This window comes from Canis aureus, unplaced genomic scaffold (genome assembly GCF_053574225.1).
Source record: "Canis aureus isolate CA01 unplaced genomic scaffold, VMU_Caureus_v.1.0 ptg000207l_RagTag, whole genome shotgun sequence".
NCBI lineage: Eukaryota > Metazoa > Chordata > Mammalia > Carnivora > Canidae > Canis > Canis aureus.
In genome coordinates this window covers 1-61,855 of record NW_027554479.1, presented here as the reverse complement: position 1 = coordinate 61,855, position 61,855 = coordinate 1, and the positions used below count along the sequence as shown (strand labels likewise).

Below are 61,855 nucleotides of genomic sequence, written 5' to 3'. Positions count from 1 at the left end.
ATCCAGGTTTCCAGAGCTGCCCCGCCACTGGGGCTGTTCCTCCTGCGGCCTCACGGGGTAAACAACCCCCACCGAGCCCTGCGCCAGGCAGGGGCACAGCAGCTCCCCCAACTGCTAACACCTGAAAATCAGCACAACAGGCCCCTCCCCCAGAACACCAGCTAGACGGACAACTTCCAGGAGAAGCCAAGGGTCTTAAAGAACACAGAATCAGAAGATACTCCCCCGTGGTTCTTTTTTTGTTTGTTTGTTTTTGTTTTTGTTTTTGGTTTTGTTTTGTTTTGCTTTTTGATTTGTTTCCTTCCCCCACCCCCTTTTTTTCTCCTTTCTCTTTCTTTCTCTTTTTCTTCTTCTTTTTTTTTTTTTTTTCGTTTTTTTTTCTTTTTCTTCCCTTTTTTTTTCTCTTTCTCTTTTCTTTCCTTCTTTCTCTCCTCTCTTTTTCTCTTTTTCCCAATACAACTTGCTTTTGGCCACTCTGCACTGAGCAAAATGACTAGAAGGAAAACCTCACCTCAAAAGAAAGAATCAGAAACAGTCCTCTCTCCCACAGAGTTACAAAATCTGGATTACAATTCAATGTCAGAAAGCCAATTCAGAAGCACTATTATACACCTACTGGTGGCTCTAGAAAAAAGTATAAAGGACTCAAGAGACTTCATGACTGCAGAATTTAGAGCTAATCAGGCAGAAATTAAAAATCAATTGAATGAGATGCAATCCAAACTAGAAGTCCTAACGACGAGGGTTAACGAGGTGGAAGAACGAGTGAGTGACCTAGAAGACAAGTTGACAGCAAAGAGGGAAACTGAGGAAAAAAGAGACAAACAATTAAAAGACCATGAAGATAGATTAAGGGAAATAAACGACAGCCTGAGGAAGAAAAACCTACGTTTAATTGGGGTTCCCGAGGGCGCCGAAAGGGACAGAGGGCCAGAATATGTATTTGAACAAATTCTAGCTGAAAACTTTCCTAATATGGGAAGGGAAACAGGCATTCAGATCCAGGAAATAGAGAGATCCCCCCCTAAAATCAATAAAAACCGTTCAACACCTCGACATTTAATTGTGAAGCTTGCAAATTCCAAAGATAAGGAGAAGATCCTTAAAGCAGCAAGAGACAAGAAATCCCTGACTTTTATGGGGAGGAGTATTAGGGTAACAGCAGACCTCTCCACAGAGACCTGGCAGGCCAGAAAGGGCTGGCAGGATATATTCAGGGTCCTAAATGAAAAGAACATGCAACCAAGAATACTTTATCCAGCAAGGCTCTCATTCAAAATGGAAGGAGAGATAAAGAGCTTCCAAGACAGGCAGCAACTAAAAGAATATGTGACCACCAAACCAGCTCTGCAAGAAATTTTAAGGGGGCCTCTTAAAATTCCCCTTTAAGAAGAAGTTCAGTGGAACAGTCCACAAAAACAAAGACTGAATAGATATCATGATGACACTAAACTCATATCTCTCAATAGTAACTCTGAATGTGAACGGGCTTAATGACCCCATCAAAAGGCGCAGGGTTTCAGACTGGATAAAAAAGCAGGACCCATCTATTTGCTGTCTACAAGAGACTCATTTTAGACAGAAGGACACCTACAGCCTGAAAATAAAAGGTTGGAGAACCATTTACCATTCGAATGGTCCTCAAAAGAAAGCAGGGGTAGCCATCCTTATATCAGATAAACTAAAATTTACCCCAAAGACTGTAGTGAAAGATGAAGAGGGACACTATATCATACTTAAAGGATCTATTCAACAAGAGGACTTAACAATCCTCAATATATATGCTCCGAATGTGGGAGCTGCCAAATATATAAATCAATTATTAACCAAAGTGAAGAAATACTTAGATAATAATACACTTATACTTGGTGACTTCAATCTAGCTCTTTCTATACTCGATAGGTCTTCTAAGCAAAACATCTCCAAAGAAACGAGAGCTTTAAATGATACACTGGACCAGATGGATTTCACAGATATCTACAGAACTTTACATCCACACTCAACTGAATACACATTCTTCTCAAGCGCACATGGAACTTTCTCCAGAATAGACCACATATTGGGTCACAAATCGGGTCTGAACCGATACCAAAAGATTGGGATTGTCCCCTGCATATTCTCGGACCATAATGCCTTGAAATTAGAACTAAATCACAACAAGAAGTTTGGAAGGACCTCAAACACATGGAGGTTAAGGACCATCCTGCTAAAAGATAAAAGGGTCAACCAGGAAATTAAGGAAGAATTAAAAAGATTCATGGAAACTAATGAGAATGAAGATACAACCGTTCAAAATCTTTGGGATGCAGCAAAAGCAGTCCTAAGGGGGAAATACATCGCAATACAAGCATCCATTCAAAAACTTGAAAGAACTCAAATACAAAAGCTAACCTTACACATAAAGGAGCTAGAGAAAAAACAGCAAATAGATCCTACACCCAAGAGAAGAAGGGAGCTAATAAAGATTCGAGCAGAACTCAACGAAATCGAGACCAGAAGAACTGTGGAACAGATCAACAGAACCAGGAGTTGGTTCTTTGAAAGAATTAATAAGATAGATAAACCATTAGCCAGCCTTATTAAAAAGAAGAGAGAGAAGACTCAAATTAATAAAATCATGAATGAGAAAGGAGAGATCACTACCAACACCAAGGAAATACAAACGATTTTAAAAACCTATTATGAACAGCTATACGCCAATAAATTAGGCAATCTAGAAGAAATGGACGCATTCCTGGAAAGCCACAAACTACCAAAACTGGAACAGGAAGAAATAGAAAACCTGAACAGGCCAATAACCAGGGAGGAAATTGAAGCAGTCATCAAAAACCTCCCAAGACACAAGAGTCCAGGGCCAGATGGCTTCCCAGGAGAATTTTATCAAACGTTTAAAGAAGAAATCATACCTATTCTCCTAAAGCTGTTTGGAAAGATAGAAAGAGATGGAGTACTTCCAAATTCGTTCTATGAAGCCAGCATCACCTTAATTCCAAAGCCAGACAAAGACCCCGCCAAAAAGGAGAATTACAGACCAATATCCCTGATGAACATGGATGCAAAAACTCTCAACAAGATACTGGCCAATAGGATCCAACAGTACATTAAGAAAATTATTCACCATGACCAAGTAGGATTTATCCCTGGGACACAAGGCTGGTTCAACACCCGTAAAACAATCAATGTGATTCATCATATCAGCAAGAGAAAAACCAAGGACCATATGATCCTCTCATTGGATGCAGAGAAAGCATTTGACAAAATACAGCATCCATTCCTGATCAAAACTCTTCAGAGTGTAGGGATAGAGGGAACATTCCTCGACATCTTAAAAGCCATCTATGAAAAGCCCACAGCAAATATCATTCTCAATGGGGAAGCACTGGGAGCCTTTCCCCTAAGATCAGGAACAAGACAGGGATGTCCACTCTCACCACTGCTATTCAACATAGTACTGGAAGTCCTAGCCTCAGCAATCAGACAACAAAAAGACATTAAAGGCATTCAAATTGGCAAAGAAGAAGTCAAACTCTCCCTCTTCGCCGATGACATGATACTCTACATAGAAAACCCAAAAGTCTCCACCCCAAGATTGCTAGAACTCATACAGCAATTTGGTAGCGTGGCAGGATACAAAATCAATGCCCAGAAGTCAGTGGCATTTCTATACACTAACAATGAGACTGAAGAAAGAGAAATTAAGGAGTCAATCCCATTTACAATTGCACCCAAAAGCATAAGATACCTAGGAATAAACCTCACCAAAGATGTAAAGGATCTATACCCTCAAAACTATAGAACACTTCTGAAAGAAATTGAGGAAGACACAAAGAGATGGAAAAATATTCCATGCTCATGGATTGGCAGAATTAATACTGTGAAAATGTCAATGTTACCCAGGGCAATATACACGTTTAATGCAATCCCTATCAAAATACCATGGACTTTCTTCAGAGATTTAGAACAAATTATTTTAAGATTTGTGTGGAATCAGAAAAGACCCCGAATAGCCAGGGGAATTTTAAAAAAGAAAACCATATCTGGGGGCATCACAATGCCAGATTTCAGGTTGTACTACAAAGCTGTGGTCATCAAGACAGTGTGGTACTGGCACAAAAACAGACACATAGATCAGTGGAACAGAATAGAGAATCCAGAAGTGGACCCTGAACTTTATGGTCAACTAATATTCGATAAAGGAGGAAAGACTATCCATTGGAAGAAAGACAGTCTCTTCAATAAATGGTGCTGGGAAAATTGGACATCCACATGCAGAAGAATGAAACTAGACCACTCTCTTGCACCATACACAAAGATAAACTCAAAATGGATGAAAGATCTAAATGTGAGACAAGATTCCATCAAAATCCTAGAGAAGAACACAGGCAACACCCTTTTTGAACTCGGCCATAGTAACTTCTTGCAAGATACATCCACGAAGGCAAAAGAAACAAAAGCAAAAATGAACTATTGGGACTTCATCAAGATAAGAAGCTTTTGCACAGCAAAGGATACAGTCAACAAAACTCAAAGACAACCTACAGAATGGGAGAAGATATTTGCAAATGACATATCAGATAAAGGGCTAGTTTCCAAGATCTATAAAGAACTTATTAAACTCAACACCAAAGAAACAAACAATCCAATCATGAAATGGGCAAAAGACATGAACAGAAATCTCACAGAAGAAGACATAGACATGGCCAACATGCACATGAGAAAATGCTCTGCATCACTTGCCATCAGGGAAATACAAATCAAAACCACAATGAGATACCACCTCACACCAGTGAGAATGGGAAAAATTAACAAGGCAGGAAACAACAAATGTTGGAGAGGATGTGGAGAAAAGGGAACCCTCTTACACTGTTGGTGGGAATGTGAACTGGTGCAGCCACTCTGGAAAACTGTGTGGAGGTTCCTCAAACAGTTAAAAATATACCTGCCCTACGACCCAGCAATTGCACTGTTGGGGATTTACCCCAAAGATACAAATGCAATGAAACGCTGGGACACCTGCACCCCGATGTTTCTAGCAGCAATGGCCACGATAGCCAAACTGTGGAAGGAGCCTCGGTGTCCAACGAAAGATGAATGGATAAAGAAGATGTGGTTTATGTATACAATGGAATATTACTCAGCTATTAGAAATGACAAATACCCACCATTTGCTTCAACGTGGATGGAACTGGAGGGTATTATGCTGAGTGAAGTAAGTCAGTCGGAGAAGGACAAACATTATATGTTCTCATTCATTTGGGGAATATAAATAATAGTGAAAGGGAAAATAAGGGAAGGGAGAAGAAATGTGTGGGAAATATCAGAAAGGGAGACAGAACATAAAGACTGCTAACTCTGGGAAACGAACTAGGGGTGGTAGAAGGGGAGGAGGGCAGGGGGTGGGAGTGAATGGGTGACGGGCACTGGGTGTTATTCTGTATGTTAGTAAATTGAACACCAATAAAAAAAAAATAAATAAAAATAAAAAATAAAAAATAAAAAATAAAAAAAAAATAATCTACAAAAAGATGACTGATAAATGCTTGGACTTCTACATTGTCTGCAGTGAGTTCATGGCTCTCTGGGCAACAAAAGCCCATAGGGTGAGAATCATTGATAGGTTTCCTTTTAGTTTTTCTTTGTCCTCTTCATCTCTACCTTTCATCATCCCTCAAATCTTTTTCTACTTCTATTTAATTTTAATAAATCTGTTTTTTTGTAATATATCAACTAACTAAATAAATAAATGTATTTATTATGAAATAAATGTGATAACCTAATTTTATGCCCATAGCACTAACATCATTTTGAATAAATGATACATGGCTCTAGAGATTGACAGGGATTAAGATGTTCTGTGACAATTATCACTCTAACTGAAAGATATTGATCTTGATTATAATTAAATCTGAGTTTGGTGTCACATAAGTTACCATGTAACTCTACTAGGTTATATTGCCAGCTACTAGGTGCTAGTATTTCTCTTGAAAGTAATCTAAACCATAAGCAGCTTGCTCCATATACCTCACGTGGAAACATAACTTTAGCTAATGAAAACAGGTATTAAAATTTGCCTCAAAAGCCATATGAGCTAATCATATCTAAATACTTTGTGGTGTTTACCATGACAGAAAATCTTGTCTCAATTTTTAAAGCTATTCCTTTCATCAGTGTTTTTCCACAATTAGTGTTTGAGAGCTGAGAGAGAAAAGCATAGTCATCTCTCCACAAATTATTTCCTCAACTTAAATTTAAACTCACTTTTTTTTTTTTTTTAACTCACTTTCTTAAGAAATCCTGTGGCAGGTGATGTGATGAGCACTGAGTGTTATACGCAACTAATGAATTACTGAAAACTACATCTGACACTAAGGATGTGCTATATGTGGCTAATTGAGTTTAAATTACAAAAAGAAACAAAATATCCTGTGGAGAATGATTAATCTTAAATTTATTCATCCAACATTTATTGATGTTTAGAAGTGTTTCTGTAACATTCTAAAGCCTTATTATGTTTTCTTTGTGTTCTTCCATTTTGTCATCATGGAAATACAGAACAGATTCAATTAAAAAATGAACTGTAGCGTTTATTTAATTCAAACATTTTGTCAAAATTTTGGAAAATATTTAATACACAACTTTTAAACAAAGAGTAGTTTGACAATTGTATTGTTATAAAACTAATAAATATTAGACCCTCAAAAGTACACGTTATAGAACAGTATACATATTAATAACTTTCCATCTAATCTAAATAAGAGATTTCAGTATTCACGTGTGACTTATCTCCAAAAATCTCTTGCTAACTTACATCCATATGAAAAGCAAATGCAAGTCTCTGAACAACCTCAGATTCTGATAACCATGTTTTATTTGCCAATTATATACCAAATATGGAGTTGTATTTGACCTATTATTTTAAATTTTGTGGTTATTTAATTTTAGATGACATCGAATCTATTTTAATATTTATTGACCATTTCAAACTACTGACAACTGAATTTTTTTTTACAACTTAAATTCTATATCTTGTTTTTATAGGTTTATGCTGTCTTTTGTCATATTGATGTGTAAGTATGTTTTGCCTGAGTAAACTAATTTTGGCATGTGTTGAATTGCAAATAGTTTGAGTTTTTATTTCTCACTGTTTTTATGTATCCTTATATATGTATGTGTGTCTGTGTCAAAGCATTGATTTTCATTTTATGAACTCTCATTTCCTGTCCTTATCTGTAAGGATAAGCTGTAGCTTATTCAAAAGATCTCTTTTAAAAGAACAGTTGTTCCTGAATTTTACAGTTTCATTTTTATGTGTATGATATGGTATAAGTACAAATGAGTTTGTAGCATAGTAATACTTATATTTGGGTTAAGAAATTAGGTATAGGGCAGAGAGATAGATTAAATAGGCGATGGGTATGGTGTGGTGAGCATGAAGTGCTGTATGTGAGTGACAAATTACTAAATTCTACACCTGAAACTCATGTTGCACAGTATTTTAGCTAACTGGAATTTAAATACAAACTTGAAATAAAAAGAAATTAGGTATAGATTTATCTTTGAGTCTGCTACATGGCTATTACATAATCCATATTTTCTTTAAAAAATTAAATGGCACTAAAATTCATTAAATTTATTCCTTAATTTTTCTATGTATCTAGTGTTACTTCTGTACTTCATATTCTGTTATTTTGAGATACGTGGGTGTGAAATCATGACCTGAGACCACAACCTGAGCTGAAATCAAGAGTTGGATACAACCAACTGAGCCACCCAGGAACCCCTTGAAATGTATTTTTAAATTGTTTTATTTCTCTGATTTTTAATATTTCCTAAGAAACTATAAAAATTTTATAAATTAAGAATATTGTTATTCGTGTAGTCACAGTGAAACTACAGGAATGTTTTAGGAGAACAGATACAGTTACACAGAGTAAAGAATATATTTCTATTTCAGGTGTATGCCCTTACACTCTCTAACAAAGTGTTAATGATTTCATTTTATTTCTTTTTTCTTTTCTTTCTTTCTTTCTTTTTTTTTTTTTTTTAGAGAGAGAGAGAGAGCAAGCATCAATGGAGGAGGGGGAGAGAGAGACAGAGAATCTTAAGCAGGGGGGTTAATCTCAGGACTATGAGATCCTGACTTGAGCCAAAATTAAGAGTCGCTTAATCCACTGAGTCACCCAGGTGGCCCTAAGGGTGTGAATGATTTCTACGTGTGATTATGTACATTATATCTTCAGGTTCTGTATATGTGAATAGGATTTGTCATTCAATTATGCTTTCTAATGGTATTTTTGAATGTAAATATAACACTTATTTTTAGAATGTGCTAATCGCTGAGAGCTTATAATTTTTAGAGCGATTTATTTATTTTAGAGAGAAAGAGAACGTTTATAGTGGGGGATAAGGGGAGGAGCAGAGGGAAAGGGACAAGCAGACTCTATGCTTAGCACATGACCCAATGCTGGCTGATCACAGGACACTGAGATCATGACCTGAGCTGAAACCAAGAGTCGACACTCACTCTGCTGAGCCACCCAGGTGCCCTGAATGCTTCTGATTTTAACAAATTTTTAGAAAAAATATTGGGTATCACATTTAGAGTAAATTTGAATTCTATAAGAACATTACCTTCTTCCATCTCATATGAACATTTTAATTCGTTTCTTAATTCATTTCATGGATTAATATAGAAATAACATTAAATTATCATCCTATAGTGAAAAATCTTGACTTTTCCCTACCTTAAAAAAAATTACAACAAAGAAAATCTATGAAAAATCTGTTTGATTGTTTGTTTGTTTTACAAAATTGCTGTTTTAAACTCCATCTCTTTGAGTATAAGTTGAGTGGAATAAATTACTTCTTTTTGTTTTTTAATTTATTTATGATAGTCACAGAGAGAGAGAGAGAGAGAGAGAGAGAGAGAGGCAGAGACACAGGCAGAGGGAGAAGCAGGCTCCATGCACTGGGAGCCCGACGTGGGATTCGATCCCAGGTCTCCAGGATCGCACCCTGGGCCAAAGACAGGCGCTAAACCGCTGCGCCACCCAGGGATCCCAAATTACTTCTTAATTAGATACGGATTGTTGATTCTTTTTGGTTCATAAAGTAAATAGGCATGAATAATCAATTGTATGTTTTAAACCAGATTCATTTACAGTATAGCTTCATTTACATTATGGAAATTATTTCCAAGTTTTCAATCATTTGACAATTTTTCCTTATTTTCAATTTTTTGTAAACTCTTACATGTGATACACATTTAGATGCATTTTAATGCAAAGCAGGAAAAAGGGCCAATATGATATTGTAAAACCAATGCCATACTACTTTTGAAGATTGGAAGTTATTTTTACCACAAAATTAATGAGTTGCTCAAATCTTGTTTCCAAAATATAAATAAGGACTCCAAAGGAATCTAATAAGGAAACACATTTTCCCTAGTTAGAGTTCTTCATCCATTCTTCTATCTCTATTTTATACATTTTTCTAAAAGATTAACACTTAAGACCTATGAATTTATACATTTACATACTTGCTATCAGTCAGATGATCATATATATATATGTGTATATATATATATACACATATATATATATCTCCGTGTGTCTTAATGTATTTTAGTTGTATGCCAAAAGATAAATGCCTCTTCATAAATGCATGCTATGAAGATTGAATCATGAATTTAATGATCCAGTTCTCCAATAATAGAAGAGGAAAAAAGACGATGGGTTAGAGTATTTGGAGAAATCCTTTAAGGATGAAATGCTTAACAAGTTTGCTCTCAGAAGCTTATGGACAGAGTTCCACAAAGCAATAAAGATCAGCTCTGTCTAATAGCACTCTCTGATAGCATATGCATGGGTATTTTTCCTAATTTGGTAAAGAGGATGAGAATGAAGATGAGTTGCTGCTAGAGATGAAAAAAGGTAACAGTATCTTTTCTCTTGAAGATGTTCATGAATGGCAATTCCACATGGTTTTTAGTACAGACTAGGCTTTATTACGTTCCCAAATGGCTAGTTATCTGACCTCATGTTAATTATTAGGTAGACATGGTTTTGCCATCAGTGAGAAACGCCACTACAGAAGAAAAGTCTTGCCTTGTTGATATTTATCAAATCCAGAAAAGATTAAAATAAAAAAGATTCCGTAAAGCATATTAGTGAAACATTTATTCTACACGGTAAAGACATCAATTTCTGTGAGACTCAAATTAAGATTGTCATTTTAGCACTCATTTTGAGGTATGTAAAATGAAGAAAGATTGTTCTTTTGAGAAGCAGACAACAGAATTGTCTGTTGACAAATTAACCAGAAGAGAAGGGTGATGTTGCTTGACTCTCAAACTGCTAACCAGTCTGAAAACATCACTTAAGATTAGCAACCAGTTGTAATGTCTATATCGAGTAAGGCAACCATACCAAGTGGTGACAAAATTGTGCCTCCAGTGATAAATGGGTACTATGTGTTTGGATGACTTCTTTATAGATATTCCTTGTAAGTTAAACTTCTCTGGACAATTGTGAATATTATTTTTTTCTAGTCAGAAGTGATAATGCCATGTTATGAATGACTCTACTATCAGAACTTCAAACTTGGGTTTGATTATTATTTTTGATACTTAGAAATCTTTCATGTAATGGGCATATCCTGTAAGTCTTCATTTTCAGTCACCTTATTTTTAACGTCTTTAAATAAATATATTCCTTCCCTCTCCTTGCCTGAAGTTTTCTACAGGTAAGCCCCTGTGTCTATGTAATCGAAAGTGTTTTACTCCTTTTTCATGGAAAACCACTTCTGAATCCTGCCACGGATTTGTTGGGTTTTGACACTGTAGATGATGGGGTTCATCAAGGGTGGGAAGATGATATAGATGTTGCCCATGAGGACATGGACCATAGGAGAGAGGTGTTTCCCAAAACGATGCACCATAGTCAGACCGATTATTGGGATATAGAAAACCATGACAGCACAGATATGGGAGACACAGGTCTGCAAGGACTTAAGCCGCTCCTCCCGGGATGCAATAGCCAAGACAGAATGCAGGATCAGAATGTAGGATACAATAATTAGCATGGAATCAAACAAAAGTGTGCAAATCACCAGAGCCAAGGCCTAGAAACTGTTAAAGCGAATGTCAGAACATGCTAGTCTTAGTAAGTCTTGGTGAAGGCAAAAAAGAGTGCGAGAGGATGTGGGAATGGCAATAGTGGAAAAACTTTAGGCGGATTATGGGAGCCATAATGAACACAAAACTCCTAACTAAAATTCCCAGCCCAATCTTGGTAATCCTGGCACTGGTTAGTATGGACGTATACCTCAGAGGATTACAGATCGCTGTAAAGCGATCAAAAGCCATGGCGAGAAGGACTCCAGACTCTGTGAGGGACAGACCATGGATGAAATAAGTTTGAGCAATGCAGGCATCCAGGCTGACTTCCTGGCTAAGTCCCCACAGGATGCCCAGCACCGTGTGCACCGTGGACAGCCCCATGCACAGGTCAGTGAGGGCCAGCATGGCCAGGAAGTAGAACATGGGCTGGTGCAGGCTCGGCTCAGTCCGGATCACATGCAGCACCAGGCAGTTCCCAGACAGTACCATAGCATAGATACAGGAGAAAGGGATGGACAGCCAGGGATATTCCTGTTCCAGGCCAGGGAAGCCTGTTAGTAGAAAGGTGGAGGAATTGGTGTCATAAGCAGGAAAAGCAGGCATGGATCATTTGCTGTATTTTTCCAACGAGTCAGCACTTGTGTCCATTTGGTAGAGCGCTTTCATTCAAATTATTTTCTCATAGAGGACCAATCTGAGCAAAAATGATATGGGTATGTAATACAGAATTCTTTACATTAAAAAGTCACACTTACTGCTGTTCACACCTGTTATCCAAGTACATCTCCACACTTAGGAATCTTGTTGTGTGTCTACCTAATAAAACATTGAGGGTAGACCAAGGAAAGTGATCTAAAATAGATTTCGTCTTTCTCGAGCAACTAGAGATTATGATAAATTTTGACTTTCCAGATGTCTGTTAATTTTTCGGAGTATTTGTAAAAAACAGTTACCCTTCACCTTTGGGCGCGGTTCAGTCTGTCTCTTCATGCATCCGGTGATTCAATCTGTCTTTTTTATCTGGCAATCACTGCTCGAGTCTCAACTCAACAACAAAAGCTCAAAGATATATTTGTTTCTCTGCTCTCGAGAAAGTAGATCATATCTTTGTAAGTACTTGCATCAAGAGAGAACTAGACGACTGTGATGTATAACGTTAGGAACGAGATGGGTATAAATGGACCCCGTGTCCCTAGAGATAGTCTGTTCACATTTTAAAATGAATGGTCAAAACAGCTATTACCTGACTACAATCTGGAATTATCCATAGGGAGTGCATTTGTTCTTTTTAACAAGCACATATTCCGTTTGATGTTCTAACCGTTCCAGGAGTTGAAAAACTATTAGAGAAAATAACATAACACTATATGTTAGTTATAATTCAATTATAAAATAGGTAATACCACACAAACCCTAAGTAACTGGTGCTATTGTGAGCCCCGCTTTATAAATGACTAAATTGAGTTCAAGAGAGAGTAAGCAGCTGGCTAGAGTTGCCCAGCGAGTAAGTGAAGCTGTGAATCCTTGCAGGCCGACTCCAAGGCATATGCTCTTAAGGGCTCATCTGTCTTCAGTTTCGCTGCTATCACCTTTCAGAGGCTGTTGCTTCCCTAGCATGAAGATTCAAAGGTTTCAGGGGTTTTCTCTAATCTTTAAGATTACATTAAACCTATCTCATTTATCAGTTCTCCTTGCTTTCAACAGGATCATCAGTGAGCTTAAGATCCTCTATCATACTCCCTTCTTTCACAAACTAGGCCTTCAGCCACCACAAGGTACATACTCTTTGTTTCTTCTGTTGTTCTGGAGACTTTCCAGGGTTTGTGAGTAACTGCTTTTCATCGGTCACAGACTTTCTCAATTAGAGCTTCTTTCTCCTTCCCGCCAGCTTTATTCAAGTAGAATAGACTCATAACATTGTGTCAGTTTGAGGTGTTCATGTTGATTTTATAATTTACCTCTTTCAAAAGAATTACTGCCATAACATTAGCTAACTCATTCATCCTGTCAAATAATTACCATTGTTTTTTAGAGTGAGAACATGTAAGGTGTATTCCCTTAGCAACTTTCACATATATGATACAGTACCATTAACTATAATCACCATGTTCTACATTAATCCCCAGAAATTGTTAATCTTATACCCGGAAGTTTGTGCCCTTTGGCAAATATCTCCCAATTTCCCTCATTCCCCATCTCCTGGGAACAACCACTCTACTTTGATTCTGAGTTTGGCTCCATTGGATTCCACATAGGGGGTATTATGCAATATTTATCTTTCTCTGTCTGACTTATTTCATTTAACATCATGTTTTCAAGCTTTATCAAAATTGTTAAAAGCAGGATTTTCTTCTTTTTCATGGCTGAATATTATTTTATTGATTATTAATATTTATTTAATCATTATTATATATTTTATTAAATATATATTCAATATACATCACATCTTCTTTATTCACTCATCTATAGACAGATACTTAGGTTGTTTCCATATTGGGCATAGTGATGCCATGAACAAGGGAGTGCAGATATTGAAAACTGTCCAGTTAAATTTATTTTTAAGTTTTTTATTGTTTTTATGCTATTATAAGCAGTTTGAATTCCTACTTCCTTTTTCAGATGTTTTGCTTTTTTAGTGTATAGAATGAAACTGTTTTCTGTATGCTGATTTATATCCTGCAACTTTACTGAATCTTTTGGTTAATTCTAGCAGGTTTTTCTGTTGTTTGTTTGTTTGTTTGTTTGTTTGTTTGTTTTTTGGTGCAATCGTCAGGATTTTCTAGATATAAGATCATATCTGCAAACAAAGACAATTTTACTTTGTCTTTTTTTGTTGAGATGTCCTTTTTCCTTTTTGCTGCCTGATTGCTACAGTTTCTGACTTCCTAGACTAAAAGTGGGGAGACTGGGCAAACTTGTCTTATTTCTGATCTTAGAAGATATCGCAACCTTTCACCATTGAATATGTTATTGGCCACGAGTTTGTCATATATGGCCCTTCTTATGTTGAGGTATGCCTTTTATTAAGATTTTATTTATTTATTCATGAGAGACAGAGATAAAGAGAGAGGCAGAGGCAGAGGGAGAAGCAGGCTTCATGCAGGGAACCTGACTTGGAACTTGATCCTGGGACTACAGGATCACATCCTGGACTGAAGGCAGCGCTAAACCGCTGAACCACCCGGGCTGCCAGAGATATGCTTCTTTTATACTCAGTTTGTTGAATTTTTGTCATGAGAGGATGATGTATTTTGTCAAGTGCTTTTTCCATCATGTATTGAGTTAATCATATGATTTTGTCTTTTATTCTATTAATGTGGTGAATCACATGTATTGATCTGCATATGTTGACTTATCCTTGCATCTCAGGGATAAATCCCACCGAATCACAATATATAATCTTTTTAATATACTGTTGTTACTTTGTGTGTTTACTGTGCTAATATTTGTCAAGAATTTTTGCATCTATGTTCATCAGGAATATGGGTCTATACTTTTCTTTTCTTGTCGTGTACTTATCTGGCTTTGGTACTGAGGTTATGCTGGCCTTGTAAAATGAGTTTGGAAGTATTCCTTCCTCTTCAATTTTTTGAAAGAGTTTAAGAAGAATTGGCATTAATTTCTCTAAATATTTAATAGAATTCACCAGTGAAACCTCTGATCCTAGGCTTTTAAGTGTGCAATGGATTACTGACTAAAATTCTTTACCTATAATTGGTCTGTTCAAATTTTTATTTCCTCATGATTCAGTCTTTGTAAGTTTTATGTTTGGGGGAATTTATCCATTTGTTCTAGGTTATCCAGTTTGTTGATGTATAAAATTTGTCTCGTGATTTTTTGTGTTTCTATGGTATCAGTGGTAAATTTCATCTCTCATCTCTGATTTTACATACTGGAGTCTTTGTCTTATTTTTCATAGTCTAGCTAAAGATTAGTAAATTCTTTCATCTTTTTAAAAAAACAACTTAGTTTCATTGATCATTTCTACATTTTTTCATCTTCATTTCATTTATTTCTGCTATCATCTTTGTTCTTTTTCTCTTTCTGCCAGCTTTGGACTTAGTTTATAAAAGTTTTTGGGACAATGTTAAACGACATAGCTAAGTGATCCTGGGGAAGTTTCTAGTACTTATCTCTAACCAAGTGTCATCCCAGAGCAATCCAATGTTTGCCACTTATGCAGCTTTAGGTATTCAAAGTAAAACTGAACGAGTGAAACAAGCTTTAATGTTTTCTTTAACCTACTACATCTAAAATACTATGTCAACATGTGGCAATATAAACATTTTTGGGGAGACAGATTATTATTTTTTTTTTTTTAATTATTTATGATAGTCACAGAGAGAGAGAGAGGCAGAGACACAGGAGGAGGGAGAAGCAGGCTCCATGCACCGGGAGCCCGACGTGGGATTCGATCCCGGGTCTCCAGGATCGCGCCCTGGGCCAAAGGCAGGCGCCAAACCGCTGCGCCACCCAGGGATCCCTGGGGAGACAGATTAAATCATCCTTTCCACACTAAGTCTTTGACCTAGTATGTATTTTGTACTTACATAACATCTCAAATGGGACTAGCCACATTCCAAGTACTCAATAGTCCCTGGTGGTTCATGGATAACTTCTTAAAGAATGCCACCCTAAACTCAGTTTCTTCATCTCTACCATGGAAACAATAACAATTTACTTTAATTAAGTGTTTTCTTTGTGTATTTCACAATCCAAGTTATTTACAAATTCATCTAAATAAATTGTCAGGACAATCCAATGAAATAATGATATTACCCCATCTTAGATGAAAAAACTAATGTAAGGTTAAGTATCTTGCCTAAGTACATAGTACTCACAGGTGTTGGGGAAGGGTTTACCAACTAAAAGTTAGATATAAGCACATTCTTTATTAAAAGAAAAGATGTGATCCTTTAGTAATTCTAATTCTAATTAGAAGTACCTTAATTGGGGATCTCTGGGTGGCGCAGGGGTTTAGCACCTGCCTTTGGCCCAGGGCGCGATCCTGGAGACCTGGGATTGAATCCCATGTCGGGCTCCCGGTGCATGGAGCCTGCTTCTCCCTCTGCCTATGTTTCTGTCTCTGTCTCTCTCTCTCTCTCTCTCTGTGTGACTATCATAAGTAAATAAAAATTTTTCAAAAAAGAAGTACTATAATTCCGAGAATTAAATAATGCCAAGATTCCTAGTCCTCAGTAAGTGCTAAAAAATAGTGCTTAGTACTATTATTGTTTTAAAAATCGAGACAGCATTCAAGGAGCTTATAAGGAATCAACCTTATACAAAACTGCGATGGCTTATAAATAATGTTTTCTTGGCCAGCACATGAGCTCTTTGAGTACTAAAGCCAGGGTTCAAAAAAAGCGTGAAAAGTTTTACTGAAAAGGAGAAAAATAAAATAAAAACTTATGTTAATAACAATAACCTGTTTTATATAGGCTATATCTGATGCCCTTCAAAAATATTTAAGACCACTTAGGGAGAAAGGAAGCTGCAGGATGTTTCTTAATCTGTCTGTCCAAAGTTTATTTTCAAATCTCCTTAGATGAAGAAATTATTTTTAAATATTTACACTTGTAAGAATATTCAGAATTTGGTAGACTGGAGCATGTGCTGTGCAGATGCTGTCCTCACTCCCAAAGGAACACAGCCCCCTGCATGTCACATCACTTACTCTCAGCACTTCCCAGGTTTTACTCCAGTGACTCTCAGATCTACATAAGCCTTACTTCCCCTAGAATCGCAATACAACCAGAACAAAGGAAGAAACCAGATCCATTTACAAGATTGTCAAGACCATCTCCACCACAACAATTTTTCTTTTTTTCTTTTTAAAAGGATGTTATGTATTTATTCATGAGAGATACACAGAGAGAGGCAGAGACATAGGCAGAGCCAGAAGCAGGCCACCCACAGGGAGACCCACAGGGGACTAGATCTTTGAATTTTAGGATCACACCTTGAGCCAAAGGCAGACTCTCAACCTCTGAGGCACCCAGGTGTCCCTGTTGTTCTTTATCAAGTCCATAAAGTGAACGTGTAAAAACAGACAACAATGTCTCAGAAATGAATCCTACAAGTTAATGATCATCTTATGGAAGAAGCAGAGTTTAATCTTCCAATCCATGCCAGTGATTAGCAATTTGCTCCAGTCCAGGGAATCCTGTAAGTAGTAACTAATCCCTTACCACGGTATAGGGGCAAGAACTCAAATGTGTCTTCTTTCTCTACTTGGTATACGTAAACTTCACAATCATACTTTCACAAGCCAGAAATCATATTTCTTCTGTTATTTGTAGTATGAAGCATTGAATTAGGAAGTGACAGTGAAATTGTGGATATGGACACAGAAACCTTTGATATAGACCTAATAACAAAGGGCTTCACATGCAGGCATAAAGTAGTCAGTTTCATAGCAAATGCAGTTTCTGAAAAAATACAAGCATTGGACTTATATGTAATGAGCCATGGGGCTAAATCCAGTCATTCTTTCATAGCTGTCACTTCAAAATTTCTACTAAGACAATGGGAAACACAGGATTCTAAATGAACAGTAAACTATATTGTTTTCCTGAGAGGTTTCTGTCTTTATAGATCCATGTCTGTTCAATCTGATTCCAAAGTCAGTAACTTCACCTTTCTACTTACGGGATTCCCTGGACTGGAGCAAGAATATCCCTGGCTGTCCATCCCTTTCTCCCGTATCTATGCTATGGTACTGTCTGGGAACTGCCTGGTGCTGCATGTGATCTGGACTGAGCCGAGCCTGCACCAGCCCATGTTCTACTTCCTGGCCATGCTGGCCCTCACTGACCTGTGCATGGGGCTGTCCACAGTGCACACGGTGCTGGGCATCCTGTGGGGGCTCAGCCAGGAGATAGATTTGGATGCCTGCATTGCCTAAAACTTCTATATTCATGGTCTGTCATGGATGGAGTCTGGAGTCCTTTTGCCATGGTCTTTGTTCGCTTTTTCAATGAAGAGATGCCTAGGGGTCTCAGCGGTTGAGCATCTGCCTTTGGCTCAGGGCAGGATCCTGGAGTCCTGGAATCAAGTCCCACATCGCGCTTCCTGCATGAAGCCTGCTCTCTTCCCTCTGCCTATGTCTCTGCCTCTCTCTGTGTCACTCTCATGAAAAATAAATAAAATCTTACAAATAAAAGAAAATAAAAGACCAGTGCTCTAGCACTTTGTCATATGAGATGACCATTTACGCAGATACGTCCATATCCAGGCCTAAAGGATGCCTTCATCACAGGATAGATCGCTCAAATCTATGCATTTATCAAACTCCTTTCTGGTTAATTTGAGTTTAACATATGGACCAATTTTTTTAGATCCAAAGCGTTACTGTTATAAATCTTTGTGTCTCTACATCTTTCTTTTCCAACTAGATGTAAACTGCTTTGAAGTTAGAGAAAGATTTGATTAGTCTATGGCTCGTCAATGCTGTAGAACCTGATGATGTAATTTTCATAGAAATTTCCCAGCTCTCTGGTCATGAGTCCTGTTGATGCTGCACATCACTATAGTTTGCCATAAAATCTTAACTCCTAAATCCCCAATCTCACAGTATCTTCAAACAATGTAACAAATCATCTAGGACTAATCTTTCTAATCCTGAAAACTAATAAGCTGAATTTTACATCTTTCTCTGAGAACTAAAGGAAGATACCACCTTGCAAATTCTGGATCACATTTAGGAATATTTTTTTTTAATGCACTCTTACAATATCTCGTCTAAATATTTTTACAAAATCTTATATTGTTTTCACTTTCAGAAAATGATGTCCGAATGCAATGATTAACTGAACATATCATCCTAAGTTTAATTTTCTCAAAATCCAGCATCATACTCTGGGAGGGTAACTGATTATAGAATAAATGGGTCTTTACTATGTAATACGTTGGCGGATTCGTGATTACATTGATTACCTGCAGGATGCATAGTTTTAATAGGGAAAATTATTTAAACTGTTTTTCATATTTTACTTATTGGCAGTTTAATATGTTAGCAAAGGAAACAAATAAAGATATTAGGGGGTATTCTGTTACAGTGTTAGGTCTAAAGGGAAGTATAATTGTTACTCACAAAATAGAGGAATGTCATGTTCATTAGAAAAGCCATCCTGAGTAAAATTATGGCAGCATTTAAGAGCATCTTAACTTTGGGGGAAAACCAAGTATACCCTCTTAACCAATATCCTTTTAACTGAAAAAAGGAGATTCGTAGGTGTCCAAGATACACTACTGACATATGTCTTATACTCTGTTCTTTCCTATACCAATACATTGTATTTCCTTCAGTTGAATTCTACACTTATCAAGAGTTATATAATACATACTTTTGGCAATTTAAGAGTTAGGTAAATAGGGTGTATAATGTTAAATTATGTAAAAATAAATGGGATTGCATTATAAATAGCCGATTTTATATCCATGAAAGCAATATTTAATATTTTGAAAGCCTTGAATACAGCATAACATTAGTTTTTAGTATTTCCATTGAATTTACTTACAACATATTAATGTAAATAATTGAGGAGAATTTAATATGCTCCAAAAGGAGTGTCCTTAAATATGTCTTTAATATCTTATTGCACTATCAGGAAAGTGAGACAAAAATTTTTGGCAAGTGCTTTTTTGGGTATGGTTAATGAGAGAAAAACATACCTAGAAATATAAAAGTATTTTAGGAATAAGTTTTGTCTGGTCTTATATTTAAAAATGGTAAATTATTACAATTCTGTCTCAAATTAAAATACATTTTGTGATTTCCATATATGACTTTTTGAAGATTACCTAGATTTGTAAAAGCGTATCGTAATATAGAAATTGCTGAAACCTTTGTGGAAATGTTAAATCAGAGTGTTAAATATAAAGCCAAAAGGTAAGAAGTGTCCAGTGATGAAAAATTTTGAGTTTCACACACATATTAGCTATCATTTATTTAGTGCTTTATTTCCTGCATATTGTGCTATATGTCCTTTCTTATGGCATTGTTTTAATAATTCCCCATATTATTGCTTCCATACAGGAAGGAAATGTCACCACAGATTTAAGTAATGTGTTCAATGTCATGCAAAACGGAGAGAGATCTAGACTTAACACCAGTTTGAAAAAATTTACAAATTTATCTTTATCATCTCTTCCCTTAATAATAAAATAGATTATGTTCACACCGTTATAGGAGAAATTCCAATCTCGGACTTTTCTTCCTGCATTCATCACTTAATTCCAAAGCTGCTCTTCTTCTTCCTCCAGTGACATAACTCTAATCAGATAATTAAATGGAAATATGTGATCCACACATTTGGAGCACTGTCTTCAGTTTACATTAATACTATGGACACTGGGAAATAGTAAGTGTATATATATATATATATATATATATATATATATATATACTGTATATATACGTATAAATTAAAAGGTATATATGTACATATGCATATTTGTATAATGTGCATACATGGCATAATCCATAAAGTATGTACATATATGTCATATATATATAATCTATTTAATCAGGGCAGCCCCGGTGGCGCAGCGGTTTGGCATCGCCTGCAGCCTGGGGTGTGATCCTGGAGACCCGGGATCCAGTCCCACGTCGGGCTCCCTGCATGGAGCCTGCTTCTCTCCCTCTTCCTCCGCCTGTGTCTCTGCCTCTCTCTCTGTGTCAATAAATAAAAATAAAAATAAATCTAAATAATAATAATAATAATAATAATCAGACTTATGCAGGAAAGATCCTGACTCTCTCATGAAGACTTCTGTCACATTTCCTGACCTGAAGATCTTTTGGTTCTCTGTATATATGTGAAGTTCTTTGGTGAGCTCATATAATTGCAGAAAGTTAAGGCAAGGACTCAGGGCCTAGGGCTTCAAGATTAAGTAAGCCTATGCTATCACTTTACAAATATGAGAAGTAAGGCCTAAATAAATCATTAAAAATGGTCATGAGTAACAGGAGGTATAATTATCCAAGTCTGAACTAGAAATGGCTCTGATTATTCTGTATGCCCCCTCCTGTCTCAGACTGGGAAGGCTGAAGGAGAAGTGTGAATTCATTATCTATTCAAAGATTATTTCTAAGGAGAAAGAGTTATAACTGCAGAGTTCCTAACTTTATGGTTTGGTTGATTTTGTAATGATAGCAATAATGACAAAAATAGCAATACATTTATGAGGAAATCCTCCTTCAGAAACCACAAAGTACTCTCTCCAAGTCAACAACTCTTTTCCTGTTTAAAACAAGATCTACATCAATTATACTTTAATACTATAGAATATGCTAGATAAAATAGTAAATACATGGGTTACTAGGATAGATGAGTGAATTAGGTGGCCCACACTTCATTTCGATTCAGGTCATGATCTCAAGGCCATGAGATCAAGCCCCCCACTGGGGCTCCATGCTCTGTGCAGAATATGCTCCAGGTTCTCTCTCCCTCTCCCTCTTCTCCTTTCCCCACTTTAATGTACTTGCTCCCTCTCTCATAAATAAATAAATAAATAAATAAATAAATAAATAAATAAATAAAATTTGAAGATAAAATAAAATAATAAATACATGTACTGGAGGCAGTGCAGGAATCAGGAGCCAGTTTAATTCCATTTTGTTAAAATAATAGTTTCTGATACAATAACAGTAAGATGCTTCTATCATCCAATTCAGATTAAAGTTTGAGTAGCTGATTCTGGATAGTCAGAGTTGCCTATTGTTAGTTCACTAAAATTGAACATGACTAGGGTGTTTCTCAAGTTAAAGGACAATTATAAGCGAAAAAAATCCACGCCTTCAAGTAGATAGTGCAACATGATCAGCCATTGTTGGAAAGACTATTTCTATTTCTCATTTTCAACTTAATGAGTGGATATAAATGTCTGACTATATTGAAAATGTTGTCCTGGAATCAGGTCTGACTTCTTTCCACCATTGATATATTTAATTTTAGAATCCATTTAAAGCCTTTATGTCATAGGATGGCATTTCTCACCCTGTTTGTTACTAACTTCAAGGACTACTAACTTCAAGGACTACCAAAGAATGAGATTTCTTCTGTAAAAATTTTGTGGGGCAGGAACAGAAATAGCTACGATTCAGCGAGTAGAGGCAAAAGAGTTTGGGAGGTTTTTTTTTTTTTTTTATCCCATCATTATACTAAAACAATAAATTAAAAAGCAGATACATTTAATTGTCTTGACCACAGGGAACATATATGATCCCTTCTTCAGTGCTCAGGAGAATTGCATCATAGTCGTGCCCGGGGCTAAAATTATATTTCACTGGAAGTGATTTTTTTAAATAACTACACTGTTTATAACAATGCCACATGAGTAGGTGAGTGCACATAAGAAGACTGAAGAATTAAACTTGTGAGTATGTGCTCTTCATAGGTGTCTCTGAAATCTAGATGGAGAAATATTTAGAAAGGATCCAAAGGGAGTGTGGGGGAACTGCACCTCATAATTCTGCATAAGAAGTCACTCTGAGCAGAAAGCCTTAAAGGGAATATAAGACTTCAGTTGTCAGATTTGACCCAAGATATAAGTTCTTGGAGGAACATTTTTCACCTTCTTTCTTCTCTTATCCAAAGTGAATGTCTCCAGATCTTTCATTAAAAAGTAGGTTTGTGTCCTGACTCGTGTATATGTAAAGATAATGTAGGAATGCAAACAAGAAACCTTACACATCATGAAACTAAAATTCCTAATGTTTTTCTTACACTGATTCTTTGTATTTTCTTGTTTTCAAGATTTTATTTATTTCTTCATGAGAGACACAGAGAGAGGGAGAGAGGCAGAGACAAAGGCAGAGGGAGAAAGAAGCAGGCTCCATGCAGGGAGTCCAATGTGGGACTGGATCCAGAGACTCCAGGATCATGCCCTGGACCCAAGGCGGTGCTAAACATCTTGGCACAGGGCCAGATGTCCTGTTGGGAGAATTGAGCTGCAACCTAAAGGAGTCAACAAGAGTGTAGCCTCATTGTTTGCTGCAGGCAAATTCTGCAGATGTCATGTGTGTTTGCTCAGCCCCTGGCACAGTGTCTTTTACATGGGAAATATCAGGAAAAGCACTCAGATCGAACTTAACTGAATTCCTTTGGTATTACTATTGTACCAAAGAGAAGGAAAAGCTTCAAAGTGAATGTGAGAATGTCACAGTTATGTGATGTGCAAGCAATGTTTAAACTGGAACAGATACTAACATTCTCCCAGAGGAATGAATGACAGTAAACAGGAAACTGGGCTGTGCATTGACATCCAAGGGTGGGTTTTAGAGGAGCAGGTATTTGGAAGAGAAAGGAAATGGTTTAAGGGTTGGGTTAGGGGTGTGATACAATGCCACACTTTGATTAAAGAGGACAGCTCCACAAAATTTGTATTTTCTATTTGAGCATTGCCTGGTTCAGGACAATTTTAATCTCTTTTGTCCTGGCTGTATTAAAGTCAGTTGTGTGTTCCATGCATTTTATTCCACCCATCCAACCAAAAACCAATGAGACTTTATGCAAGGAATATAATAATTGTAATACGAAATATATGAAAAATATTTCTCATCAATAATCATAGCAATTGAATTTCATCGAATAAAGAAATTTTGTATATCTTCTGTGATATTTTAAATACTTGTGTTGGTATTATCAGATTTAGTTTACTAAAATTATCTTGTTTAGAATTCATAATTACCATGTATTCTTTGAAACAATATTATTTATTGAGCAGATATGGATATGAGAAAATTTTCCAAGAGAAATTCAACAAGGTATAACTTCATTTTAGGCCATTATTCTATCAAGCACTATTTTCTGTACATAATATACAAAATGTTTATCTGAATTTCAGTAAGAACATTTATCCTTGCATCAAGTTTTAGTCGAATCTGTCTAATTTCCCGTTTACCATCATCAATTTTATTTTGTACTGTTATCTAATTTTATCTGGGATACTGGAGGCTCTTTTCCTAAGGTATATTTGAATAGACTTCCAATACAGTTTATTTGAAATGAGTTTGTTTCAGGTTTACAGACAAATTGTGCAGAAAGTACACTCTCTTCCTCTCCCATCCTACATTTTCTCTGGCAATTAACATCTTGTACTAGTGTGGTACATTTGTTGCAACTGATGAGCAAATTGGTATTAATTATTTTTTATATACTTACTATTAACTACAGTACATAATACACATTAGAGCTCATTCTTTCTATTCTACATTTCTTCGGGGTTGGACAAATGCATGATATCTTATAGCCATTATTGTTGTACCTTATAGAATATTCTTCTACCTTAAAAAAGTCCTAGGCTCCACGTATTCACCCCTCTCTTTTTCTCCCTGAAACCGTGGTGAATACTGTCTCTATAGTTTCACTTTTCTAGAATATTATATGTAGGAATCCCATGTGGGTGGCTTTTCCAGGGCAGCCTCATTCACTTAGCAACATGGACTTCAAGTTTCTCCAAATCTTTTGGGACTTGATAGTTCATTTCTTATTGTCACTGAATACTTCATCATGTGGAAGTATCACAGTTTGTGTATACATGATAGAGATATTGGTTGCTTCCCAGTTTTGGCAATTGTGAATAAAGATGCTATTAATATCCATGCACAAGCTTTGTGTTTACATAAGCTTTGAATTCACTTGGATAATACTTAGGAGCACAGTTACTGGATTTCATGATAAGCCTATGGTTAGCTTTGTGCACTGTCTCCCACGTAGCTGTGCCATTTTGCATCTTCACCCTTAATGAATGAGAATTCTTGTTGACCCACTTCCTTACCAGCATTTAACACATCAGAGTCTTGAATTTCAGGCAATTGAAAAAAGTGTATGGTAATATTGCACTGTTGCTTCGTTTTGAAATTCTGTGACCTAGGATGTTGAGCATTTTTTACGTGCTCATTTTTCATCAATATATCCTCCTCTTGGTTGAGGTTTATGTTCAGATTTTTGCCCATTTTTAATTTGTTCACTTTCTTATTGTTGAGTTTTAAGAGTTCTTTGTACATTTTGGATAAAAGTCCTTTAATCAAATACATACTTTGTAAATATTTGGTCCCTGTCTGTGATTTGTCTTTTAATTCTCTTAACCATGTCTTTCACCGAACAGATGGTTTCCAACTGTAATGAAGATCAACTTAATCAATTTCTTTTTTCACCGATCATACTTTGAAAGTTAACAAAAAGTTGACTGTTGGGGCCATGATCTCCTATAGGTTATCCTATCCTCTCTTTTAGAATTTTTATACTTTATTTCCCACCTAGAAGTACTGTGATCCACTTGGAGTGAATTTTTGTGAAAGGTGTAAGGTCTATGTCTACATCCATTTATTTTTGCATGTGGATATGCAGTCGTTCCTGCACCATTAGTGGAAAAGATTTTCCTTCTCCATTAAATTGCCTTTGTTCTTGTGTCAGTTAATTCTGTATATGTGTGTGTCTATTTATGGGCTCTCACTTCTGTTTGTTTCCATTTTGTTCTTCTCTCGTGCCTGTTGCTCTTCTGGGTCTTTCACCTTTCCATATTAAGTGAATGAAGAACAGTTTGTACATATATGCAAAGTCACCTGCTGGGATTTTGATGAGAGGTACATTGCATATGTACCTCAAGTCTACAAGTGACTCTTAATCATGTTGTTTTCCTTTCCTAAGGACAGAGACCTTTAACTTTTTATTAAACAATGAATATTCCTGTATAGATTGTTGACTTTAAGGTATAGGTCAGTACTTTGTAACTACCTATTTTCCATTGGTATGGAATACTGCTCAGAATGGTGAATATTCTTTTTTTTTTCTCTCTCTTTGCATTGACTGCAGACTAATGACTGCCTGTGAATTCCACTTGGATAAAAACAAAATTGATACATGTAACATCTTAAGTTCTTGAACCTAGTATAAAACCAAACTAACATTCTTTAACTGACAAATGGCCACAAATGCACTTACAGTTTCAGAAGTGAGTGGGTCTGCTTTGCATATTGAATTGTCCTGTGTATTTGTGTGCCTTCATGGAGAGAGGTAGACACAGAGACAGGGGCAGAGAATTTGGGGAGCCTGTCTGTGCATTCCTAGAATTACACGATCAGTCAACAGCTATGCTTGACAAAATGCCCTTTAAAAACACATTCAATTTCTGTTTCTAGAAATTTCAATAAATCTAGATGAGAACAAATAAAGAGAAACCCAATACAAAATTTGCAACATTAATCAAGCAGCTCTAAGCCAAGATGTCCAAGCTCAATGGCACAATCTTCATGCCCCCGGTGCTGACACTGATTGGGATCCCCGGCTTGGAGTCTGTGCAGTTCTGGATTGGAATTCCTTTCTGTGCCATGTACATCATCGCTCTGTTTGGGAATTCCCTGCTCCTGGTCATCATCAAATCAGAACGCAGCCTCCATGAGCCCATGTATCTCTTCCTGGCAATGCTAGGAGTCACAGACATTGCTCTCAGCACCTGCATCCTACCAAAAATGCTAGGCATCTTCTGGTTTCATCTGCCTGACATATACTTTGATGCCTGTCTCTTTCAGATGTGGCTTATCCACACCTTCCAATCCATTGAATCAGGAATTCTGCTGGCCATGGCCCTGGACCGCTACGTGGCCATCTGTGATCCCCTGAGACACGCATCCATCTTTACACACAAACTTCTCACTCAGATTGGAGTGGGAGTGACACTCAGAGCAGCCCTCCTTGTAGCTCCATGTCTCATCCTCATCAAATGTCGGCTGAAACACTTCCGGACCACTGTGGTCTCCCATTCATACTGTGAGCACATGGCCATTGTGAAGTTGGCAGCAGAAGACATTCGAGTCAACAAGATCTATGGTCTCTTTGTGGCCTTCACTATACTTGGATTTGACATAATCTTCATCACCCTCTCCTACATCCTAATATTTATAACTGTCTTCAATCTGCCTCAGAGGGAAGCTAGGCTCAAAGCCTTCAACACCTGCATTGCCCATATTTGTGTCTTCCTTGAGTTTTATCTCCTTGGTTTCTTCTCCTTCTTTACACACAGGTTTGGGTTCCATATTCCACCCTACATTCATATTCTTCTGTCCAACCTTTACCTGCTTGTCCCTCCTTTGCTCAATCCTATAGTGTATGGGGTGAAGACCAAACAGATTCGAGATCGAGTGTCCAAGGTTTTCCACTCTAAAGATTCATCTTGACTTCTCATTTAACTTTTTCTCAAATAATAAAATTCAATTTGAGAAATAGTAGTTTGGGATCAGGTTTTGTGCTTTCTCAAGTTCATTTATGCTGCCGAAAGATACAGTTCTAGATTTTACATTGGAGACAGGCTCTCATTCCTATTTAAACCATTAGTATTTATGTATACAGAATCAACTTATTAGTAGATGACATAAAAGGCAGAAAACATGCAGATTTGCTTCTGGTTTAGTCAATCTTTAGTTTAATTTAATTTAATTCAATATTTCAGTGAGGAAATTTCCTAAAAACACAAGTAAATTTAAGTCGTTAACCTCTGAGTAAAACATTTTCATTGTGTTCTTTAAAAACAATAAATTAATTCATAAAGTTGATAATTCCAAGGATCGTGAACTAATTTCTTTTTTGTCTTCTAATTTCAGTAATCTTGCTCCTCCAACTCATCATCTTTATCATTTTAATTGTCATCGCCTTTCAAGTTTTCAGTTGTTTTCTGACTTACAATCATCTGACTATTAAGATGAATTATTTTTAAATCCAAATGATTCGGGTTTACAAAAACTTAAGTATCTAGTTACTGAGAGTTCCCATAGACCCCCTACCCAGTTTTCCTTCTCATTGTTATCTTTCACTAATATGTGTTATAGTCCATGAATCAATATTGATACATTATGATTTACTAAAGTCCATATTTTATTAAAATTTCTTAGTTTTTCCCTAACTTCCTTTATTTCCTCAAAAGATCCCATCCTGGATGACACATTGCATTTAGTTGTCAAGTCTGTAAGCTTCTCTTAGTTATAATTTTTGAGACTTTCCTTGTTTCTAATGACCTTGACAACATTGAAGAGTGCTATTCAGGTATTCCATAGGAATCCCTTTCATTGGAATTTATCTGATGTTATGTAATGATTAGATTGGAATTATGTGCTTTGGGGAGGAAAATCATAGATGTTAAATTCCAATTTGATTACATATCAAGGATACTTATTATCAACATAATTGATTAGCTGTGTATTTTGAGCATAATTACTTATCTGAGATAGTATTTGTCAGGTTTCTTCAGTTTAATTACCATTTCATACTGTGCTTTTGGAAGGAATATTGTTCTAGTTAGCCCACACTTAAGGAGTAGGGATTTATGTTCCTTCTCCTTGAGGATGGAGTAGATACATAATTTAATAAATTACTTAGAATTCTTTTACAAGGCAATTGATTTATTCTCCTTACTTATTAATTTCTTTAATCATTTATTTATATCAGTATGGATTTATGGGTATCTTTGTCATAATTTGAGTATAATCCAATATTACTTTATTTTTTTTTATTGCTCATGTTGTTTCAACCTGACCGTTGGATGCTCTTGTTCCTTTATGGCTTACCCCTCATTGTGTGTGTGTGTGTGTGTGTGTGTGTGTGTGTGTGTGTGACTTTTTGTTTTATGGCATTGGAAGATGCTCCAGGCTAATCTTGGGTATTTCCTGCCTCAGTTCTAGAATTATGATTTCCCTGGGATGTTTTCTTCTTTTTATTGGTGAATAGAATTAGAAACAAAGAACAGGGCCTTAGGTATGCTTTAAGTTCTCTCAGGTGACAGAGCAAGGAATTCTGTGTGTTAGCTAACCTATGTTCATACACATATCTATAAATATTTCTGTATGTAAACACTTGCATCTAAATTAACTTAATTTATAGTTCTTACTAATATCTGCAACATGAATTTGTTACCACAAGGATCTTTCTAACTACTTCAATTTGCTTATTGCTAAAGTCGCATTCCAACAGTGAAAAATCTGGCCTCAACCTTCTGTCACACATTTACTTGTTGATTTCCAATATGCCTCTAAAGCCATATCATAGTTGTTAATCCATGCCCCTGTGAAAACAACTTGACCAACTGGAGTAAAGGGTTTATGAACAGTTCTTTTCGCTTTTATGCCTACATTCCATTCATTTCCAAAGTAACTTATGTCAGTATCTTTTCCCACCATCCCATTCAGTGAAGCTATTCAATGCATTTACCAAACAGGTAGATTATTTTTTTTATAATCTACGTTCCTTCTTGGAATCCTCTAATTTGCTAAATAATTATTTTTTTTAAAAAAATTATCTGTTAATTTGAGAAATAGAGAGAGAAAGAGATTGAGAGTTCAGGAGCACAGGACAGGGAAGGGCAGAGGGAGAGGGAGAAACAGACTCCCCACTGAGCAGGGAGCCCAATGCTGGCTAGATCCCAGGATCCTGGAATCATGCCCTGAGCCAAAGGTAAATGCTTAACTGACTGAGCCACCCCGGTACCCCTAAGTAATCATTTCTTATTTATACATATTAATATCCATTCTATGTTGTAAAGTTCTTTTTCTAATGGTGTACAATATCATGTACTTGCCATCACAGTATCATACAAAAGAATTTGATCTACCTAAAAATCACATGTACTTCACCTATTTATCTGTAGACAAATGGTTTTATTCTTTCCTTCAAAATCTGTATATCTTTTATTTTTTTGTGTGTTGCATTATAGTTCTAGCTAAGACTTGCAGTATGATGCTGAATGGGAATAGTGAGTGGTGGCATATCTGCCCTGTTGCTCACTTTAGAGAAAGAGCATCCAGTTCCTTGCCATTAAGTATGATATTAGATATAAAGTTTTCTGTAGATGTTCTTTACCAACTTGAAGAGTTACCCTTTCTTTAGTCCTGGTTTGCTGAGAGGTCCCCCACCCCCACTGCCAGAAATGGGTGTTGGATTTTGCCAATGCTTTTACTGAATCAGTTGATTCACTGATTATTATATTATTATTATTATATTATATTATTATATTATATTATATTATATTATATCAGTTGATATAATAATATGATTTTTCCTCTTTAGCCTGTTGATGCAAAGGATAACATTAAATGATTTTTGAATACTGAAATATTCCCATATTTACTTTGAATTGATATATCCAAGTGTAATGAATTTTAAAGGAAATTGTCATAACTATAGATATCAGTTAAAGAGTAAAACGATTAATTCTTCAAAGGAGACACTTCATTTTGGTATTCTATATGTCCACTTTGGCCATTGAAAATTTTATGTGTTCTTGGAACTAAACTCTAAAATAAATTTCACACATAAATGTGTATATATGGGAAATACTGAGTGATAAAGTAGACCTTTATCTTTTCTAGCGTTTTCCCATATATGTTTCTGTGGATTTTATAATTCTCATAGAAAATTTTGATCAAAGGTTTAAAGCTTAAGAGCAGGTCAATAAAGACAATAGTACAGGAATATAAGACATTATGAGGGCAGCCAGGGTGGCTCAGCGGTTTAGCGCTGCCTTCAGCCCAGGGCCGGATCTTGGAGACCCAGGATCGAGTCCCACGTCGGGCTCCCGGCATGGAGCCTGCTCCTCCCTCTGCCTGTGTCTCTGCCTCTGTGTGTATGTGTCTCTCATGAATAAATAAATAAAATCTTAACAAAAAAAAGACATTATGATGCAATTAGTAGTTCTAAATTATGTACCAGTCAATTTTTTAGGTAGAAGGACAGACAGGAAGTAATTTAAGCTTTTTTGGTCATGTGATCTCTGTCCTAATTATTCAAATTTGCCAGTGGAGGGCAAATCTTCCATAGACAGTACATACATTCATGGATATGGTGATGCTCCAATAAAACTTTGTTTACAGAAAGAGGCAACATGCTGGATTTGATCTGTGTGCAATGATTTCTCCCATGGATTTGACATATTCATAATCTATGTGATTGATTAAGAACAGTGGTAGGCTTTATAAGTACAAAATATAGTGTAGCTGTGTAATTCATAAGTTCAGGGTTTGGACTAGGTTTATCACCTGAAACCAGTGTCATCCACTATACAAAAGATTGTATGGACTTTTCACCATGACCATTGTACTATTCTTTGTTTCCCAAGGTGACCAATGACCTTCATAGTGCCACACACCAGATATTCTCTTATTGGATGTACCAACTGCTTTTTTAATTGTATGTTTTTCCTTGAAGCTTTTTTTCCTTTTGTTTTTATAACATCACTGTCTTCTGCAGGCATTTTTATTTTTTTTACTACGTCTATTCACTTCTGTTGAGATGTTACCTCTACTTGGAAACCCTCCCCCTATTACCTGGTAATGTTACCATCACTCTTCAATGCTCAAATCAGCCTTTCCTTGGCATCTCCTCCAATATTCTTCAATTAGAATTTTCTCAGACTTGATGTTTTTCTCTTGTTTGATAATCATCTACGTATTTATTTTTAAAGTGGGCTCCAATGTTGGGCTTGAACTCATGACCCTGAGATCAAGACTCGAGCTGAAATCAAGAGTCAGATGCTTAACCAATGGAGCTACCCAACACCCATCATCTACATGTTTTTAACTATATTATATTTAATTGTTTGTCTACATTATCTGGGATGGCTGGTGAATTTTATTTTCTCTTTACTTACTTAATATTTTTTTTACCACTTAGTTTCTCATGTATCTTTGCCTTATATTTGAAAATAAATCCTCTATGACATTAATTGTTTTTGTGTAACTTATTGCAGTGACTTGGCATGTGATTCACTGAGAGAAGAAATTTTTTAGAATGGTTTGGGTGGGGGAATAAGTGCAGAATGTCCACTTTGGGGCATGTTAAATTAAAGAAATAGGATCTCCTAGTAGATATACTCAGTTGGGAGCTCTATGTAGACATTTGAAAAAATAAATTTAATAATGATCTTCATATTTTCTTTTTTTAAAGATTTTATTTATTTATTCATGAGAGACACACACAGAGAGAGAGAGAGAGGCAGAGACGCAGGCAGAGGGACGGAGAAGCAGGCTCCATGCAGGGAGCCCGATGTGGGACTTGATCCCAGGTCTGCAGGATCATGCCCTGGGCAGAAGGCAGGCGCCAAACCGCTGAGCCATCCAGGAATCCCGACCTTCATTATTTCAATACCTATCATAGCAGTGAGAATTGGTGTGTTTGGAAGATTGTGTTGACTATTGTGAAACTGTTTCATCCGTAGTCTCATTGAATTCTTACTTTAACACTATGAAGTTTAAAAACTATTTTCCACACTTACAAATGATGAAGTTAGGATTTATAGTGTTAAAAATAACACTCACTTAGCTATCAGTTTTGGAAACAGTATTTAAACTTGAGTTTGACAAACAAGAATATGGCTGTAGATGAAACATCTAAAAATGTAAAGTTTTGAGGAACTAATTCATTTGAGAACAAACAAATGTTTATGAATAGTCCACAAAGAATATACCAATGTTGGTCAAAACCCAACAATTTCTGATTCAATGAACACTACATCCCATGATGATCTAAAGTAAAAGAGCATTTGAACAGAGCATTCTATAGATATGTCCAATGTAGTTTCTTCTATGTTCCATGCATAGTAACATTAAACTTAGAAGTGAAACATTTTCAATTTCAGCACTGAATGAATGTGATCAAAACAAATTGATACTGAAGGAAAAGAGGGAAGAAATAAATTTTTTAAAAAAGAAAAAGGAGAGGGGAATGCCATATGGGTAAATAGTATTTTCAGAATCTTAGAGTTTTCATTAAGTTTTGAAACTATATATATATATTTTTTAATTTTTAATTTTTATATGCATATTTTTTTTGGAGTTCGATTTACCAACATATAACACTCAATGTTCATCCCATCAAATGCCCCCCTCAGTGCCCATCACCCAGTCACCTCATCTCCCTGCCCACCTCCCCCTCCACTACCACTTGTTTGTTTCCCGCAGTTAGGAGTCTGTCATGTTTTGTCACCCTCTCTGAGTTTTCCCACTCATTTTCTCTCCTTTCCCCTATAATCCCTTTCACTATTTTTTTATATTCCCCATATGAGTGAAACCATATAATGATTGTATAGTAATAGTGTTATCAGGCCGTACTGATTGGACAGTTTTCTAGTAAAGTAGAAGCAATTCTTGCTTGGGGTGTTGTCAAGATATTGCAGTAGATTTATCACTTATAAGGGATTTTAAAGAAATTAAGAAATATCTACCACAATATAGAAAAGAAGAGGAGATGTAGGAGGATAAAAAATTAAAAGGTTTAGAGGAATAAGCTTCCAAATTTATAAGGCAAGTAAGTATAAGCATATTAGTGGGCAATATTGCATAATACAGAGCATGTATTTTGAAAACCAGAGTCCCTGGGTTCAATTTTACATTGCCTTGTGCTAGGGGAGTTACCTTTATGCAATTTACTAAACCTTTTTGTGCCTCAGTTTCCTACTTGGTACGAGGAAAATAATAATACTACCCACATCATAGTATAGTTTTGTGGACTAAAGGAGTAAATAAATGTAAAAGGCTTAGTAAACAGCCAAACCCACAATGATCATTATGTGACTGTTAAGCCATTATTACAACTGTTATAACTGAAACTTGAAAATGACGACTTTTACTGAAGAATTTTAATCAGTACATGTAAGAGTGTGAATTGGAAAAAAAAAATTGTTTTCATAAATTACATTGTCCAATATACTGAGAACTTTTAAATTATTACAAAAATTAACCTATTTATTTCACATTTGTGAATATCATGAAATATTATTCATAAATATAGAATACAAAATAATGTCAATAATAAATAACAATTATTGCAAGTATTTATTGAACGCTTCCCATGAAGCTTATTTCCAAGAGAAAGAAAGGGAAATATTAAAAAATGAAAAAAGAGAGAAAAATGTACAACATCAAATATCCCTGCTGAGAAATAAAACTGAATTGAGAAATTGTATGTTGGGGACAAAGTTGCAACTATTGTTAATGTACCATGATTTCATAAAACAGAATCTGCCAATACGGGTTTGTATTTACATCATATTTTAGTTTCCAGAAATAATCTTGTTTGAGAGGAAGAGACTGACCACACGGTCACGAATCTGTTTGGTCTTGACACCATACACCAGGGGATTGACTGTGGGAGGCACCAAAAGATACAAACTTGCAAAGATTATATGAATGCTTGAAGGTACCTTCTTGCCAATACGGTGAGTTAGGAAACTAAATAGTGCAGGTGTGTAGAATCCAAGTAGAGTGCAGACATGGGCAGCACAGGTGCCCAGAGCTTTAGAGCGGGCATTCTGAGAAGATAGCCGGAAGACTGCCTGAAGGATCTTGATATAGGATGTGGCGATGAGCCCTAGGTCCAACACCATCACTGAAAGGGCCACAGAGATTCCATATGCTCTGTTAATGAGGGTGTTGGCACTGGCCAACTTCACCACAGCCATGTGCTCACAGTAGGCATGATTGATAACATATTTAGTGTAATATGGTAGCCTTTTAATAAGAAGAGGACAGGGCAAAACCATAAAGGTAGCTCGGATCACACCAGCTAGACCCATTTTAGTGACCATTGGTGTTGTCAAGATGGTTGTATAACGCAGTGGGATACAAATAGCTACATATCGGTCGAAGGCCATGGCAACCAAGAGGGCTGACTCAATTATGCAGAATGTGTGGATAAAATACATTTGTGCTAGACAGATACTAAAGTCAAACTTGTGAGCATCCAACCAGAAGATACCCAGCATCTTGGGGGCTGTGGAAGAGACAAGAGCCATGTCATTCACTGCCAGCATACAAAGGAAGAAATACACAGGCAGGTGGAGGCTGGGTTCTATTTTGATGGTGATGATGATTACACTGTTCCCCAGCAGGGCCAGGGCAAACAGGAGGCAGACAGGGATGCCAATCCAGCAGTGAAAAGCTTGCAAACCAGGAATACCAACCAGGAAAAAAGATGAGATGTAGCTATGTGTAGCATTGTCTGCCATATTAAAACTGGAGAGTTTGCATGCTCTGGTGCAAAGTAGTGAGGCTAGTTTCCTATAGGAAGAAATCAAGTTGACAGAATAATTATTTATTTATGGAGATTCCAGGCACACTAAAATAGCCTATGTGAAGGGCTGACTCTTCTCTAAAACTTCTGTAAGTTGTTGGGTTAATCACTTCCCCGTTATGGACCCCGGTATCTTTATTTGCAAATAAGATGGACTTCTTTTTAAATTTTCTCTTCTCTGTTCAGTGTTTTTTCTGTTCTAGTTTTATATTTCCATTATCTATTAAGTATACAAGCAGTGGTAAAATTTCTGCTTCTTTGTGTCTAGGATTTTTTGAATTGTGTGATATAGACATCAACTTTGCTTTAAGAAAGACAAAGGCCACAATAGCCAAACTGTGGAAGGAGCCTCGGTGTCCATTGAAAGATGAATGGATAAAGAAGATGTGGTCTATGTATACAATGGAATATTCCTCAGCCATTAGAAATGACAAATACCCACCATTTGCTTCGACGTGGATGGAAGGTATTATGCTGAGTGAAATAAGTCAATCAGAGAAGGACAAACATTACATGGTCTCATTCATTTGGGGAATATAAAAGATAGTGAAAGAGAATAAAGGGGAAAGGAGAAAAAATGAGTGGGAAATATCAGAAAGGGAGACAGAACATGAGAGACTCCTAACTCTGGGAAAGGAACTAGGGGTGGTGGAAGGGGAGGTGGGCTGGGGGTGGGGGTGACTGAGTGACGGGCACTGAGGGGACACTTGATGGGATGAGCACTGGGTGTTATTCTATATGTTGGCAAATTGAACACCAATAAACAATAAATTTATAAAAAAAAAAAAGAAAGAAAGACAAAGGCCACTGCTCTCAAGGAATTTTCAATCAAGTGTGAACATTCATGCAGGCATACACAAACACACAGATGCACACATGCATATATACAATGATTTGCAGGTTATACAAAAGGCAATTGTAATTTTAACAATATGGTAGACCACAGACAACTTAAATAATCAGGAATGCATAATAAGAAATTCAAGCAGCTTAAATATAACCAAAATTCTTGTGAAGATTAAAAATAAAACCTTATTCTCACCCATGACTAATGCCTTCTTATTTCAGAAAAGATCTTAAAGATAATCAGAAGGAGGACAGGATATTAGAAGCATGTATCAAAAGTGAGGGGTATTAGCTGAAAATAGTAGAAAAACACAGATCTGTCATCAGAATTTTAAATTAATATTGTCCAGAACACAAGTTGTTGTTTTTTTTTTTTTTTTTTTTTTTTTGCCATGGCTATATTTCTACAACTTTTTATGTAATTCTAAAACAAGTAAGTACCTAAAATACTGCATTGATCAATCCACCCAATTTTTTAACTGTATACTGTGTTTCAAATAATGAGGAAAAACTGTTTTTTTTTTTTTCTGAGCTATCCAAAAACAGTTAACTGTATGCAACATTAGATGCTGTTACCATATGCAATTTTTAAAAAGGTTTACATGAAACTTAATTTAGCATTTTAAGTGATGGGGGAAAATTGAAAATAAGTTACCTGCCTTGACAATTATTTTTCTTTTTTGAAAATTTCATTTCCTCATTCCTTCAGATAATTTAGACATTGCTATCAACACACATTTTTAACTAATGGAAATAATATAAGTCCATTTGGCATTCTGCTCCCCGGATTCCTGGCCTTGACCCTTGCTTTGCAACCTGGCTAATGACAGTGAGAGCAAAGTAATTCCAATCCAGTACTCCAGGTCTCAGTGCTACAAGCATCTTTTCATGATCCCTCACTGGTCTTGTCCTTTTGTTCCAGTAATGGCCCTCAAACCCACTTCTGAGGATCAAATTTCCTCCTAAAATAGCAATTCAGAAATTCACACGCTCGTCTTCATACGTTGCCTTTTTAAAAATTTTTAATTGTTCCCAATATCTACTCCTGAAACTCATCTGATACGCAAGTTCAATAAATATTAATAAATATTCCTATTGGCAATACCTCTTGGTTTGAATTTTCATGTAATATCTGTTCAGAAAAAAAACATTCTGGTTATAATTAATGTGCATATTCTCCTCTTAAGTATATGCTATTCTGGACCTATGTGAGTAAGTACCTGAGGTGTTTCCATATAAGAAAGTGAGAATTCAAATTTGAGTTAATCATTATAAATATTTCAGAAGAATTCAGAATTTAAACATTATCCAGAATACAGAGACCCAGAATTTTGGATTGTCACATTGGATGTGAGCTCCATAACCTCAGGTAGAGATAAGAATTTGGGGCAAGAAATTGGGAATATTGAACATTTAAATTATAAAAGATGTTTAAGTTTAATAAAAAGATCTTTATAGGTTTGTAGGTTTTTCCATGTTCTTCCATTTAGGAAAACCAAAAATTCAAGAGGATGTTTGGCAGAGAACTCAGTATACAGCAAGTGAGTAGTACATCTAGAAGTATAAACATGATTTCTAGGTAGAAAAAATTACACAGAACGAAAAATAAGCTTAATTGCTTTGTGATACATACATACTTAGTCATAAAAGTAGGTCTATAGGCATCAGTAAATTTACTTATAAGGCAATACTAAGGGGTGTCTGGGTGGCCCAGTTTGTTAAGCCTCTGTAATTGGTTTGGGTCATAATCCCAGGGTCCTGGGATTGAGCCTTACCTCAGGTTCCCTGCCCAGCAAGGAGTCTGCTTCTCCCTGCTCATATGGCCCTCTCCCACACCCCACCCCCATCTCCAACCCTACGCATGCTCTCTCTGGCTATTTCCATCTGTGTGATAGATAGAAAGATAGATAGATGATAGAAAGATAGATAGAATGTCTCTCTCTCTCTTTAAATAAAAGACAATACTGGGAGAAAGAGGTTAAGTAGTTTCAATTTAGAGAGAGGCCAGGCTCCTGGAATGTGTAACTCAGGGATCTATAGGGAAACAACTCCAAGAACATGGCAGCCTATTTTGAATGAGGTCAATAAGGTTGCTTATTACCTTCTATTTACCAGACAGATTGCCAGGGAAGTCAGAAAGCCTGCCCACCCCTCTAGCTTCCTGTTAGTTCTGATTTTGCATTTGTTTCTGAAACATACAGATACCATGTTCCTTCTGCCTCCCAACTTTAGCATTTTACCTGCATCAGGGTTAGTTAGCCGAATCTGTGGCCTGCAATCTGCCCCTCCAGAGAGCATGATGCTAGTAGAGCATGCAATGCTTTCTATGTTCTGTTTTATTATATTTAGCATGTTTATACCATGACTTAAATAATCACAGTTGGAGATATGCCACACGATGTTCACTGTTTTCCTCAAAGCTCCCCCACTATCTGCCTGTCTCTCATTTGTTGGCAACAGCTGTCACATGGTCCTTTCAACCAAAAATCTCAGAGTTATCCTTGACCCTTTGCCCTTTAAAACCTTAACAGTACAATCAAGCAGCCATTATATCTCACTGAATTTAATGATTTGATATCCATGAAATTCAGCATGTCATTCATCCTTTCCTCTATCTGTGACATTTATTAACTCCCATAAAGTCTGCGGCATAGCCTCCTAATTATTTCTCCTGTTTCTGGCTTTTCTTTATAAAGTCCACCTCCTCACATCATCAATTATCTTTTAAAAGTCAGATATGATTATTTTGCTTAAAGTCTTATCATTAAAAGTATTGTCTTATTCCAAAAAATGTTAATTCACTCTATGCTTTTTTTGCATCTCTCAAGCTTCCAGTCTTGCCGTTACTTAGTTTCAGAGTAACCCAGAACTTCTAGCAGGTCTGGGATCATACAATATGGTTTTATTCTTTATGACTTTAAACTGTCTCTACATTTGGACTTGATTAATTTTTCCCTCATCTGCTTTATAAACTTTAATCTGTCTTTTCAAATCCTGTTGAACATTTTCTGATTCTCTCAAGTGCTTGTTGTCTACTTCAAACTGTGATGAACCTTCCTATGCTCCCATATCTTTCACATACATTGATGAGCACAAATATTACATCTTGTGGTAGCTATTCCTTTACTTGTCCTAAGTACTCCACTATCAATATGAGACATGAAGTAAAAAGAGCATATATTAAAGACTTTGTGTCTCCAGTGTTTTGCTCACTTTCTGATACAGAGGAAGCAGCTAAACTGTCAGTGATTAGACATTAACTGAGACATTCTTTCTGTTAGATAATGTTATGATAGTGTCAAGGTGGTTTTTAATCATGAGAGCATGTTATGTTCTGTTTGCACATGGGGAAGGTGGTGGTTCTAGACTTACTAAATACCCTTCATCAATAAACACATTCCGCCTCCAGTTTAATCAAAGATAATACATTCTCTTAATTTTCATCTACGCTGTGCTTCCTTGCAAAAAGCAAAAGCAACACAGTATGGAAGTATAGTATGACATCCAAAGAATCCCTATGTGCTGTACCCTAAATGGGTACAGAGGGAATTATTTTGAGACATGGAGAGCAGCATTTGGTGACTATGGTTTTCAGTGACAGACATAAGTCCCAAACCTCATTCTGTTCATACGGGAATGTGCTAATACAGGTTAGTCGTTTTCATTACTATATACATACATACACATATATATGTGTATGTATGTATATAGCTGTTTTCATTTTTTTCCAGAAGCTTTTATTATTCCAAATTTTGCTATCATTCAAGGAATAAGTATTTTGAAATAGTCGAGAGCAACAATTTATATGGGCCAAATCTATATTATCAGCCTCTTAAACATTTTGGGAGGTGGAGGGACTTGAGGAAAAGGCTTAGGTGTATTTTGAAAGATAATTAAAGCCAATTTTTTCCCAACAACAACAAAAAGACATAGAAAATAAAGAAAACTCATGTCTGCAGCTTCAGCTTCATTGTATAAAATTTACCCCATTTTCCATCTTACAAAAAACAAAGACATACCAATAAGTAAGGAAAAGAAAAAGTTCTTTTAAGATTCTCTTAAGTTGCCCTAAACTGGAGTGTCCAAGATACTCTCCCCTTGCACTGGTACTTTTCATCTCACTGTAGTTCCATATTTCCCACTTCAAACACTCTTCATCATCCACTTTGATGTCGATAAATAACTAGGTCTCCCCCATATTCATTAAACACTGCTATCTGGCTTTACTTTATATTTCCACCTGTATTGTGTTATATTAATACACGGCTTTGAAATCTGTACATTTAGATCCTTTCTAACCCACTGGCCATTCATCATTCCCACTTTTCTTCCTTCAATGATGAATTCACTACACTATATATCATCCCACATAGATTTATCATCATCTGTAACCGTGCCTCCTCTGAAAACTTAAATTCCAAAACACTGCATCATGAATATAAAATCTCATTCTTTTTCCATACTTTAACACCCAGCATTAATTCCTTCTCTCCAGATAAACAGATTTGGTGGAACATCACTTCAAACTTTTACTTATTAGCATACCCAAATATCTTATTCCGTTTGCTTTTGTAGGGACCAAGGGCAGGCTGCCTCCAGATGGGCCACTTTGGCATGAAGATTCTTTTGAACTGAAGAGTATCAAGACCTTACAGGCTCAAGAGAAACTTTTATCCCTCCCTTAAGTACATTGAGCAATATAAATTGAGGGTCTTTCCCAGAATAAGCATTACTAGCAGAGGTAAATTTTACCCGAGTGACCCATTTGTATAGCAGTGGAAACATCATTACCAAACATTTGCTCTGCTTTTTGCCCTGTGAACTGCAATCTTTCTTTGAGATCTACCTTCTCTTTAGTTCAGGATGACATATAGATCTCATTTGAAGTGACTGTCCTTGAAAATTCCATGTCTACTACTACACCTGATTTTCTCCTACTAATCTGTCTCATGCCAACTTGATACTTAGTCCTGCTACAAGGACTCTTGATTTTTCTTTTATTCATTTATCATAGTCACAGAGACAGAGAGAGAGAGAGAGAGAGAGGCAGAGACATAGGCAGAGGGAGAAGCAGGCTCCATGCACCGGGAGCCGACGTGGGATTCGATCCTGGGTCTCCAGGATCGCGCCCTGGGCCAAAGGCAGGCGCTAAACCGCTGCGCCACCCAGGGATCCCTAAAAGGACTCTTCAAAGGGGACAGGAATCCTTCCTCTGGAACACTTTCTTTCTCATCTATTTTGCAGCTCTCTCACATTGTCTCCAGCTTGTTTGCTTCTGCACCTGAGCTATTGAGTACTACTGGGGGAAATCATAGCTATAGGTATTAGTATTACTTCAACTATAGCTCAATTTTCTGAACTCCAAAATGCAGGTAATAAAAATGTCTTTCATTTGATAGTGTAATTTTGAAAAGTATATAACCCAATTACATGAAATGTTTGGTCAGCCACCTGGCACATAGTAAGCACCTTATAAGTGTTAGCCATTATTATGAGAAACAATATTCAAAGAATAGCATTTCATAGGTAGAAAGTCTGACTATTCCACTTAACAGGTGTTTGATTCCCACCTCATAAAAATCATGCCTTTGTTTCTTTGAGAGTATGGTGGCATAACAAGAGCATGTACTCATTCAGATGGTTTCTAAAAGAATTAAATAAGAATATGCATGTAAATAAGTACATATTAATACAGTAAAGAATTTTCATTAATAAAAGTGGCTGGAATGCTCAACAAATGTTATCTATTAATAGATTCAATTGACCTAGACTTACTATCTTGTCCCTTTTTTTTAAGATTTTATTTATTTATTCATGACAGAGCGAGACAGAGGCAGCGACACAGGCAGAGGGAGAAGCAGGCTCCATGCAGGGAGCCCGATGTGGGACTTGATCCCAGGACTCCAGGATCACGCCCTGGGCTGAAGGCAGATGCTCAACTACTGAGCCACCCAGGGATCCCAACTATCTTGTCTTTATACATGATTAGATACTGCTACTTAGAAGGGAAGATTATTAAGAATTATAAATTCCCTGAAAGTCCCTGTTCTACTTGCAAATGCTTTTAAATGTATATCTATCTTCACCACCCCTATGCAAAGACATAAGGGAAGGAATCCTTCCCCATTTCCTTACTGGATCACCCACTCATGTATCCTCCCAACCAATAATCTACTCTTAGATTCACTAAATCAGTAACCTGTGTCCTCTTAACTTTGAACTTCTTCCTCACCACAGCATCCTCTTAGTCAATAGTGCTCACTTTAAAACTCACTAATGTTTTCCTGTTCCGCACTTATCTCAGCCCATTCTCACATATTTCTTGGAAGAATATTGAAAATTCCTTATTTTGTAGCATTAGTATATTGCCCCTCCAGAGAAGTGAAACTGCTTTAGCAAAGTAGGTCAACAATTGCCTTCAAGCTAATGAGAATATCTCTAATTTACTGAATTATTTGTGTCTTTTTTCACATTCATCTCCTTCATGAAACTGTATCACAGAAAAGAAGATACTGAAACCTAGTATACTCTCATTAAATTCTGAGTACAAAATGTCTGTTTTTGTACATACGGTCTGCAGTCTTAAATAATTCACAGATTTTTATCCTACAATTCATGCCTCTGACACTTTAGAGATGGCCAACATCTCCATGGTCATTTGCTACCCTTGGTTTTCTTAGAATTTAATCTTTCAACATTGTGACTACTGTGAGTTACATAACCAGAAACCACTCTGTAACAGGAACTTCTTAGATTCTTGCATAGAAGCAAGAATGCTGGGGATCCCTGGGTGGCGCAGCGGTTTAGCGCCTGCCTTTGGCCCAGGGCGCGATCCTGGAGACCCAGGATCGAATCCCACATCGGGCTCCCGGTGCATGGAGCCTGCTTCTCCCTCTGCCTGTGTCTCTGCCTCTCTCTCTCTCTCTCTCTCTCTCTGTGACTATCATAAATAAATAAAAATTTAAAAAAAAGAAGCAAGAATGCTGAATTTATGCTTTTTAACCTCTGAGAATATTTCCTTCTTTCTCTAGTACCACCTGACGTTACTCAAATACTCAAATGTCTTTTGTAAACATACATTGTGATTTCTCTACCTAGAAATCTTCTTTTCCTACTTGACTGCCACTTGATTGATCTAAAATAATACCTCATAGAATAACCTGAATAGTTGTTCTCTGCGAATCTTCAAATGATGGTTTTCCAGTGCGGTGTCCAGACAAAGTTACTTACTCAAGAATGATTAAATGTATGACAGCAATGACTTTGGGGACATTACGGTCTCTGTGGACAAGATGGTAGTTAGCCATGGCTGCCTTGTAATGGGATATTATGATGTTTGGGAGGTCTCATTAGGCTTAGGAAAGCCCAGAAGTCCTCTGATTATATACACAGGATACATAAAGATGGAGGTAAACAAGACAGGCCAGAACTATGCAGAGACATATTAATACTGGAGCATCCATAGAACACTGTGACCCTCCAGAGTTTATTTGTGGATAAAGCTCATGTGTTCCTATATGGGCAAATACTGATATTAGAAACAGACCTACAGTACCAGTGTCAGTGGACTATTAATCAAATGCTTAACTCATAGAGAATATTGTAAGAAGACAAGTGAAAATGAGTTAGGTGTAGACAGATAGTCTGGCAATTCCTACTGAGCCCAGGAAATAATTATTAATAATAATTCAGTCTATTTATTATATAATATAATAATTATTAACCATAATTCAGTCTATTTCAAGATCTCCATTTTATTATTCTTTTATGTTGTTCCCTTTTACTGTGACCCAATGTGCCTTTGTGTGGTTACTATGTAATTCTTCTCACCAGGTTCATGGAGGCTCATATGCACTCACAGATTCATGTGTATTCTCTAGTCTCCTATCAGTAATTCATAAATTATATTTCTTATTGCTATGGTTTTTAAGCCTCTATTGTTTTCTTTTTAATATTTTATTTATTTATTCATGGGAGACACAGAGAAAGAGAGAGGCAGAGACATAGGCAGTGGGAGAAGCAGGCTCTATGCAGGGAGCCCAGTGTGGGTGTCAGTCTCTGGACTCCAGGATCACGCCCAGGGCCAAGGGCAGGCACTAACCCGCTGAGGCACTAAACCCAGGCATCCCGCCTGTTATTTTCTAGATGGTAAATAAGTGATACTGCAAGTTTTCATGCTTTACAGACACTGTATTTCTTTTATTGCTACTGTGTCTGAGCGTCCAGTCCGTGCTGGAGAGACACCTTTATGTCATTTGTGCTTACTTCTCACATAAAGTAGTTGATTTAATTTATTATTTTTATTGTTAATTTGGAGCTTTTCTTGTCTATTTGCAGGTGGTTCTTAGATATTCTAACCTAAAACTATTAGTAAAATCTGCCAATGACTTCTATCTGGGTATTGCCTATTAACATTCTCCATGATGCCTTTAGTTGAGAAAAAAAATCCTCCATTTTGGTGTAAAGTCATCCTAATTTGCCTATTTTTAAAAAATATTTGACCCTGTTTTTAACATTTACCCCAGCTTTTCCCTTCGACTTCAACTGCGAAGATCTATTTTCTGGACTCATTTCCTGCCTGAACTCTGCAACTCTAAACTAATCACTCTGCACCTATGTGGTGGCCACTCCCCCTTCTTCTTTTCCACCCTTGAATTTTGAGTGGTGTCTCACTCCTAGTTTTTTCCAGCCTGGCCCATCTCACCCTCTAAACACTAGTTTTATCATTCTCTTTAAAAATGCACTCAGTGAATTCTTTCTTTACCTTTCTTGTTCTTGCTCTTTTTAAATTGAGAGGCAGTGCCATTCACTTCAAAATGGCCTTGAAAGTGCATAGAAGTAATTATCTTTCATATTCTCGACAACATTCATTTCCATATTAATATGTCCATCTATCCAGGTGTGGTTATCCGTCTTGGGAATAATATAAATGTTCACTGAAATTAAAGTTATGGGTCTCTGGGCCTTGTTGTAAATTTGATTGCAAGGGAACAATCACAGAATTAAAAGACAACTTATGGAATGAAAGAAGATATTTGCAAATGATATATCTGATAAAGGGTTACTTTCCAAAATTTATAAAGAACTTATCAAACTCAACACCCAAAACAGAAATAATCCAGTTAAGAAATGGGCAGAAGACATGAATAGGTATTTTTCTGAAAAAGACATACAGATGGCTAACATACACATGAAAAGATGCTCATCACTCATCATCAAGGAAATGCAAATCATAACTATGATGAGATACCACCATACACTGGTCATAATGGCTATAATTAACAGGAAACAAGAGAAGTTGGCAAAGTTGTGGAGACAAAGGACCCCTCTTACACTGCTGGTGGGAATGCAAACTGGTACAGCCACTCTGGAAAACAGTATGGAGGTTCCTTTAAAAGTGAAAACTAGAACTACCCTATGACCTAGTAATTGCATTCCTAGATATTTATCCAAAGGATAGAAAAATACCTATTCAAAGAAACACATGCACCCTGATGTTAATAGCATTATCAGCAAAAGCCATAGTATAGAAAGCCCAAATATCCTTCACCGGATGAATAGATTAAAAAAGTGATATATATATATATATATAAATATATATATATATATATATATTTATATATATATAATATTGTACATAATACCAGAAGAGTAGTATTATATATATATTTTTTTTCAACGTATATATAATGGAATATTACATATATAATATTATATATATTCCATATATAAATATAATGGAATATTACTCAACCATCATAAATAATGAAATCTTGCCATTTTTTAATGGTGTGAATGGAAATAGAGTGTATTATGCTAAATGAAACAAGTCAGTCAGAGAAAGACAACATGATTTCACTCATATGTGGAATTTAAGAAACAAAACAGATGAACATAGGGGAAGGGGAAAAGAGAGGGAGGAAAGCATAAGAGGCTCTTAACTGTAGAGAATAAATTGAGAGTTGATGGAGGGGAGGGGAGTGGGGAATGGGCTAAATGGATGATGAGTATTAAGGAGGGTCCTTATTGCCTTGAGCACTAGGTGTTACATGTAAGTGATGAATCACTAAATTTTACTCCTGAAACAGATATTACACTATATGATTATAAACTAGAATTTAAATAAAAACTTGAGGGATGCCTAGGTGACTCAGAGGTTGAGAAGCTGCCTTTGGCTCAGGGCGTGATCCTGGGGTCCTGGGATCGAGTTCCCTATCAGGGTCCCCACAGGGAGCCTGCTTCTCCCTCTGCCTATGTCTCTGCCTCTCTTTCTGTGTCTTTCATGAATAAATAAATTTATAACTAAATAAATAACTAAATAAATAATTGAAGAATAAAATAGAAAAAACATATCGTATGTACTTTAGTTGCATAAAGCAGTAGTTTCTAGCCAATTTAAGTGTAAGGACTTGTTCGGGGTAAACTTTTTATCTATTCATATAAGGAATAATTTTGCTCTCAGCAATTGTATATTGAAAAAAGACATTACAAAATATAGTTGTAACTGAGTAATCTTGAATTAATTGTATATTATTAATCATAGCAATGAATACTCTGAAAAATATATATATGCATGTAAAATTTTATTCAATAATCTACAAAAAGGGGGAGGAGCAAGATGGCGTAAGAGTAGGGTTCCCAAATCACCTGTCTCCACCAAATTACCTAGAAAACCTTCCAATCATCCTGAGAATCTATGAATTCGGCCTGAGAATTAAAGAGAGACCAGCTGGAATGCAACAGTGAGAAGAGTTCGCGCTTCTATCAAGGTAGGAAGACGGGGAAAAAGAAATAAAGGAACAAAGGCCTCCAAGGGGGAGGGGCCGCGAGGAGCCGGGCTGAGGCCGGGGCGAGTGTCCCCAGGACAGGAGAGCCCCGTCCCGGAGGAGCAGGAGCTGCACCGACCTTCCCGGGGGAAAGGGGCTCGCGGGGAGGTGGAGCAGGACCCGGGAGGGCGAGGATGCCCTCGGGCTCCCGGGGACACTAACAGAGCAACTGCGCGCCCAGGAGAGTGCGCCGAGCTCCCTAAGGGCTGCAGCGGGCACGGCGGGACCCGGCGGGACCCGGAGCAGCTGAAGGGGTTCGGGCGGCTCCGCGGAGGGGGCTACACGGCCCCGGGAACAGCTCGGAGGGCTCGGGCAGAGGAAGAGGCTCCGTGCGGAGGGGGCTGCGCGGTTCCAGGAGCAGCTCGGAGGGGCTCGGGCGGCGGCTCCGCGGAGGGGGCTGCGTGGCCCGGGAGCGCGAATCCACCAGCGCAGGCTCCGGAGCACAGGGCGCCGGGACACAGCCCAGGATCCGGCCTCCCCCGGGACAGGCAGAGGCCGGGAGGGTCCAGGACAGCGAGGACGCTCCTGCCCCGAGCTGAGCACATCAGCGGCCCCGCCCCGGAGCCTCCAGGCCCTGCAGACGGAGTTCCTGCCGGAGCTGAATCCAGGTTTCCAGAGCTGCCCCGCCACTGGGGCTGTTCCTCCTGCGGCCTCACGGGGTAAACAACCCCCACCGAGCCCTGCGCCAGGCAGGGGCACAGCAGCTCCCCCAACTGCTAACACCTGAAAATCAGCACAACAGGCCCCTCCCCCAGAACACCAGCTAGACGGACAACTTCCAGGAGAAGCCAAGGGTCTTAAAGAACACAGAATCAGAAGATACTCCCCCGTGGTTCTTTTTTTGTTTGTTTGTTTTTGTTTTTGTTTTTGGTTTTGTTTTGTTTTGCTTTTTGATTTGTTTCCTTCCCCCACCCCCTTTTTTTCTCCTTTCTCTTTCTTTCTCTTTTTCTTCTTCTTTTTTTTTTTTTTTTCGTTTTTTTTTCTTTTTCTTCCCTTTTTTTTTCTCTTTCTCTTTTCTTTCCTTCTTTCTCTCCTCTCTTTTTCTCTTTTTCCCAATACAACTTGCTTTTGGCCACTCTGCACTGAGCAAAATGACTAGAAGGAAAACCTCACCTCAAAAGAAAGAATCAGAAACAGTCCTCTCTCCCACAGAGTTACAAAATCTGGATTACAATTCAATGTCAGAAAGCCAATTCAGAAGCACTATTATACACCTACTGGTGGCTCTAGAAAAAAGTATAAAGGACTCAAGAGACTTCATGACTGCAGAATTTAGAGCTAATCAGGCAGAAATTAAAAATCAATTGAATGAGATGCAATCCAAACTAGAAGTCCTAACGACGAGGGTTAACGAGGTGGAAGAACGAGTGAGTGACCTAGAAGACAAGTTGACAGCAAAGAGGGAAACTGAGGAAAAAAGAGACAAACAATTAAAAGACCATGAAGATAGATTAAGGGAAATAAACGACAGCCTGAGGAAGAAAAACCTACGTTTAATTGGGGTTCCCGAGGGCGCCGAAAGGGACAGAGGGCCAGAATATGTATTTGAACAAATTCTAGCTGAAAACTTTCCTAATATGGGAAGGGAAACAGGCATTCAGATCCAGGAAATAGAGAGATCCCCCCCTAAAATCAATAAAAACCGTTCAACACCTCGACATTTAATTGTGAAGCTTGCAAATTCCAAAGATAAGGAGAAGATCCTTAAAGCAGCAAGAGACAAGAAATCCCTGACTTTTATGGGGAGGAGTATTAGGGTAACAGCAGACCTCTCCACAGAGACCTGGCAGGCCAGAAAGGGCTGGCAGGATATATTCAGGGTCCTAAATGAAAAGAACATGCAACCAAGAATACTTTATCCAGCAAGGCTCTCATTCAAAATGGAAGGAGAGATAAAGAGCTTCCAAGACAGGCAGCAACTAAAAGAATATGTGACCACCAAACCAGCTCTGCAAGAAATTTTAAGGGGGCCTCTTAAAATTCCCCTTTAAGAAGAAGTTCAGTGGAACAGTCCACAAAAACAAAGACTGAATAGATATCATGATGACACTAAACTCATATCTCTCAATAGTAACTCTGAATGTGAACGGGCTTAATGACCCCATCAAAAGGCGCAGGGTTTCAGACTGGATAAAAAAGCAGGACCCATCTATTTGCTGTCTACAAGAGACTCATTTTAGACAGAAGGACACCTACAGCCTGAAAATAAAAGGTTGGAGAACCATTTACCATTCGAATGGTCCTCAAAAGAAAGCAGGGGTAGCCATCCTTATATCAGATAAACTAAAATTTACCCCAAAGACTGTAGTGAAAGATGAAGAGGGACACTATATCATACTTAAAGGATCTATTCAACAAGAGGACTTAACAATCCTCAATATATATGCTCCGAATGTGGGAGCTGCCAAATATATAAATCAATTATTAACCAAAGTGAAGAAATACTTAGATAATAATACACTTATACTTGGTGACTTCAATCTAGCTCTTTCTATACTCGATAGGTCTTCTAAGCAAAACATCTCCAAAGAAACGAGAGCTTTAAATGATACACTGGACCAGATGGATTTCACAGATATCTACAGAACTTTACATCCACACTCAACTGAATACACATTCTTCTCAAGCGCACATGGAACTTTCTCCAGAATAGACCACATATTGGGTCACAAATCGGGTCTGAACCGATACCAAAAGATTGGGATTGTCCCCTGCATATTCTCGGACCATAATGCCTTGAAATTAGAACTAAATCACAACAAGAAGTTTGGAAGGACCTCAAACACATGGAGGTTAAGGACCATCCTGCTAAAAGATAAAAGGGTCAACCAGGAAATTAAGGAAGAATTAAAAAGATTCATGGAAACTAATGAGAATGAAGATACAACCGTTCAAAATCTTTGGGATGCAGCAAAAGCAGTCCTAAGGGGGAAATACATCGCAATACAAGCATCCATTCAAAAACTTGAAAGAACTCAAATACAAAAGCTAACCTTACACATAAAGGAGCTAGAGAAAAAACAGCAAATAGATCCTACACCCAAGAGAAGAAGGGAGCTAATAAAGATTCGAGCAGAACTCAACGAAATCGAGACCAGAAGAACTGTGGAACAGATCAACAGAACCAGGAGTTGGTTCTTTGAAAGAATTAATAAGATAGATAAACCATTAGCCAGCCTTATTAAAAAGAAGAGAGAGAAGACTCAAATTAATAAAATCATGAATGAGAAAGGAGAGATCACTACCAACACCAAGGAAATACAAACGATTTTAAAAACCTATTATGAACAGCTATACGCCAATAAATTAGGCAATCTAGAAGAAATGGACGCATTCCTGGAAAGCCACAAACTACCAAAACTGGAACAGGAAGAAATAGAAAACCTGAACAGGCCAATAACCAGGGAGGAAATTGAAGCAGTCATCAAAAACCTCCCAAGACACAAGAGTCCAGGGCCAGATGGCTTCCCAGGAGAATTTTATCAAACGTTTAAAGAAGAAATCATACCTATTCTCCTAAAGCTGTTTGGAAAGATAGAAAGAGATGGAGTACTTCCAAATTCGTTCTATGAAGCCAGCATCACCTTAATTCCAAAGCCAGACAAAGACCCCGCCAAAAAGGAGAATTACAGACCAATATCCCTGATGAACATGGATGCAAAAACTCTCAACAAGATACTGGCCAATAGGATCCAACAGTACATTAAGAAAATTATTCACCATGACCAAGTAGGATTTATCCCTGGGACACAAGGCTGGTTCAACACCCGTAAAACAATCAATGTGATTCATCATATCAGCAAGAGAAAAACCAAGGACCATATGATCCTCTCATTGGATGCAGAGAAAGCATTTGACAAAATACAGCATCCATTCCTGATCAAAACTCTTCAGAGTGTAGGGATAGAGGGAACATTCCTCGACATCTTAAAAGCCATCTATGAAAAGCCCACAGCAAATATCATTCTCAATGGGGAAGCACTGGGAGCCTTTCCCCTAAGATCAGGAACAAGACAGGGATGTCCACTCTCACCACTGCTATTCAACATAGTACTGGAAGTCCTAGCCTCAGCAATCAGACAACAAAAAGACATTAAAGGCATTCAAATTGGCAAAGAAGAAGTCAAACTCTCCCTCTTCGCCGATGACATGATACTCTACATAGAAAACCCAAAAGTCTCCACCCCAAGATTGCTAGAACTCATACAGCAATTTGGTAGCGTGGCAGGATACAAAATCAATGCCCAGAAGTCAGTGGCATTTCTATACACTAACAATGAGACTGAAGAAAGAGAAATTAAGGAGTCAATCCCATTTACAATTGCACCCAAAAGCATAAGATACCTAGGAATAAACCTCACCAAAGATGTAAAGGATCTATACCCTCAAAACTATAGAACACTTCTGAAAGAAATTGAGGAAGACACAAAGAGATGGAAAAATATTCCATGCTCATGGATTGGCAGAATTAATACTGTGAAAATGTCAATGTTACCCAGGGCAATATACACGTTTAATGCAATCCCTATCAAAATACCATGGACTTTCTTCAGAGATTTAGAACAAATTATTTTAAGATTTGTGTGGAATCAGAAAAGACCCCGAATAGCCAGGGGAATTTTAAAAAAGAAAACCATATCTGGGGGCATCACAATGCCAGATTTCAGGTTGTACTACAAAGCTGTGGTCATCAAGACAGTGTGGTACTGGCACAAAAACAGACACATAGATCAGTGGAACAGAATAGAGAATCCAGAAGTGGACCCTGAACTTTATGGTCAACTAATATTCGATAAAGGAGGAAAGACTATCCATTGGAAGAAAGACAGTCTCTTCAATAAATGGTGCTGGGAAAATTGGACATCCACATGCAGAAGAATGAAACTAGACCACTCTCTTGCACCATACACAAAGATAAACTCAAAATGGATGAAAGATCTAAATGTGAGACAAGATTCCATCAAAATCCTAGAGAAGAACACAGGCAACACCCTTTTTGAACTCGGCCATAGTAACTTCTTGCAAGATACATCCACGAAGGCAAAAGAAACAAAAGCAAAAATGAACTATTGGGACTTCATCAAGATAAGAAGCTTTTGCACAGCAAAGGATACAGTCAACAAAACTCAAAGACAACCTACAGAATGGGAGAAGATATTTGCAAATGACATATCAGATAAAGGGCTAGTTTCCAAGATCTATAAAGAACTTATTAAACTCAACACCAAAGAAACAAACAATCCAATCATGAAATGGGCAAAAGACATGAACAGAAATCTCACAGAAGAAGACATAGACATGGCCAACATGCACATGAGAAAATGCTCTGCATCACTTGCCATCAGGGAAATACAAATCAAAACCACAATGAGATACCACCTCACACCAGTGAGAATGGGAAAAATTAACAAGGCAGGAAACAACAAATGTTGGAGAGGATGTGGAGAAAAGGGAACCCTCTTACACTGTTGGTGGGAATGTGAACTGGTGCAGCCACTCTGGAAAACTGTGTGGAGGTTCCTCAAACAGTTAAAAATATACCTGCCCTACGACCCAGCAATTGCACTGTTGGGGATTTACCCCAAAGATACAAATGCAATGAAACGCTGGGACACCTGCACCCCGATGTTTCTAGCAGCAATGGCCACGATAGCCAAACTGTGGAAGGAGCCTCGGTGTCCAACGAAAGATGAATGGATAAAGAAGATGTGGTTTATGTATACAATGGAATATTACTCAGCTATTAGAAATGACAAATACCCACCATTTGCTTCAACGTGGATGGAACTGGAGGGTATTATGCTGAGTGAAGTAAGTCAGTCGGAGAAGGACAAACATTATATGTTCTCATTCATTTGGGGAATATAAATAATAGTGAAAGGGAAAATAAGGGAAGGGAGAAGAAATGTGTGGGAAATATCAGAAAGGGAGACAGAACATAAAGACTGCTAACTCTGGGAAACGAACTAGGGGTGGTAGAAGGGGAGGAGGGCAGGGGGTGGGAGTGAATGGGTGACGGGCACTGGGTGTTATTCTGTATGTTAGTAAATTGAACACCAATAAAAAAAAAATAAATAAAAATAAAAAATAAAAAATAAAAAATAAAAAAAAAATAATCTACAAAAAGATGACTGATAAATGCTTGGACTTCTACATTGTCTGCAGTGAGTTCATGGCTCTCTGGGCAACAAAAGCCCATAGGGTGAGAATCATTGATAGGTTTCCTTTTAGTTTTTCTTTGTCCTCTTCATCTCTACCTTTCATCATCCCTCAAATCTTTTTCTACTTCTATTTAATTTTAATAAATCTGTTTTTTTGTAATATATCAACTAACTAAATAAATAAATGTATTTATTATGAAATAAATGTGATAACCTAATTTTATGCCCATAGCACTAACATCATTTTGAATAAATGATACATGGCTCTAGAGATTGACAGGGATTAAGATGTTCTGTGACAATTATCACTCTAACTGAAAGATATTGATCTTGATTATAATTAAATCTGAGTTTGGTGTCACATAAGTTACCATGTAACTCTACTAGGTTATATTGCCAGCTACTAGGTGCTAGTATTTCTCTTGAAAGTAATCTAAACCATAAGCAGCTTGCTCCATATACCTCACGTGGAAACATAACTTTAGCTAATGAAAACAGGTATTAAAATTTGCCTCAAAAGCCATATGAGCTAATCATATCTAAATACTTTGTGGTGTTTACCATGACAGAAAATCTTGTCTCAATTTTTAAAGCTATTCCTTTCATCAGTGTTTTTCCACAATTAGTGTTTGAGAGCTGAGAGAGAAAAGCATAGTCATCTCTCCACAAATTATTTCCTCAACTTAAATTTAAACTCACTTTTTTTTTTTTTTTAACTCACTTTCTTAAGAAATCCTGTGGCAGGTGATGTGATGAGCACTGAGTGTTATACGCAACTAATGAATTACTGAAAACTACATCTGACACTAAGGATGTGCTATATGTGGCTAATTGAGTTTAAATTACAAAAAGAAACAAAATATCCTGTGGAGAATGATTAATCTTAAATTTATTCATCCAACATTTATTGATGTTTAGAAGTGTTTCTGTAACATTCTAAAGCCTTATTATGTTTTCTTTGTGTTCTTCCATTTTGTCATCATGGAAATACAGAACAGATTCAATTAAAAAATGAACTGTAGCGTTTATTTAATTCAAACATTTTGTCAAAATTTTGGAAAATATTTAATACACAACTTTTAAACAAAGAGTAGTTTGACAATTGTATTGTTATAAAACTAATAAATATTAGACCCTCAAAAGTACACGTTATAGAACAGTATACATATTAATAACTTTCCATCTAATCTAAATAAGAGATTTCAGTATTCACGTGTGACTTATCTCCAAAAATCTCTTGCTAACTTACATCCATATGAAAAGCAAATGCAAGTCTCTGAACAACCTCAGATTCTGATAACCATGTTTTATTTGCCAATTATATACCAAATATGGAGTTGTATTTGACCTATTATTTTAAATTTTGTGGTTATTTAATTTTAGATGACATCGAATCTATTTTAATATTTATTGACCATTTCAAACTACTGACAACTGAATTTTTTTTTACAACTTAAATTCTATATCTTGTTTTTATAGGTTTATGCTGTCTTTTGTCATATTGATGTGTAAGTATGTTTTGCCTGAGTAAACTAATTTTGGCATGTGTTGAATTGCAAATAGTTTGAGTTTTTATTTCTCACTGTTTTTATGTATCCTTATATATGTATGTGTGTCTGTGTCAAAGCATTGATTTTCATTTTATGAACTCTCATTTCCTGTCCTTATCTGTAAGGATAAGCTGTAGCTTATTCAAAAGATCTCTTTTAAAAGAACAGTTGTTCCTGAATTTTACAGTTTCATTTTTATGTGTATGATATGGTATAAGTACAAATGAGTTTGTAGCATAGTAATACTTATATTTGGGTTAAGAAATTAGGTATAGGGCAGAGAGATAGATTAAATAGGCGATGGGTATGGTGTGGTGAGCATGAAGTGCTGTATGTGAGTGACAAATTACTAAATTCTACACCTGAAACTCATGTTGCACAGTATTTTAGCTAACTGGAATTTAAATACAAACTTGAAATAAAAAGAAATTAGGTATAGATTTATCTTTGAGTCTGCTACATGGCTATTACATAATCCATATTTTCTTTAAAAAATTAAATGGCACTAAAATTCATTAAATTTATTCCTTAATTTTTCTATGTATCTAGTGTTACTTCTGTACTTCATATTCTGTTATTTTGAGATACGTGGGTGTGAAATCATGACCTGAGACCACAACCTGAGCTGAAATCAAGAGTTGGATACAACCAACTGAGCCACCCAGGAACCCCTTGAAATGTATTTTTAAATTGTTTTATTTCTCTGATTTTTAATATTTCCTAAGAAACTATAAAAATTTTATAAATTAAGAATATTGTTATTCGTGTAGTCACAGTGAAACTACAGGAATGTTTTAGGAGAACAGATACAGTTACACAGAGTAAAGAATATATTTCTATTTCAGGTGTATGCCCTTACACTCTCTAACAAAGTGTTAATGATTTCATTTTATTTCTTTTTTCTTTTCTTTCTTTCTTTCTTTTTTTTTTTTTTTTAGAGAGAGAGAGAGAGCAAGCATCAATGGAGGAGGGGGAGAGAGAGACAGAGAATCTTAAGCAGGGGGGTTAATCTCAGGACTATGAGATCCTGACTTGAGCCAAAATTAAGAGTCGCTTAATCCACTGAGTCACCCAGGTGGCCCTAAGGGTGTGAATGATTTCTACGTGTGATTATGTACATTATATCTTCAGGTTCTGTATATGTGAATAGGATTTGTCATTCAATTATGCTTTCTAATGGTATTTTTGAATGTAAATATAACACTTATTTTTAGAATGTGCTAATCGCTGAGAGCTTATAATTTTTAGAGCGATTTATTTATTTTAGAGAGAAAGAGAACGTTTATAGTGGGGGATAAGGGGAGGAGCAGAGGGAAAGGGACAAGCAGACTCTATGCTTAGCACATGACCCAATGCTGGCTGATCACAGGACACTGAGATCATGACCTGAGCTGAAACCAAGAGTCGACACTCACTCTGCTGAGCCACCCAGGTGCCCTGAATGCTTCTGATTTTAACAAATTTTTAGAAAAAATATTGGGTATCACATTTAGAGTAAATTTGAATTCTATAAGAACATTACCTTCTTCCATCTCATATGAACATTTTAATTCGTTTCTTAATTCATTTCATGGATTAATATAGAAATAACATTAAATTATCATCCTATAGTGAAAAATCTTGACTTTTCCCTACCTTAAAAAAAATTACAACAAAGAAAATCTATGAAAAATCTGTTTGATTGTTTGTTTGTTTTACAAAATTGCTGTTTTAAACTCCATCTCTTTGAGTATAAGTTGAGTGGAATAAATTACTTCTTTTTGTTTTTTAATTTATTTATGATAGTCACAGAGAGAGAGAGAGAGAGAGAGAGAGAGAGAGGCAGAGACACAGGCAGAGGGAGAAGCAGGCTCCATGCACTGGGAGCCCGACGTGGGATTCGATCCCAGGTCTCCAGGATCGCACCCTGGGCCAAAGACAGGCGCTAAACCGCTGCGCCACCCAGGGATCCCAAATTACTTCTTAATTAGATACGGATTGTTGATTCTTTTTGGTTCATAAAGTAAATAGGCATGAATAATCAATTGTATGTTTTAAACCAGATTCATTTACAGTATAGCTTCATTTACATTATGGAAATTATTTCCAAGTTTTCAATCATTTGACAATTTTTCCTTATTTTCAATTTTTTGTAAACTCTTACATGTGATACACATTTAGATGCATTTTAATGCAAAGCAGGAAAAAGGGCCAATATGATATTGTAAAACCAATGCCATACTACTTTTGAAGATTGGAAGTTATTTTTACCACAAAATTAATGAGTTGCTCAAATCTTGTTTCCAAAATATAAATAAGGACTCCAAAGGAATCTAATAAGGAAACACATTTTCCCTAGTTAGAGTTCTTCATCCATTCTTCTATCTCTATTTTATACATTTTTCTAAAAGATTAACACTTAAGACCTATGAATTTATACATTTACATACTTGCTATCAGTCAGATGATCATATATATATATGTGTATATATATATATACACATATATATATATCTCCGTGTGTCTTAATGTATTTTAGTTGTATGCCAAAAGATAAATGCCTCTTCATAAATGCATGCTATGAAGATTGAATCATGAATTTAATGATCCAGTTCTCCAATAATAGAAGAGGAAAAAAGACGATGGGTTAGAGTATTTGGAGAAATCCTTTAAGGATGAAATGCTTAACAAGTTTGCTCTCAGAAGCTTATGGACAGAGTTCCACAAAGCAATAAAGATCAGCTCTGTCTAATAGCACTCTCTGATAGCATATGCATGGGTATTTTTCCTAATTTGGTAAAGAGGATGAGAATGAAGATGAGTTGCTGCTAGAGATGAAAAAAGGTAACAGTATCTTTTCTCTTGAAGATGTTCATGAATGGCAATTCCACATGGTTTTTAGTACAGACTAGGCTTTATTACGTTCCCAAATGGCTAGTTATCTGACCTCATGTTAATTATTAGGTAGACATGGTTTTGCCATCAGTGAGAAACGCCACTACAGAAGAAAAGTCTTGCCTTGTTGATATTTATCAAATCCAGAAAAGATTAAAATAAAAAAGATTCCGTAAAGCATATTAGTGAAACATTTATTCTACACGGTAAAGACATCAATTTCTGTGAGACTCAAATTAAGATTGTCATTTTAGCACTCATTTTGAGGTATGTAAAATGAAGAAAGATTGTTCTTTTGAGAAGCAGACAACAGAATTGTCTGTTGACAAATTAACCAGAAGAGAAGGGTGATGTTGCTTGACTCTCAAACTGCTAACCAGTCTGAAAACATCACTTAAGATTAGCAACCAGTTGTAATGTCTATATCGAGTAAGGCAACCATACCAAGTGGTGACAAAATTGTGCCTCCAGTGATAAATGGGTACTATGTGTTTGGATGACTTCTTTATAGATATTCCTTGTAAGTTAAACTTCTCTGGACAATTGTGAATATTATTTTTTTCTAGTCAGAAGTGATAATGCCATGTTATGAATGACTCTACTATCAGAACTTCAAACTTGGGTTTGATTATTATTTTTGATACTTAGAAATCTTTCATGTAATGGGCATATCCTGTAAGTCTTCATTTTCAGTCACCTTATTTTTAACGTCTTTAAATAAATATATTCCTTCCCTCTCCTTGCCTGAAGTTTTCTACAGGTAAGCCCCTGTGTCTATGTAATCGAAAGTGTTTTACTCCTTTTTCATGGAAAACCACTTCTGAATCCTGCCACGGATTTGTTGGGTTTTGACACTGTAGATGATGGGGTTCATCAAGGGTGGGAAGATGATATAGATGTTGCCCATGAGGACATGGACCATAGGAGAGAGGTGTTTCCCAAAACGATGCACCATAGTCAGACCGATTATTGGGATATAGAAAACCATGACAGCACAGATATGGGAGACACAGGTCTGCAAGGACTTAAGCCGCTCCTCCCGGGATGCAATAGCCAAGACAGAATGCAGGATCAGAATGTAGGATACAATAATTAGCATGGAATCAAACAAAAGTGTGCAAATCACCAGAGCCAAGGCCTAGAAACTGTTAAAGCGAATGTCAGAACATGCTAGTCTTAGTAAGTCTTGGTGAAGGCAAAAAAGAGTGCGAGAGGATGTGGGAATGGCAATAGTGGAAAAACTTTAGGCGGATTATGGGAGCCATAATGAACACAAAACTCCTAACTAAAATTCCCAGCCCAATCTTGGTAATCCTGGCACTGGTTAGTATGGACGTATACCTCAGAGGATTACAGATCGCTGTAAAGCGATCAAAAGCCATGGCGAGAAGGACTCCAGACTCTGTGAGGGACAGACCATGGATGAAATAAGTTTGAGCAATGCAGGCATCCAGGCTGACTTCCTGGCTAAGTCCCCACAGGATGCCCAGCACCGTGTGCACCGTGGACAGCCCCATGCACAGGTCAGTGAGGGCCAGCATGGCCAGGAAGTAGAACATGGGCTGGTGCAGGCTCGGCTCAGTCCGGATCACATGCAGCACCAGGCAGTTCCCAGACAGTACCATAGCATAGATACAGGAGAAAGGGATGGACAGCCAGGGATATTCCTGTTCCAGGCCAGGGAAGCCTGTTAGTAGAAAGGTGGAGGAATTGGTGTCATAAGCAGGAAAAGCAGGCATGGATCATTTGCTGTATTTTTCCAACGAGTCAGCACTTGTGTCCATTTGGTAGAGCGCTTTCATTCAAATTATTTTCTCATAGAGGACCAATCTGAGCAAAAATGATATGGGTATGTAATACAGAATTCTTTACATTAAAAAGTCACACTTACTGCTGTTCACACCTGTTATCCAAGTACATCTCCACACTTAGGAATCTTGTTGTGTGTCTACCTAATAAAACATTGAGGGTAGACCAAGGAAAGTGATCTAAAATAGATTTCGTCTTTCTCGAGCAACTAGAGATTATGATAAATTTTGACTTTCCAGATGTCTGTTAATTTTTCGGAGTATTTGTAAAAAACAGTTACCCTTCACCTTTGGGCGCGGTTCAGTCTGTCTCTTCATGCATCCGGTGATTCAATCTGTCTTTTTTATCTGGCAATCACTGCTCGAGTCTCAACTCAACAACAAAAGCTCAAAGATATATTTGTTTCTCTGCTCTCGAGAAAGTAGATCATATCTTTGTAAGTACTTGCATCAAGAGAGAACTAGACGACTGTGATGTATAACGTTAGGAACGAGATGGGTATAAATGGACCCCGTGTCCCTAGAGATAGTCTGTTCACATTTTAAAATGAATGGTCAAAACAGCTATTACCTGACTACAATCTGGAATTATCCATAGGGAGTGCATTTGTTCTTTTTAACAAGCACATATTCCGTTTGATGTTCTAACCGTTCCAGGAGTTGAAAAACTATTAGAGAAAATAACATAACACTATATGTTAGTTATAATTCAATTATAAAATAGGTAATACCACACAAACCCTAAGTAACTGGTGCTATTGTGAGCCCCGCTTTATAAATGACTAAATTGAGTTCAAGAGAGAGTAAGCAGCTGGCTAGAGTTGCCCAGCGAGTAAGTGAAGCTGTGAATCCTTGCAGGCCGACTCCAAGGCATATGCTCTTAAGGGCTCATCTGTCTTCAGTTTCGCTGCTATCACCTTTCAGAGGCTGTTGCTTCCCTAGCATGAAGATTCAAAGGTTTCAGGGGTTTTCTCTAATCTTTAAGATTACATTAAACCTATCTCATTTATCAGTTCTCCTTGCTTTCAACAGGATCATCAGTGAGCTTAAGATCCTCTATCATACTCCCTTCTTTCACAAACTAGGCCTTCAGCCACCACAAGGTACATACTCTTTGTTTCTTCTGTTGTTCTGGAGACTTTCCAGGGTTTGTGAGTAACTGCTTTTCATCGGTCACAGACTTTCTCAATTAGAGCTTCTTTCTCCTTCCCGCCAGCTTTATTCAAGTAGAATAGACTCATAACATTGTGTCAGTTTGAGGTGTTCATGTTGATTTTATAATTTACCTCTTTCAAAAGAATTACTGCCATAACATTAGCTAACTCATTCATCCTGTCAAATAATTACCATTGTTTTTTAGAGTGAGAACATGTAAGGTGTATTCCCTTAGCAACTTTCACATATATGATACAGTACCATTAACTATAATCACCATGTTCTACATTAATCCCCAGAAATTGTTAATCTTATACCCGGAAGTTTGTGCCCTTTGGCAAATATCTCCCAATTTCCCTCATTCCCCATCTCCTGGGAACAACCACTCTACTTTGATTCTGAGTTTGGCTCCATTGGATTCCACATAGGGGGTATTATGCAATATTTATCTTTCTCTGTCTGACTTATTTCATTTAACATCATGTTTTCAAGCTTTATCAAAATTGTTAAAAGCAGGATTTTCTTCTTTTTCATGGCTGAATATTATTTTATTGATTATTAATATTTATTTAATCATTATTATATATTTTATTAAATATATATTCAATATACATCACATCTTCTTTATTCACTCATCTATAGACAGATACTTAGGTTGTTTCCATATTGGGCATAGTGATGCCATGAACAAGGGAGTGCAGATATTGAAAACTGTCCAGTTAAATTTATTTTTAAGTTTTTTATTGTTTTTATGCTATTATAAGCAGTTTGAATTCCTACTTCCTTTTTCAGATGTTTTGCTTTTTTAGTGTATAGAATGAAACTGTTTTCTGTATGCTGATTTATATCCTGCAACTTTACTGAATCTTTTGGTTAATTCTAGCAGGTTTTTCTGTTGTTTGTTTGTTTGTTTGTTTGTTTGTTTGTTTTTTGGTGCAATCGTCAGGATTTTCTAGATATAAGATCATATCTGCAAACAAAGACAATTTTACTTTGTCTTTTTTTGTTGAGATGTCCTTTTTCCTTTTTGCTGCCTGATTGCTACAGTTTCTGACTTCCTAGACTAAAAGTGGGGAGACTGGGCAAACTTGTCTTATTTCTGATCTTAGAAGATATCGCAACCTTTCACCATTGAATATGTTATTGGCCACGAGTTTGTCATATATGGCCCTTCTTATGTTGAGGTATGCCTTTTATTAAGATTTTATTTATTTATTCATGAGAGACAGAGATAAAGAGAGAGGCAGAGGCAGAGGGAGAAGCAGGCTTCATGCAGGGAACCTGACTTGGAACTTGATCCTGGGACTACAGGATCACATCCTGGACTGAAGGCAGCGCTAAACCGCTGAACCACCCGGGCTGCCAGAGATATGCTTCTTTTATACTCAGTTTGTTGAATTTTTGTCATGAGAGGATGATGTATTTTGTCAAGTGCTTTTTCCATCATGTATTGAGTT

General features: G+C 36.9%; 2 protein-coding genes and 2 pseudogenes across 2 annotated transcripts; 1 reads left to right on the top strand and 3 right to left on the bottom strand.

The window, feature by feature from the left end:
• Positions 1 to 10,776: 10,776 nt before the first annotated feature.
• On the bottom strand, positions 10,777 to 11,722 carry LOC144309730 (olfactory receptor 51V1-like; annotated as a pseudogene).
• Positions 11,723 to 26,351: 14,629 nt separating this feature from the next.
• On the top strand, positions 26,352 to 27,428 carry LOC144309729 (olfactory receptor 52A5-like). The gene has a single exon (XM_077890835.1). The coding sequence runs from the start codon at positions 26,352 to 26,354 to the stop codon at positions 27,300 to 27,302; it is 951 nt and encodes a 316-aa protein (XP_077746961.1). The 3' UTR covers positions 27,303 to 27,428.
• Positions 27,429 to 34,159: 6,731 nt separating this feature from the next.
• Positions 34,160 to 35,113, bottom strand: LOC144309731 (olfactory receptor 52P1-like). The gene has a single exon (XM_077890836.1). It carries the CDS (start codon positions 35,111 to 35,113, stop codon positions 34,160 to 34,162), a length of 954 nt encoding a protein of 317 aa, XP_077746962.1.
• A 23,115-nt stretch (positions 35,114 to 58,228) lies between these two features.
• Positions 58,229 to 59,174, bottom strand: LOC144309728 (olfactory receptor 51V1-like; annotated as a pseudogene).
• Positions 59,175 to 61,855: the final 2,681 nt, after the last annotated feature.

Coding starts and splice junctions, on each gene's coding strand:
- LOC144309729 (XM_077890835.1), top strand. CDS start 26,352: ATGTCCAAGCTCAATGGCACAATCTTCATGCCCCCGGTGCTGACACTG.
- LOC144309731 (XM_077890836.1), bottom strand. CDS start 35,113: ATGGCAGACAATGCTACACATAGCTACATCTCATCTTTTTTCCTGGTT.